A 66,815-nucleotide genomic window follows, 5' to 3' on the forward strand; every position below is an offset into this window, starting at 1 on the left:
AGGACCCGGGTTCAATTCCCAGCACCCACATGGCAGCTCACACCTGTCTGTTAACTCCAAGATCCAATACCCTCACACAGGCATACATGCAGGCAAAACACCAATGCACATACAATAAAAGTAAATAAATTATTCTTATGATGATGATGATGATGATGATGATGATGAAGAAGAAGAAGAAGAAGAAGAAGAAGAAGAAGAAGAAGAAGAAGAAGAAGAAGAAGAAGAAGAAGAAATGAGTAGGCTAAATTCTGCTCTTCTTAAGAGTTGACATCCTCATCTTGGCCTTCATGTCCCTAGAGCTCGGCGTTCCACCACACCCAGGAGCTGAGCCCTCCATGCCCTGGGCACATCCTCTTTAGGACAGTAGATCTCTTTGTTCATTGGAGCTTGTGACTAAGCTTGACTTAATTTCTATCACTTTCATTTAGGGTCAACCGATGCCCACGCACGTGCAGATCACGGAGGGCTCTTTGGTCTTTCTGTAAATCTGATTTCCATCTGCAACTGCCCTCTTTATCTACTTCATCCCCAGCCCCGCCGCCGTGGTCCCTCCAGTCCATAATATCAGCTCTATGTATCTGGCCTGCTTCGTGTTCTTCGCCTGAGTGCGGAACTCAGGGAGCGAGCCCAGAGGCGACCCGGAGGACAATACGCGCACACACCGGGCAGGCCGGACCGGGCTTTCTGACACTTGACCCGGAAGCGCTTATGGCCGCGCCTTGGCACGAGGGCGCGCACCATGGTGTTCCTCACCGCGCGGCTGTGCCTGCGGAACCGCCTCACAGACCGCTACTGGCGGGTTCAGGAGGTGCTGAAGCACGCCCAGGTGAGTGCGCGTGCCGGGATCCCAGGTGGGCACGGGCGAGGCGGCGCCCTGCCATGCGGACACCCTCCTTCCCGCCCTCCCTCTAGCATTTCCGGGGAAGGAAGAACCGCTGCTACCGGCTGGCAGTCAGGGCGGTGACCCGAGCCTTGGTGAAGAGCACGCACGCCCGGAGGCTGAAGAAGCGGAGCCTGAGGACCGTAAGCGCCGACCCCCGCTCGTCCTGGGCTCCCGGGCCGCGCGCTCAGCCCCCGCCCCCCGCGGCTTGTCGTGGCCGGTGTGTGCCCACCTCCTGCGGCTGGCTCTGCGCACTTGGCCAGAACTGCGTCAAGTGTGTGTCCGCCGTTTGAAAGCCGCAGTTTGGGGGCCAGGGTCGTAGTTCTTCCAGGTGCCCATGAGCTAAGGCAGCAGGGCCATTTCTGACCCTGAGTCAGACAGCGGTCCCTTAAAGCTGGAGCGGTGCTTCGGCGGTTAAGAGGGCTTGTCTGTCGTCTATACCGTCCTGGTTCTGGTCCCCCATCTGACAACTCTCAGCTGCTCACACCTCTGGCTCCCGGGGCCCTGGTTCCCTCTGGTCTCCTCACCCACCCGCATACATTTTCACACGACACACCCAAATATATTCGAATTAAAAAAAAAATTACAGGACTCCCTAACCTGAGTGTGGGTGTTGGTTTGGGTTCCCGTTCAGCTCTCAGCTGTTTTTTTTTTTTTTTTTTGGACAGGGTTTCTCTGTGTAGCCTTGGCTGCCCTAGACTCACGTTGTAGACCAGGCTGGCCTCGAACTTACAGCGATCCTCCTGCCTCTGCCTCCTAAGTGCTGGGGTTAAAGGCATGCGCCACCATGCCTGGCTTTTTTTTTTTTTTTTTTTTTTTTTAAACGAGGTCTCTAATTGGGACCTGGGCATGCTAGGGTGCCTGGTCTCCACCATGTGTCATAGAGTACCAAGTTCCCAGGCTTGAACTGAACCCCGTCTGTGGCACAGGCTTTCAGTCCTGCTTCAGCTGTACTGGGAGCTGGGTTACAAGCCTACACTGCCAGGCCTACCCTTGCCCGTCAACCTGTCTTTGTTTGTTGTCTTTGAGAGTCTTGCCGTATAGCCTTATCTGCCCTGTAACTCACTGTGGAGAACAGACTGGCCTCTAACTTGAGGTGTACCTCCTGCCTATTAAGTGCTAGAATTTCAGGTACATAGTATCACCCTTGCTTGTTATTTAGAATGGAAATTTTTGTGAGACAGTTTCTCTATGTAGCCTTGGCTGTCATGGACTGCCTTTGTGGATCAGGCTGGCCTCGAACTCACAGAGATCCACCTGCCTCTGCCTCCCAAGTGCTGGGATTAAAGGTCTGTATCACTACACTGGACTCAAGGCAGGTTTGATTTCTGAATGTCTTATCCCTATCTTGTTTCTAGCAAAGGTTCTGACTGAATTAGAAAGTGCTTGTAAATAGCCCAGCATGGTGGCACACACCTGTGATCCCAGCACTCTGGGAGGCAGGCAGAGCTCTGTGAGTTCAAGGCCAGCCCGGTCTACAAAGCCAGTCCAGGACAGCCAGGGCCACACAGAGAAAAACAAAGAGTGCTTGCAAAGTAAGCAGAAAAGGTGTTTCCCTCTCAGGCGAACAGGCTTCTAGGGGAAGACAGCAGCAGAGGGTCTGCATTCCATCCACAGCTGTACCCTGACTCACAGCAGGCAGCACTCCAGAGGAAGCAGCAGGCAGGTCAGGAGGTTCAGCTAACCTAGGGTGCATAGCACATAGCCAGTCATGGTGGTACAGGCCTTTAATCTCGGCACTGTCTGAATTTGAAGCCAGCCAAGGCTACATAGTGAGACTGTCTCAACAACAACAAAACCGAAAAGCAAGCCAAGGGAGGTAGTGCACACCTGTAATCTCAGGATTGGGATTATAACTCTTTCTCTGGAAAGAAAAAAAAAGTAAATCGATATCAAACATCTCAATGTTTTAATTCTAGCTCTGGATTAATCGAGTTACAGCTGCCTCCCAGGAACATGGCTTAAAGTACCCAGCTTTCGTTACCAATTTAGTTAAGGTAAGTTGAGGGCTATATGGAGATGCTGAGTATCTAAGGGAATCATGCCATCAGATGTTAGCCAGCGCTGCTAGGGCTGCATTGTAACCTGGGGCTTGTTGTCTGCACGGAGTCCTGGCAGCCACCTGCTGTTCACTCACCTTGCTGACAGTGTAGCGCTCTTACACGGTTGCATGTTATACAGTTGCCAGCTTGGATGTTTATTTTTTGTTTGTTTGTTTTAAAGATTTATTTATTATGGATACAGTATTCTGCCTACATGTACACCTGTAGGCCCAGGAGGGAATCAGATCACATTAGAGATAGTTGTGAGCCACCATGTGGTTGCTGGGAATTGAACTCATGACCTCTAGAAGAGTAGTCAGTGCTCTTAACCACTGAGCCATCTCTTCAGCGCCCCTTTTTTTGTGGGTGTGTGATTTTCCAGACAGGGTTTCTCTATGTAGTCTTGGCTGTCCTGGACTCACTTTGTAGACCAGGCTGGCCTTGAACTCACAGCGATCTGCCTGTTTCTGCCTCCCAAGTGCTGGGATTAAAGGCGTGGGCAACCACATATGATGCTGTATTTTTTTTAGAAATAAGTATACAGTGTTCTGCTGGCATGTACACCTGCACACCAGAAGAGGGCACCAGATCTCATTTTAGATGGTTGTGAGCCACCATGTGGTTGCTGGGAATTGAACTCAGGACCTCTGGAAGAGCAGTCAGTGCCCTTAATCTCTGAGCCATCTCTCCAGCCCTATCACCTGTTCCTTTTATAGTCATTTCTAGGGATAAAACCCAGAGCCCTGAGCATAAGCACTCTACCACTCAGCTACATTCCCAGGTCTTTAGCATCTCTTCTGAGCCAGAGGCTTCACTTTGAAATCACCTGCTTCCGCCAGCCCTGTATCCCTGTTCGGTAGTAATCACAGCTTAACAAGCTTATACATCTTTAAATTACAGTCAAGGGCTAGCCCATGCCAGGCGTCTTGGTGCCAAGGTGACCACTGACCCTACCCATGGGACCTGGGCCTCAGCTGCCTCTTCCATGTCCCAGCCTTCATAGTTTTCCTTCCTTGTCCCTGCCCACATTTGTCCTGCAATGTCCACCTATGCCCCTTCCACAGTTCCCAAGTGTCCCACACTAGCAGGGTGGTGTTGCCTACTCTAGACTCACTCAAGGTCTTGTGGTTACATCCTCCTGGCTGTTCCAACATGGCGTCTCCTGTATTCTACTGTAGTAGTTTCTTCTGTTTGTTTGATAGGGTCTCATTGCGCATTTTTTAGCTGGCCAGGAACTGCCTGCCTGCCTCCACGGTGTTGGATTAAGGCATGTTCTGCCACACCCAGCTCTCTCACGTTGCTCCTGATGCTCACTGCACCTGCTGTTCTTTGTCTTTCCAGTGCCAGGTGGAGCTCAACAGGAAAGTGCTTGTGGACCTGGCCATCTATGAACCAAAGACTTTCAAATCTTTGGCTGCTTTGGCTAAGAGGAGGCAGCAGGAAGGATTTGCTGCAGCTTTGGGGGATGGGAAGGAGCCTGAAGGCATCTTTTCCAGAGTGGTGCAGTACCACTGAAGGCTGCAGTGCTGTGGAAACTGTTAGAAACAAGGATTGTCGTCAGTAAGTCTGATTTGTATTTATGTACATTTTAGTAGCAGGCTTGAGAGAATAGGTTTTCACTCAATGACACAGTCCCAAATCTGTCCTGTAAAGATTGTACAAATAAAGTTTTTGCAGTGTTCAGTTTCTGAGTTATTTGCTGGCACAGACTACCCACCCATAGACTTACCATCGGCTGCTTGTTATGGGACAGGCTGCTAAGTGGGAGTGGCAGGGTTCCTCTTTGCCTGCTGCTTTCCCCTATAAAGGTAGGTGTTCTACACCAGGCTTCTGAACTGACCCCGGTTCCCCCCCGCCCAGTTTTCTGGCCTGCCTTAAGTACCCCCAAACTGTAGGCTTACTGTAAACAAGGTTGATATTAATCTCTTTTGGCCTCTTCCTTGTGTGCTGCCTGGGCCCAGTGGCTCAGCTGCTGAGCCACATCAGGATGACCTGCTCTTGGTCTCAGCCTGAAAAGCTGCATCCGCTTCAGAGGGGGCAGGCGCTCACACAGGGTCGCTCTGTCAGGTTCCAGAACATACTGTGGACAGTCTCCAGCAGTGGCACCTCAGCAGCGCTGTTGGTGCTGCATTATGTGGACTCTTTCACTCTCCCTCTGCAGTGCATAGTGTATTCAGGTTGAGCCCATCCCTGGTCCTGTTGGGTCCTGGCTCATAGGCTGCCATCTCTCTTAAACACCTCCTCTGCGTGCCTCCCTCATGTTTTGTAGTTTGCGCTTCGCTACTTTCATTCTGGTGTCTATGCCTACCTCACATAATTGGGTCTAAATTTGATCTCACCCTAAGAACTCTCACCAGAGCTATTTCCTGAAAACAAAGCCCAGCAGACCCTGACAGTGACCCCTGTAGAAAGATGTTAATTCAAAACATGATCTTCTAGGTCTGTGGGATCTGGCTGGAATACAAACATGCCTTAATCTAGAAGACAGAAGCAGACAGATATGAGTTCAAGGCCAGCCTGGTTTAGAGCAAGTATCAAGTAAAGAAAGGCTTAGATCTAGGATTAGTGATACATGCCTTTAATGCCAGTACTAGGGAGGCAGAGGCAGGTGGATTGTTGGGAGTTCAAGGCCAGCCCGGTCAGTGAGTTCAGGACAGCCAGGGTGACAGTAACCCTGTCTCGGGGGAAAAGGAAAGAAGAAGCACTCCTGTTTGACAGTGATGTTTAATTGGCAGAAAAGTTGAAGACTTAGAAGAGTTGACAGAATTGATCAGCAGTTTTACCAGCACAGTAATAAAGAAATGGAGCTGGGTGTGGCAGTGTACGACTTTAATCCCAGCACTCGAGAGGCAGAGACAGGCGGATCACTGTGAGTTCAAAGCCAGCCTGGTCTACAAGCGAGTCCAGGACAGCCAAGGCTACACAGAGAAACCCTGTCTCGAAAAACCAATAAAAATAAAATAAAGTAAAATAAAATAAAAAAATTAAATAAATAATAGAGAGAGACAGATGGGTTGCAAAGAGAGAACTCGGGGTTAAGATGGAACAGGCTAGAAGATGAGAAGCCAGAAGATTAGAGCAGATTAATGAGTTAGTTTGAGGCCAAGCAGAGCAATTCTGGGCCCAGAGAGAATCCAGATTAAATAAGTCAACTGGGAAAAGAGTTTGAGCCAGAACAGCTGAGTTGAACCAGCCAGCCCGGAGCTCAAAGAACAAGCAAGGGTGAGCTCATTAAGCAGTGAGTCTCAGAGGCTGAAACCATTCAAGGCCTAGATTAGAGCATACAGAGGCTAGAAGCTTCCAGAACTAGGCCTAGGTCAGCAGAAGGAGGCAGGAAGCCTCCCAGACAACAGTTGAGCCAAGAAAAAAGTTTTACCGACCCCTCTCCTTGACTCACTACATTCTCTCTTTGAGCAAAATCTATCAGGCCATTTTTCCAGTCCACCTGTGGTGACAGTACTGTAAGAAACTTGCTGAGGTGTGGACAAAGGATGCTCACCACATAGTGAACCATTGGCTGGCAACAGTAAAGATGCTACTAACGTGGGGCCTGGAGAAGTGGCTCAGCGGTTAAAAACAGTCTGCTCTTCCAAAGGACCTAGGTTCAATTCCCAGCACCCACACGGTAGTTCACAACTGTCTATAACAGTTCTAAAGGATTTGACACTCTCACACCAATGCACATAAAATAGTAAATTAAAAAAAAAAGAAGGACTATTAAAGTCTAGTTGGTGAACCAGTAGTTTATCGTGGTTACTTATGGGAGCAGAAATAACTCAAAAGCACACCACAGCACGAGAACCAGAGCACACTGCACAGCTTACAGGAAGCTCAACAGGTTGGGGAGTTTCTCTTCCAGGCACCTTTGCTTATATGAGAGTCAGTCGTCCTTACAGCTGATGAAATGACATGCTTGGGGAGGGACCTAATGAATGAACAGTAAGTCAGGGACATCCTGATGTCATTTTATTCTCTCTCTCTCTCTTTTTTTTTTTAATCTAAAAGACAGTGTCCTGGCTATCCTAGAACTCACTTTGTAGACCAAGCTGTCCTTAAACTCAGAGATGCACCTGATTCCACCTCCTGAGTGCTAAGCCACCATGCCCAGCTTCTTGTATCTTAAAGAGTTTCCCTGCAGGATGGAATGCTTTACTTCCTTTAAGAAGATCCTTAGCGGGCACAGTGGCGCACACCTTTAATCCCAGCACTCGGGAGACAGAGGCAGGCGAATTGCTGTGAGTTTGAGGACAGCCTGGTCTACAAATCGAGTCCAGGACAGCCAGGACTACAAGACAAACTGTTAGGATTCTGCTTCAGTCCTCCTACTTGTGATGTCATTGCTTACCTGCCATGGGGTGTGGCCCTGCCCAGGGCCATATAAAAGGACAAACCTTCCATGTAGCTCCCTCTCTCTCTCCCCCCTCTATTCCCTTTCTCTCTCCATCCTCTCTTCTCTCCCTGTCTACTCCCTCTCTCTTTCTCTTCCTCTCTCTCTGTCTTTCTGTCTCTCTCTCTGGGGTACCCCTTCCCTCTTTCCTTCTCTCCCTGTGCTCATTTAATAAACTCCATATTGGGGCAGGAGAGATGGCTCAGAGGTTAAGAGCACTGCTTGCTCTTCCAAAGGTCCCGAGTTCAGTTCCCAGCAACCACATGGTGGCTTACAACCATCTATAATGAGATCTTGTGCCCTCTTCTGGTGTACATAAGTAAATAAATCTTTTTAAAAATAAAAATACAGGGGCTGGAAAGATGGCTCAGTGGTTAAGAGTACTGTCTGCTCTTCCAGAGGTCATGAGTTCAATTCCCAGCAACCACATGGTGGCTCACAACCATCTATAATATGATCTGATGTCCTTCTCTGCCTGCAGGCAGAGCTCTGTATAAATAATAAATAAATAAATCTTTAAAAAAAAAAAATAAAATAAAAATAAAAATAAAAATACAACATAATATCTGTACCTTGTATCATCATCATTTTCTTTTTATTAATCATAACAGAAACCCTGTCTCAAAAAACAAACAAGGACAACAACAACAAAAGAACATCCTCTGGCCAGGCACATGTAGGCCTTTAATTCCAGCACTCACGAGGCAGAGTCAAGTGGATCTCAAGTTCAAAGCCAACCTGGTCCACAGAGTGAGTTCCAACACATCCAGGGACATTACTCAACGAAACCCTGTCTTGGAAGAAAAAAACAACAAAAATCCTCATGATGAAATAATTTATCTTGGGGAAAATTTTATACAATAGCCATTTATGTAGGAAAGGCCCAGGTGTACTTTGTTGAGCCCCTTGCTACAGGAAAAGCCATTCTGAGCTCTTCCCTTGGACTCAGTGCCCACTTCTACCACCATACATAACTAATCAAGCCCTAATTAGCCTCCTACAATGTAGTTTTGTTTTTCAAGACAGGGTTTCTCTGTGTAACAGCCCTGGCTGTGCTGGACTCACACTCCAGACTAGGATGGCCTCAAACTCACAGAGATCCTCCTGCCTTTGCCTTGGGATTGCTGGGATTAAAGGCATCTTGCCACCATGCCTGGCCTGCCTCATAGAATTTTTATTGTTTTTTACAATTCATGTAGCGCAGGCTAGCCTTGAACTCACTAAGTAGGAAGGGTGACCGAATTACCGATCTCCTGCCTCTACCTTCCAAGTGCTGGTATCATAGGCCTGTACTGCCTTGTTGGTTTCTAGGACACAGGGCATTGGGCTCACAGCTTCTTGGACGCTATGTAAGCACTCTTTTCAAGTCAGTCATAGTCCCAGTGCCTAAAGGTCACCGGGACCCACCCACCCTCTCTCTGTCATTGTCGTAGGCCGCCTTAATTTTGGCTTCCATTACTGAAGACCCCTAACAAGGCCTTTTTGTTTTGTTTTGTTTTGTTTTTCGAGACAGGGTTTCTCTGTGTAGCCTTGGCCATCCTGGATTCACTTTGTAGGCCAGGCTGGCCTTGAACTCACAGCGATCCGCCTGCCTCTGCCTCCCATCTGTCTAAAAGTCAGTGCACTGAGTATTTATGTTTTATTCCCAATACTGCACCACTGCCTGGGTGTCCAATACATATTACTCATTAGCCAGGGCTATTGGACAGATCGGGTAGAGGATACGGATGTTTCTGGCCCTATCACTGAGCTCTGTTTCCTACTTCGCCCAATAAAGACAAGAGATACACTGCAAAGCACAGTTGTACCCATCAGCATAATCCAGCCTAGGTGTCTCTTCCTGTTGGATGTAATAGTCATCTCCAGTACCAGAGTCTGTCTGGAGTGACCAGAGCCAACAATATCTCCTAGTTCTTTGGCTAGTTTCAGTTTAGGGAAGGGGCAAACTGATCAGGCAGGGACAGCTGTGTCCACCTTGGAGCTGCAGCCTAGAGGTGGAACAGTTGGTTGGGCAGGAACAATGTGGCTAACCCAGGTACGAGATGCGGTCTTTTGTTGAATCTGCTTAGGCAATGGAGTCAAATCAACCTACTACAGCTGGACTAATGCAGACGATTGGCAGCCTTGTTTGCAGGTCAAAATGCCTGCATCTGTGGTGTCCTCCCAGTTTCCCTCCCACCGAATCCGGCTGCAATCCTGGTGAAAGCTTGAGATAATTCAGCCGTGACGGGTCATAACCACATCTGCACAGCAGCAGCATTGTTATGGGGAAAACTAGGCAGGTCAGGAATTGAGCCAGGGACATTAATACTGTCTGTAGGGTCATCTCCAAGCCTTTCAAGGTCCCAGACATTCCTGGCGCAGGATAGCAGGGTCCTCAAGCCTGCTCCTTCCAGTCCCTCTCTGTCTGTCTCCCTTCCTCTCTTTCTTTTTTCCACGAGAAAGGGTTTCTCTGTGTAGCCGTGGTTGTCCTGGGCTGGCCTCGAATTCAGAGATCCGCCTGCCTCTGCCTCCCTAAGTGCTGGGATTACAGGTACGCAGCCACCATGTCTGGCTTCCAGTTCTTTTAATCTGCACTTAAAAGGGGGCGGGGGGGGGGTTCGTATATGAGTGCTCTACTCCATGTGTGCAAGACAGAAAAGGGCATCGGATTCCATTATTGATGGTTGTGAGCCACCCTGTGGTTGCTGGGATTTGACCTCTGGCAGAGCAGCCAGTACTCTTAACCACCGGACCACCTCTCTAGTTCCATCTGCACCTTTTTTTTTTTTTTTTAAACTATCAAGACAGGGTTTCTCTGTGTAGCCTTGGCTGCGCTAGGCTCTATAGACCAGGCTGGCTTCGAACTCAGAGACACACCGCCTCTGCCTTCCGGGCGCTAGGATAAAAGGCGTGCGCCACCACCGCACCGCTCCGCTCCGCACTTTCCATGCTGGCAGATGCAGCGGACAGCGGAGAGAACTCTCAGACCCGGTTCTAACTCGGGTGTAAATGCGGTGCATGCTGGGCTGCGCGGAAGCTGTCGTCCCGCCCGAGCCCTTCCAGAGGCCCCGTTTCCGAGGCAGGAGCACTACACTCTCAGGACCTTCCGGACCGGCCACTTCCGATTCCGGCCAGACCGCGGAGCCGAGTGGGTAACGAGCGGCCCCACCCGAGGCCATTTCCGGCGTCGGCGCCTGACGTGATGCGGAGGGACAGGTCGTACGGCCAACCGCGTCGAGGCGGCGATGACGTACAGCCAATCGAAGGGGGGCGAGGCGGGGCGGCCGTGAGCGTCGCGAGGAGCCGCCCTGCCGGGAAGGCCCAAAGGGGAAAAAAAAAAAAAAAAGGAGTCGGGGCCACAAAATGGCGGCGTCGGCGGCCGGCACCTCGGGCTCGGCGGCTCCCGCGTCGGCGGCCTGCCCTTCCGGCTCGGGGGGAGCAGCCGCAGGGTCCCAGGGCGTGCTGATCGGCGACAGGCTGTACTCGGGCGTGCTCATCACCTTGGAGAACTGCCTGCTGCCCGACGACAAGCTCCGCTTCACGCCGTCCATGTCGAGCGGTCTCGACATCGACACCGAGACCGGCCTCCGCGTGGTGGGCTGCGAGCTCATCCAGGCGGCCGGCATCCTGCTCCGCCTGCCGCAGGTAAGGGCGCGGCCGCGGGCTCTGCAGGCAACCGTCCGCCGGGCGGGCGGGCGGGCGGGCGGCCGAGTGCGGGCCTTTGTTGTCGGCTCGGCCCACGGCCGGGGGCAGCCGCGACCCAGACGCCGGCCGCGGTGCGAGCCCGGGTGCCCGGCCGCTGACCTTGGAGCCGGCCCCGCGCCCGCGGCACTCGGGCCCTTGGAGCCTCCCAGGAAGGCCTCGCGGGGCAGCTGTCGTGGGCGCTTGTCCCCGGGGAACCACACAAAGGCACTTCAGCCGGTACAGGCTTGAGTCCTGTGTTCAAAAGTGATGGAACCTTCTCCGTCCCTAGGTGGCCATGGCGACAGGGCAGGTGTTGTTCCAGCGGTTCTTTTACACTAAGTCCTTCGTGAAACATTCCATGGAGGTAGGCTGCTTTCTGTTTTATCAGAGAAAGGAATTGGGAGGAAGCCTGGCTTGTTGTGCCCACTGTTTAAGTCAATTGACCTGCAAAGTCTACACAACTCTTTCCGTGGAGGCCTGTCCCTCTGTACCTTCTGGTCGCCCCTAATAGTTTTGTTATTGCCTTGGAAGTTTCTTAGGTTGAGGAAAAACATCTGTGTCCTAATGTACATTTCAGCATGTGTCCATGGCTTGTGTTCACCTGGCTTCCAAAATAGAAGAGGCTCCGAGACGAATCAGGGATGTGATCAATGTATTCCATCGCCTTCGGCATCTGAGAGAGAAAAAGTGAGTTCCTTCCAGAGTTGTCATAAATGCCCGTGGGTGCTGTCCTGGGGCACTGATAGCTGGCTGCCCTTGCTCTGTGTGCCCACATCAGCTCTTCACCTGTGTCCTGTTTATTCTATGGTTCTACTCAGAGCTTCCGAGCCGGGGCCCCTGGTTCTCACCTTCAGCTGGTACCCTTAGCCGATTGTCTCTTGATGTCTTGTCTTGCCTGTAGTTGTAACTGGCCTGAAATGTGGGTGAGGCTGGTCTCAGCCTCTTAGGGGGTCCCATCTCAATCTTATATTTAGATTACATGTGTGAGCCGCATGCTGGTCTCCAAACACTGCTTTTTTTTTTTTTTTTTTTTAAAGACTTATTTGTTGTATATGACTGCTCTATCTGCATGTACACCTCCATGTCATAAGTGGGCATTATATCCCAGTATAGATGGGTGTGAACCACCAAATGTGCCAGGGATTGAATTTAGGACCCCTGGAAGAACAGAAAGTGCTCTTACCTGCTGAACCATCTCACCAGCCCCAAAATTTGCTTTTTTAAATTTTTATTTCATTTTTAAAATTTAACTTAGTTTTATTTTGGTTTTTCTTTTTCTTTTCTTTTTTTTTTTTTTTTTAAAGATTTATTTATTTATTACTATGTATACAGTGCTCTGCCTGCATGTACATCTGCAGGCAGAGGAGGACATCAGATCACATTATAGATGGTTGTGAGCCACCATGTGGTTGCTGGGAATTGAACTCATGACCTCTGGAAGAGCAGACAGTGTTCTTAACTGCTGAGCCATCTCTCCAGCCCCTTTATTTTGGTTTTTCAAGACAGGGTTTCTCTGTGTAGTCCTGGCTGTCCTGGACTCGCTTTGTAGACCGGGCTGATCTCTAACTCACAGAGATCCACCTGCCTCTGTCACCCAAGTGCTGGGATTAAAGGCGTGCGCCACCAACACTGCTTTTTAAAACACCCATGGGGAGCTGGGCAGGATGGCACAAGCTTTTAATATTGAGGAGGCAAACTGAGGAGGATCTCTTCAGTTTGAGGTCAGCTTGGTCTACAGTGCTGCAAGGCAGCCTGGTCTGTACAGAGCAACCCTGTCTAGCAAAACAACAAACTAAGCCGGACATGGTGGCGCACGCCTTTAGTCCCAGCACTCGGGAGGCAGAGGCAGGCGGATTGCTGTGAGTTCGAGGCCAGCCTGGTCTACAAAGTGAGTCCAGGATGGCCAAGGCTACACAGAGAAACCTTGTCTCGAAAAACCAAAATAACAAACAACAAAAAAAACCCAACAAACTAAATAAAAATAATCCACACTTGAAGCACACTAAAAGTGAGATATGGGCTTGTAATCCTGGTGATTGAGGGGGAAACAGGAGGAGGATCAGGTTCTTCCTAGCTACATAACGAATTTGAAGTCAGGCTGGGTGGTTGTGGCGCACGCCTTTAATCCCAGCACTTGGCAGGCAGAGGCAGGGGGAATCTCGTGAGTTCGAGGCCAGCCTGGTCTACAGAGCAAGTTCCAGGACAGCCAGAGCTGTTCCACAGAGAAACCTTGTCTCAGGGGGAAAAATTTTTTGCAGTCAGCCTAGGATACATAAAACTCCTTTACACACACACACGCACACACTACCCAGAAAACATAGGAAAATCTGTCTCAAGTAAATAAAGCACAAAAGCATACCAAGGTGGCTTAGTAGGTAGAGACTTGTCCCCAAGCCTGACAGCATGCACTCAGTTCTGGCATCAGCCTAGGAGGAGGGAGAGTTGACTCCCACAAGTTGTTCTCTGAGCTCCATAGGCACAACTCATATACACACCAGTGTAACACAAAGCCTAAAGCACACACACACACACTGGGCTGATGAGGGGCTAAGTGGGTAGGGAGCCTGCTGTCAGCCCGAGGTCATGGTTCTGGTACCCAGGTCCCACACTGTAGGAGTAGAAGGAGGTCACTGGCTACGGCAGTCCTCACAGACAAGAAGGCCAGAGCACGAATGTCCCTAACTGGACCAGTGCCTCTAGACCTGTGCTGTCCTGGAACTTGCTCTGTAGACCAGGCTGGCCTCTCACAGAGTGCTAGGATTAAAAGCATATGCCGCCACTGCCTGGCGAGACTTTCTGCTCTTTTTCACAGAAATCATTTGGTTTTTGTTTTGTTCTGCTTTGTTCGGAAATAGAGTCCTACTCTGTATGTAGCCTTAGCTGGCATGCAGCTTTTTGTGGACCAGAGTGGTGTGCTCACACAGATGGTCTGTCTCTGCCCCAGAGTGGCGCAGCTAAAGGAATGCACCACCATGCCCAGCCTAACCAAAGCTTTACAACACCAGCTGGTAGAACTTTCAGTAGTCTGTCATTCATATCTGCCGCTTTCTCATTCAAGAGTTCAACCAACTCTTGAAATTATTTGGGCTCAGATGGGGGGTAGAGGGTAAAGTCAGTCTCTCTATTGAACATGCATAGGCTTTCTTGTCACTGTTCCTTAACTGTGCCCTGACTATACATGTGTAGCATTTACGTTGTACTGGGTATTGTAAAGTACCCAGATATGATTTGACGTTTGCAGAGGCTGTGTATACGTGCTGTGGGGAAATGACACTATTTTGTATAAGGAACTAGAACATTCATAGGTTATGTAGCACTTGTGCAGAGACCCTGAGATCCTCCACCATACTCGAGGTGTGCTGATACCAGAATACTGTTCATGCGTAGACACGGGGAGGTCAGTAACAAGTGTATGTAGGTTAGAATTGAAGTTCTGCAATTTTGTTAAAGGAAGTGAAATTTGTAGCTTTCGAGTACTGTTATTTATCACCTGGAAATAGTTGTGGAATCTGAAAGATTTTGTTTGATTGGTCCTGATACAGGACTTATGCTTTGCCTTTTCAGGAAACCTGTGCCTCTAGTGCTGGATCAAGAGTATGTTAATTTAAAGAACCAGATTATAAAGGCAGAAAGAAGGGTTCTCAAGGAGCTGGGCTTCTGCGTCCATGTGAAGCACCCTCACAAGGTGGGTTTGTTTGCCTTGGCGCCTGTGGCCACCCAAGCCACACTTCAGCTGACTTCCCCCAGGTGCTGTCCTGAAGGCCTCGGAGATACTGACTACTGCGCTCGTTTGGTTTTCTTGTTTATGTCTATAACTTCAAAAGTAGTCCTTTACCAACCTACTATAGTGTTTCCTTTGCTAATATAAGAGGTTTTGAAATGGCATTTTTAAAGTTAGAAGTTAAATTCATTAATATACATTTTTCTTGCCTGGCTTGGATGCAAGCAGGTCAGGAGTTCAAAGACATTTTCAGCTACGTTTCAAGGAGGCTAGGCTCCCCTACACAAGATGTTGTCTTGGGCCAGCTGTGGTGGCAGCGGATCGCTGTGAGTTCGAGGCCAGCCTGGTCTACAAAGTGAGTCCAGGACAGCCAAGGCTACGCAGAGAAACCCTGTCTTACGGGGGAGGGTAAAAAGGAGGGATGGGGACGCAGCTCTCCAGCCAGGCGTGGTAGCAAACACCTTTAATCCTACCCTTGTTAGGATCCCTGTACTTTACTGGGCCATAAGAGAAGTTCAGGCTTAGCTGAGCAGGCAGATTTGACTTTGAGGCCGACTTGGTCTGCCTTTTGAGCTGTAGTCCAGCCGGGGCTACATAGCGAGATCCTGCCTCAACTAACCAAACCAAAGCTGATGCTTACTTCTGCGATCTTGCCGTCTTCTTGCTTATTTGAGTTCTGGCATTAGATTCTTGGTAAATTGTCCACTAAATATTTTAAATGCTTTTTTTAATAGGTTTAATGTTATTTTCATATTTTATACAAGTTGGCTACTGGGGTCCAGGGATGTGTAGGGCAGGCTAATCTCATTGGTGAAAAAGGTGTCAACAAGAATGAGAATGAACCACATGGGAAACAAGGCTTCAGTGCCATTGTGTGCACCTTGGTCTTCACACACGTACTCTGCCCAACTATAAAAGCAGGTAGCAAGCACATCACAAAAGTTGAACTGTTTGCCGGACGTCACCAGGAGCTCCCTGGGATATAGCTTGAGCTTTTGTTTTGTTTCTGCTGCATGGATACCAAGATCTGAGTTCTTGCTCTCGAAGTGTTTGATTATGACCGCTTGACCCATATCTTGCAGATCATCGTTATGTACCTGCAGGTGTTGGAGTGTGAGCGTAACCAGCACCTGGTCCAGACTGCGTGGTGAGTTGGCTTTCCTTGTCTCATGAGACCTGCAAGGGCAGTTCAGGAATGTTTTACTTGAGGCACTTGGGCAGTGGGTTGTCAGCCCATGACTTGGTATGGGCTGGAATTGTCCCAGTGCCTAGTGATCTGCCCTATAAACACCTAGCAGCCTTCCCCAAAATGGCAGGGACAGGTTTAACGGTAGGTGCCCCATCCACCCCTGCCCCTGTGGGGTTTGTGAGCTGGGCGTATGAAGGCTATAGATGACAGGCGGAGCCACAGAATCAGTGGTAGGGCTCCAGGGACCTGTGTCCCTTGAGGGAAGGGAGCTGGGGGTTTGCTGCATTCCGGGGGTGGGGTATGGTAGAATGAGCCTAAGTAACAGTTTGGTTTTGGGGTATGTTTTCCCCACAGTTAAGTCAAGTCTGAGGGGTCATATTGCTGACTGAATTGTCTGGTGCTATGACGTGCTTATGGAGAACCTGTTTTGACTTTTCTTTTCTGTACTCTTTCAATCAAAGGGTAGCCTCTGAGGGTAAGTGACTAAGACTTCTCCTCTGCTGTCCAAGCGCTTTGGTGCAGGGACAGCGGCCGTCTTCAGCCAATCCAGTGCAGGCTCTCCACCGAAGGCTGGCTCTAGACTGGTGGTATGCGCACCCAATAGTATAGTCATGGCCCGCTGCTGCTTGTGGTTGGTTCTCTGACGATTGTGCTTCTTGTTAATCCTGTTGTGCTTGGTAATTGTATCTATTAGAATTGATAACTGTCTTGACTTGAATTTTGTTCTTTTAAAACTGTTGTACCTGTGCAATAAAGATGCAATACCTTTATCTTAAAAAAAAAAAAAAAAAATGTATAGAAAGCTGTAAGAGCTGAAGTGGCAAAATTGGCATACTAGAAATTCAGACTGCTGTTGGATCCTGTCATTTCTCCCAAGCCCTAAAGTTGCTCTTTTCAGCAGCTTAGGTGGGACTCCTTCCAGTAAAGGTGTGCATCTTTAAACTGAACTATTGTAACTTATTTCAAATGTAGCATTAAGTTTAAATACACCTTTAAAGGGGTTCACTTGTTTTTAGAACTGAAAGTTAATGGATTAATATATTTGAATACTAAGAATTTCTTACTAGTAGTAAAATTATTGATGGTTATATTTGTCAATGTTTAAACTGTTTAGCCACAGCATGGCTCCTGGGAAATGGGTAGTGCCACTACCATTCCAGCTTCCTTCTCATGTGTAGAGCTACTGTTTCCAGGGCCAGCTGCCTCTTACAGGCATCTGCAGAGTGTATTGTTTAGAATGTCAAAGTGGGTTTGTTATCTTCTCTAAGGTTTTTAGGGCAGAGATACTGGGTGGGGCAGTTAAAGCTCTCATATGTGGTACAGCCTGACATTAGGGCACGCTGTGCCGTTGGATGTGTTGGGCAATGTGTGTATAGATATGTATACATATATAAAACCTTGACATGTTTTCTCATGAATTGTTTTTCATGTTGGTAAACCAAGTATACCCTTTGGTTTTAGTCTATAAATTTTAAAGAAATATATAAAGAAAATGTTAAAGATGTAACCAATTTTAAAAGACGTTTAACTTTTCTAAAAATGTGAAGTTTTGTACCTACATATCTTCTAAAGTATTATAGCATTTTTACGTGTACTTAGTTTGATGTCACTTTTAGTGTTTTGTTGCTTTTGTCTGATTTTTATGAATGTTCATTTTAAGACTCCTTGTTGAAATGGGACAGTTTGGATTTGGAAACGTTCTTTGATAAGCCCGAGAAGAGGGTTCCCTGGGTGTGGACCTCCTCCGCATGATGCACCCATGCATCTGAACTGCACCCAAGGGCCTTTCTCTTACCAAGTGGATTCCTCACTGGACCTGGGGCTCAGTCACCTGGAGAAGGGCCGGGCCACAAATGCTGCCTGAAGAAAAGGAACACAGGAGGACAGCTTGTCTCACAGATGCGAGGCTTCATGCTCAGCCTTCCCATTTGAGTTTGCATGTTTCTCTGCACTATGGATTTTGAACATTTAGATTTCTTTAATCAACTCTATTTTAACTACTTAGTAGCATTTTCTTTCTAAGCATTGTGCTTTGCATGATAGCAGGTCAATATAGAAGGAAAAGTAAAGTTAAAGTCGGTTCTCGTTCATAGCCACATGTATTATCTGACATTCAGCCAGCTCTTATCCCCAGTGATTTCAGAATGTCCCCGTATCTCTGGGGATTCCCTGAGTACACAGCACAGTCCTAGTGTAGAGCCCTTAGGAATAACAACCTTTGGTAACAAGAGCGAGCGAGCATTACAGTCTTCCTGGTCTTGGTTTCAGGAACTACATGAATGATAGCCTTCGAACAGATGTTTTTGTGAGGTTCCAGCCTGAAAGCATTGCCTGTGCCTGCATCTACCTCGCTGCCCCGGACACTGGAGGTAAGTACAGGGCTGTCTGGGTTTTGTCTGGACTCTAAACGTTCCTCTAATCTCTAGTAAATGTTGCCTATACCTGTCAAACTAGGTTCCTTTGCAAAAGAGTTTCTTGGTAATGTCAGTTTCAGGTGCTGCCCTAAGGACTGTATTGGTCTTGAAGTGCTTTGTTGTTGGTGCTGGTGGTGTGTGGTGATTGTGGTGGTGTGTGGTGTGTGGTGGTGTGGTGTGTGGTGTGTGGTGTGTGGTGTGTGGTGTGTGGTGTGTGATTGTGGTGATTGTGGTGGTGTGTGGTGTGTGGTGTGTGGTGTGTGGTGTGTGGTGGTGTGGTGTGTGGTGTGTGGTGTGTGGTGGTGTGGTGTGTGGTGTGTGGTGTGTGGTGTGTGGTGTGTGGTGTGTGGTGGTGTGGTGTGTGGTGTGTGTGGTGTGGTGTGTGGTGGTGTGGTGTGTGGTGTGTGGTGGTGTGTGGTGTGTGGTGTGTGGTGGTGTGTGGTGTGTGGTGGTGATTGTGGTGGTGTGTGGTGTGTGGTGTGTGGTGGTGTGTGGTGTGTGGTGGTGTGTGGTGGTGTGTGGTGTGTGGTGGTGATTGTGTGGGTGGTGTGGTGGTGTGTGGTGTGTGGTGTGTGGTGTGGTGGTGTGTGGTGTGTGGTGGTGTTTGGGTGTGGTGTGGTGTGTGTGGTGTGGTGGTGATTGTGGTGATTGTGGTGTGGTGTGGGTGTGTGGTGGTGTGGTGTGGGTGTGTGGTTTGGGTGTGTGGGTGTGTGGTGGTGTGTGGTGATTGTGGTGTTTTGGTGTGTTGGTGGTGTGGTGTGTGGTGTGTGGTGTGTGGTGGTGATTGTGGTGATTGTGGTGGTGTGTGGTGTGTGGTGGTGTGGTGTGTGGTGTGTGGTGTGTGGTGTGTGGTGGTGTGTGGTGTGTGGTGTGGTGTGGTGGTGTGTGGTGTGTGGTGTGTGGTGTGTGGTGGTGTGTGGTGGTGATTGTGGTGGTCTGTGGTGGTGTGTGGTGGTGATTGTGGTGGTGTGTGGTGGTGTGTGGTGTGTGGTGGTGATGGTGGTGGTGGTTTTTTGAGACAGGTCTCTATTATGTAGCTCTGGCTGTCCTCAAACTCAGGGATCCACCTGCTTCTCCTTCCCGAGTTCTGGGATTAAAGGCGTGCACCACTACACCTGACGTTAGAGTTTTTAAGGAAAGTAACATGATAATATTTGTGTTCACAGATCCCTTTACCCAATCGTCCACATTGGTTTCTTTTGTTTGGAGCAACTGAAGAAGAAATTCAAGAAATTTGCTTTAAAATCCTGCAGCTTTATACACGGAAAAAGGTTCTTCTGTGTGGTTTTGTTATTCTGTTTGTGGGTTATGTGCTTGTGTTTGTCCAAAGCATCTGACTCTGAGTGGATGACTCTGGCTTTTCAGGTTGATTTGACACACTTGGAAAGTGAAGTGGAAAAGAGAAAACACGCCATCGAAGAAGCAAAGGCGCGAGCGAGGGGCCTGCTGCCAGGGAGTGCTCCTGTTCTGGACAGCGCTGCAGGGTTCTCACCTGCTCCCAAGCTGGGTGAGTCCAGGGTTATATTCCCACAAGGGATAGCAGTTTGTGGCTTCTGGCTTTTGGTTTGGGGGTATGTACTTCAACTCTCATTGAGTTGAGTTTGCAGTGTACCTCAACAGTGTGATGGTACTAGAATCCTTAGCAGTTTATTGGTAATCCTTAAAATAAGGCAAGGCCTTTAATTCCAGTGCCGGAGACAGAGGCAAGTGGATCTCTGTGAATTCGAGGCCAGCCTGGTCTACAAAGAGTCCAGGACAGCCCAGGCTACAGAAAGAGACCTTTGACTCAAAAAACAAACAACAACAATAATAATAGTAATAATAATGCGGTCCCTGAAGGATTTGTTTTTAAATTAGGAAATATGGACGGCATTTCTGAAATGCTTTTTTTCCCACCGTATCTACCAAGTTGGCTTGTCATCTGATTAAATTTTTAAGCTTGCTGAGTCTACAGTTGCGTTGTTAGATCACAGACTATGACACTCACTCCCTGAACAACAGACCTGTCTGTGTTGTCTGTGTGTTTTCACTCTGGGTCCCAGCGCAGTTAGCAAGTGGTCTGGTCCTGCATTGCTAGTACACTTCTTAGTGATATTCTTCTTTGACTTAGTAGAATCCCCCAAAGAAGGTAAAGGAAGCAGGTCGTCCCCAGTCTCTGTGAAGAACGCCAAACGGAGAGCGGAGGGCCCAAAGAAAGCCAAGGCGGACAGCCCTGTCAATGGGTAAGATGCCCTTGCTGCCTAGACAGACAGCGAAGATGGAGATGCTCCAGGTCTGTAACTGCTGTGCTTCTGTTCGCAGCTTGCTTAAGGGACAGGAGAGTCGAAGTCAAAGCAGGAGTCGGGAGCAGAGCTACTCAAGGTCTCCATCAGGATCTGCCTCTCCAAAGAGAAGGTGTGCCCTGGCTTACACAGCACCGTGGCCGCTGTCTTCTCAGGGTGAAGGGTGGATGGAGATTGCTCGCGGGACAGTGAGGATAGTGGCTCCTCTTTATTTTATTATTTATATATTTGTCTTTAGTTGGTTGGTTGGTTGGTTTTGGTTTTTTGAGACAGGGTTTTGGCTGTCCTGGACTCGGGTTTGTAGACCAGGTTGGCCTCAAACTCACAATGATCTGCCTGCCTCTACCTCCCTGCTGGGATTACAGGTGTGCACCACTGCGCCTGGCTTTGTTTGTTTGTTTTAAGAGACAGGATCTTTCTATAGCTCAGATTGTAAAACTGGAACTTTGAAGCACGGTGGTGCACCCCTTTAATTTCAGCACTCGGGAGGCAGAGGCAAGCGGATCGCTGTGAGTTTGAGGCCAGCCTGGTCTACAAAGCGAGTCCAGGACAGCCACGGCTACACAGAGAAACCCTGTCTGGGGGCAGGGCGACTAGAACTTTGTAGACCAGCCTGTCCTTGAATCCTTTTTCCTTTTTGTTTTGTTTCAATAATTTATTTATATTTAATGTGCATTGGTATTTTGTCTGCATTTATATTTCTGTGAAGGTGTCATATCCCCTTGACCAAGAGTTACAGACCAGTTCTGTGTGAGTGTTGGGAATTGAACCCTCTGGAAAAGCAGCCCTCTACTGAGCCATCTTTACAACCTTGTTTTGTTGTTGTCGTTGAAGCAGAGTTTCTTTTCTGTGTAGCCCTGGCTTTCCTGGAACTCATTCTGTACATCAGACAAGAGATGCACCAGCTTCTGCCTGCCAAGTGCTGGGATTAAAGATGTGCACCATCCCACCCAGAGAGACAGTAACTCTTAGCCTGATGTGATTCTTCATCCTGTGAACTTAAGATTCCCTTTGTAGTCAGGTGTGGTGACGCACGCCTTTAGTCAGCACTTAGGAAGCAGAGGCAGGCGATCTCTTGAATTTGAGGCCAGCCTGGTTTACAGAGTCCCAGTACAACCAGGACTACAGAGAAACTGTATAAAACAAATAAAAACATAAACAGAGGCCCCTTGCCAGCCCCTCTGCTTAGGGGCAAGTGGTCACAAGTACGTTTTCCTTTCTGCAGGAAAAGTGATAGTGGCTCTACCTCAGGTGGATCCAAGTCACAGAGTCGTTCTCGGAGCCGCAGTGACTCTCCTCCCAGGCAGGTACACCGTGGTGCTCCCTACAAAGGCCCAGAAGTGAGGGGCTCTCGGAAACCCAAGGACTGCAAGTACCTCACCCAGAAGCCACACAAGTCTAGTAGTCGGAGCTCTTCTCCTCGTTCTCGAAGCCGGTCACGAGAACGGACAGACAATTCTGGAAAATACAAGAAGAAAAGTCATTACTATAGAGATCAAAGACGAGAGCGCTCAAGGTCATATGATCGCTCAGGTCATCGCTATGAGAGGGACCACCCTGGACACAGCAGACATCGGAGGTGAGGTGGGTTCCCTGGTGCTGCCCTGGGCCCTCCTGTTGGGCACACCCTGGCTTCAGCAGCCTTGGAGCATGACGGTTTTGAACGTGTTTTTGACTGGACCTTGAGGTGAATTTAACTGATGAGACAGTGGGTAAGGTGCCCTTCAGGCTGGCCTGGGGAGCGAGCGCCGCACATCTGTCCCAGTTGATGGTGCACCTCAGCTGTGGACCTTCAGGTAGCTGGATGGAACAGCAAAGGCACACGTCCCCATTGGCGTGGCTTGGTGCTATTGACAAGCTGTCTCTTCCCTCCTAAACTGATACTCAATTACGTTAAGCCAAGAGGATGATTTTTCAAATCTTTGCCTATATTAGGTTGTACTTGTGTACATATTTTGCAGTGTTTCACAGTAAGAAAATGGCCTTAATAGCCCCTTTGTACCTATTTACGGTGTAATAAACATGTGTTTGATACAAGTGGAAGCTATGTGTGAGAGCTCAGAACTTGAATTCTGTTAGCTGAACACTTGTAGAGAGAATTCTGATTTTAAATGTGAAGGAATTTAGGTCTGTGTTGAGAGTCATATATTTTTATCTGTGCAAGCTGAGTGCAGGCCACCAGCTCTAGAGAAATCTTACGTGGTTGAATAAAGAAAATCCTCAGGACCTTGTTATGTAAGACTGGCTGCATTCTGCTTGTTTTCTTCATGACTGGGGCGTGGCTCCGAGACTCAGGCCTGCACAAGTGCTCGTGTGCAGCTGTGCACTGCTGTTCTCAGGGAAGTATGAGCCACGCCTTCCCCAGTCCTAGCTCCCTGTCTCACTAAAGTGAGCTCTCTGCATTGCTGAAACCATCTCCCTTAGAGATGAGAGGCTGTTTTCTGGAGGACGGCAACAGGGTACCAATGGATAGCTCAGGGTTATGGGCTTATCGTAATTTACGGTTTGTGTTCCGGCACAGGGATAGCCTGGAAAGGCTCCTGAGTTCAGAGCTGGGATCTGAATCCCTGTGGGCAGTAGGACATCAAAATGTACTGGCTCTTCCGCCAGGGGCCACTTCCATAGGCCACACCTAGAGTCCTCCATCCCCCTCCAGCCTCAGTTGCTGTTGCATCAGAGCTTCCAAGTGTGCCCAATGTGCTTTGTCTGAGCAGCAGTGCTGGGGCCATTCAAATACCGCTCAGGCCAGCGTCGTGGCTCCCTGTCCCTATACCATGGAGTAGGGCACCTGTGGTGGCTTCCAGGTCATGGTGATCATTGAGACCAATACAGGTTCGTCTTAGGGTCAGCAAGGTATATGTGGGCCCTGCTGAGAGAAAGATTTATCTTAGTGGCCCCTGTGGTATGATCACCCCTTCCCTCCCACAGTGGTTCTCACGTCGTGGGTCTCCATGGCCCCTGTGGGGTTGAATGACCTCTTCACAAGGGTTGTCTAAACCCTGAGAAAACATAGATGCTTAAATTATTATTCATAACAGCAGCAGAATTACAATTACGAGATAGCAACAAAAACAGTGTATGGTTGGGGTCACCACAACATGAACTGTAGGGAGGTTGAGAACCACTGCTCTAAGGGGGACCCATGTGGCACAGGGCACAGAAGCCATTGTTTGTTTTGCCTGACCCATGTACTGTGCATCAAGAACCTGTGATTCAGGCATTTCATGCAGGAGGCACTAGACCACTTTTTTTCTTTTTTAAATTTATTATTATGTATACAGTGGTCTGCCTACATTACACCTGATGGCATCAGATCACATTATAGATGGCTGTGAGCCACCATGTGGTTGCTGGGAATTGAACTCAGGACCTCTGGAGGAGCAGCCAGTGCTCTTAACCTCTGAGCCATCTCTCCAGCACTATACAGCTTTTTCTTCATCGTGTATAGTACTCCAGGAACTTTTAGGTTATAGAAAATAATAAAAAAAAAAAAAAACTACACAAACCCTTTGTTTTGTTCTAGAATATTTCCCTTAACTGTTAAATTTAATTAAAAAGAAGAGATTGCCAACTTTGGCACAGGCCTTTAATCCCAGCATTCAGGAGGCAAAGGCAGGTGGTTCTCTGAGTTCACTTAGTCTCTACAGTGAATTCCAGGCTGGTATGTAGTGAGACCTCGTCTCAAATAAGTAGGGTTGAGGAATGTAATGGGACATTTGCTTTGTTTTGTTTTTTCAAGTTTCTCTGTGTAGCTCTGCCGGTCCTGGTACTCACTTTGTAGGCCAGGTTAGACTCAAACTCACAGATCCCCCTGTCTCTGCCTCCCAAGTGCTGGGATTATAGGCATGTACTGGGAAATTTAGTAGAGCAATTGTACCTGGCATGAACTCCAGGTGATAGTGCACCTAGACTTTGAAGAAATCTTTGTGAAAAATCAGTGTAGACTTCTTATCATTAAGAGAGTCAGTGTAGATGTTTATCTTAGGAGATTTTTCCTTGGGTGCTATGAAACAGGGCAAGCCAGTAGCAACATTCATTCTCCTTGCCTCTGTTTTGGTCACCGCCTCCAGATTCCTGCCGTGAGTTCCCGTCCTGACTTCCTTCGATTATTGACTGTGAGACAGAAGTGTTCACAAATAAATCCCCTTATTCCTCCCCCCACCCAAAAAAGATTATTCCTGCTGGGCGTGGTGGCGCACCCCTTTAATCCCAGCACTCGGAAGGCAGAGGCAGGTGGATCTCTGAGTTCGAGGCCAGCCTGGTCTACAAAGGGAGTCCAGGACAGCCAAGGCCACACAGAGAAACCTTGTCTCGAAAGAAAAAAAGAGTTTTGCTTTCAGTTTATTTACTATGAAAATTCAACATTCATTCAAGCACGAATTGGTAATGAAGAAAAGAGAACATCTCCCATGTAAGGAATGACTAATGCCTCTGGAAACTTAGCTGTTGTGTTACTGCCTCCACCTCTCTTCTCCACCCCAATCCCTCTGACACTCTAACACTACCCGTCAGAGTTCTCAGAATTAAACTAGCTGCAGCTGGCAAAGACCACGCCCCGCACAAGGCAGTTACCAGCTGTGGATAAACTAAAACCCAAACTAAAATCCCACACTTGGGATTAAAACAAAAACATGTTGGGCCGGGCGTGGTGGCGCACGCCTTTAATCCCAGCACTCAGGAGGCAGAGGCAGGCGGATCGCTGTGAGTTCGAGGCCAGCCTGGTGCCTGGTGTACAAAGTGTGTCCAGGATGGCCAAGGCTACACAGAGAAACCCTGTCTCGAAAAACCAAAAACCAAAACCATGTTTACATAACTGAGGTTTTTTTTTTAATTCATTTTTAAAAAATGTTTAATTTGTTTATTATGTATACAGCATTCTGCCTGCAGGCTAGAAGAAAGTACCAGATTTCTTTATAGATGGTTGTGAGCCACCATGTGGTTGGCTGGGAATTGAACTCATGACCTTTGGAAGAGTAGTAGTCAGTGCTCTTTAACCTCTGAGCCATCTCTCCAGCCCCATCATAACTGAGTTTTAAAAGAAATCAGAACTTCTACTACAGTGTTGGCTTAGTACTTTATGGCCTGGATTTGATTGGTTTTGTACTAGGAGTTGGGCTTGTTTTCCCACAAAAGGATTGTCGATAGTACGTTATTCCTGCTCTGAGGGAAAAAAACAAAACCATTTAAGCAGACACCAAGCAACAACGAGAAGATTCTAAGTTCTAAGCCAGCTGTGCTAGCTCACGCTGCAGCTGTGAACTCAAATGTTGCCCCTCTGTGGTGGTGGGCCCTGGGTGGAAAAGGCTGACAGGCAGCTTGCACCTAGAGAGCTTCAAGTTTCAGCAGCCATTACTTCCTTCCAATAATTCTGAATAGCCAAATCATTTGAAATTTCTTACATAGGGGCTGGAGAGATGGCACAGAGGTTAAGGGCACTGACTGCTCTTTCAGAGGTCCTGAGTTCAATTCCCAATAACCACATGGTGGCTCACAACCATCTATAATGAGATCTGGTGCCCTCTTCTGGTGTGTAGGCATACATGCAGGCAAAACATTGTATACTAAAATAAATTAAAAAAAAAAAAAAACCCACAAAGTATATTTAAAAAACAAAACAACAAGCTGTGAACAGAGCCTCTCTGACTCTTCATTCTGCAGTGGCTCCAAGCATTGGAAATTAATTAACACACAGACCCAATACTTGTTCCTACACCGTCAATTGTAATTGAGCGTGAAGAGTTATCTGAAACCAATAGCAATGCTGTTTAATTAGTACTAAAAGCTGGATAAACTTTTTATTTCGCTTTACTCCATTTCCTTCTTTTCTTTCTTTCAGTTTTTCTTTCAAGACAGGGTTTCTCTGTGTAGTCCTGGCTGTCCTGGACTCACTTTGTAGACCAGGCTGGCCTCGAAGTCACAGCGATCCACCTGCCTCTGCCTCCTGAGTGCTGGGATTAAAGGTGTGTGCCACCACTGCCTGGCTTAAAAGTATTTAGCAAACTACACATATTGTGGGTCCTGAGATGGGAAATTCCCTGTGTTTCTACCAAATCCTAGAGTTTCACTTACCAGTGAGTGTGCTTCTCCAACCTGGAGGATCTGGAACCTTCCTTTCTTCAAGTCCCAAACTTTCTCATTCGGGATGATTGAAGACGGAGGAAAGAGGGTGTAATGAAGTCTTGAAGTCCGCTCTCTGGACGGAAGCAGCATGCCAGAAGTGTTTTTACTGATGGTTACACAAAAGTTGTCTTTAGCAAGTCACCTTCTGCATAACCGAACCTTTGGCCCGCCCAGTTTCCCGATGCCCTGGTTTGCCAGGGATGTCTTGCGAGTGAAGTCATGCCTACCATCTAATACTCTGGAGGCCGAGGCAGAGGAGTAGTAATAGTTTAAGATCATTCTGAGCGGCCGGGTGGTGGCGGCGCATGCCTTTAATCCCAGCACTTGGGAGGCAGAGGCAGGCAGATCGCTGTGAGTTCGAGGCCAGCCTGGTCTACAAAAAGTGAGTCCAGGACAGCCAAGGCTACACAGAGAAACCCTGTCTTGAAAAAAAACCAAAAAAAAAAGATCATTCTGAGCTATATAGTTAGTTTGAGGCAGACTGGGCTACTTGAAAACCTTACCATAAAGTAAAATAATAAGAGCTGGAGAGATGGCTTGGTATCTGTCTTCCAGAGGACCCAAGTTTAAGCTCCTAGCACCCACACTGGGAGGCTCACAACCACCTGTAACTCTTGTTTCAGGGGACCCATTGCCTTTTTCAGGTTTCATTGACACCAAGCATGGAAACGATGTATGTGTGTACATGCAGGCAAAACACATATGATGATTACATTTATTAAATTTAAAAATAAATGTTTAAAATAGAATGGACAGACCTCGACAAGCTTTACAACTCATAGTTGTGTTAGGTTAAGACATGTGCTGGCAGGGGCTGGAGAGATGGCTCAGTGGTTAAGAGCACTGTCTACTCTTCCAAAGGACCCAGGTTCAATTCACCCATATGGCAGCTCACAACTGTAACTCTAAGATCTGACACCCTCACACCAATGTACATAAATTAAGTTAATTAAAAAAAAAAAAAGACGTGCTGGCTCTAGCATTCTACCATCAGGCTTAAGGAAGGCAGGTACCCTGACCGGCATAAGCCAGTCAGTATTTGCCTTTTGTGACCCAACTCTAGGGCTCTTCAACATAGGCTACAGTACAGGTAGGCCCTAATATTGGCCTTTGGCCACTCATACCCTTAAATGCTTCTTTATCTTCTAAAGAAAACAACACACACACACCTTCCCCTCAAATCTTCTACCAATGATCTTTTTTGTTTGTTTTGTTTTTTCTTCCTTTAGACAGGGTTTTGCTATGTAGACCATGCTAGTCTAGACCACTTTCCTCTGCTTCCTGAGTGAGTACACCGTGATCTATGGGTGTTGGAAACAACAAATCCTATGGAAGAGTAGGCAGTACTGTTTCTTTATTTTTTGTTTTTTGAGACAGTTTCTCTGTGTAGCCCTGGCTGTCCTAGACTCCCTTTGTAGACTGGGCTGGCTTCAAACCCAGAGAGATTGCCTGCCTCCGCCTCCCAAATGTCGGGATTACAGGCGTGTGCCACAGCTCAGTAAAATATAGGGATCCTAAGAAGGCAGCTTTTCTCACCTTCCTGAAGACCAGATGCTGGCTGGCTCCCGGATTGGGGAAGGAGGATGCTCTGGTTGAACCTCTTTCCGAGACAGGTGAAGTTTCCACTAGCCCTTTCTCCTATTGGTCCCTGATTCTAGGAGCTCGACCCATATCTGGATTGTTCTCAACCACCACTCAGAAGGATTTATTTAGGTCTTCCATTTTCATCTAACTAGATTAAGAGTCCAGGGAGATAAACAGATCAATAACAGCTGGCCATGGTGAGGACCCTGAGCACCAAGGTGAAGGCTGGAGTCTCGAGGGAACCATTTTGCCTTTTGCGGGTAAGCCCATCAGGGAGACGCTGTGAATGAAGATGCTCGGGTGTACATAAACCTTCCTGTTCGGGCTGGTGCGGTGGGTGATGGCTCAGAGGGCCAACTGCTTGCCTCGTAAGCCCTGCAGCCTGAATCAGATTCCTGGTGGAAGAGAGCTGACCTCGCCATGTGCGCCTCGGCATGTGCACGTGCGCGCTGTGCCTCTCCTTCCACAGCAGGAGCCCTCTGGAAGGTAGGCTAGATACAGCACCACCTTGTGACCTGGGGCAGAGCTGGCACTAGCGCCTGCAGCGTCTGCCGTAACCGCCTATGCTCCTACCGCCAACTTCTAGCTAGGTGCATGCCTGGGGATGACACACTTGCCCACTCCCGGCCAAGATCCCCCAAATGAAGGAGACCCCCAGCCGTACTCGCAGCTTTAAGCCCTTGTCCATCGGAGCCAACCGGCCTTTCTGGGCGAGAGAGGTGCAGTATGGATTGCTAGGCTTTTGCGGTGGGAAGGCTGCGTTAGGTTTTCAGGTAAAAAATTAACGTGCGAGGACTTTTTATTTTTCCCCAAGGCACACACACTATCGAAGCTTGTCTGTCCGTATAGAATTAAGTCCTCTTGAGACTAGTGGGCTGGGGGGCAGGGAGGGGGAGAAGATGGCTGTCAGATTCAAGGGATTGGGCCGAGGGAGAGTTCCTGAGGCCTCGAGCAGCCCTGAGAGTAGCCGGGCGGTGGTTCGAGGCCAGCCTGGGCTACACAGAGAAACCCTGTCTCAAACAAGCAAATAACAACAAAAAAGCCCCGCGGCCCCGTATTCAGCATTTTGCACAGGACTATTCCTCCTAAACCATCTCAGCCCGAACAGGCGGGGCTCCACACATCACTTCCGGCGACAGAGGACGCTGGGTAGGGTCAGGTTGGGGCGGGACATTCAGACCGGAAGCCCTTGTGGGCAGCGGCTAGATGGTCAGACCTGACTTCCGGCGTTGGGGAGGCTGGTGGGAAGCTAGACGGAGGAGGCCGTAGGGACGATGAGAGCCTGCGGGGCTCTGTCGGCCTGCGTCTGTTCGGTGCGTCCGAGAGCCGGTGCTGCCCCGCGCTGTGGGTCTGTGGGTTCCGGGTGCCCGAGCAGGCGGTGGGCAGACGGGTGGCCGGCGGGGACGCCTCAACCGGTCCCTGCATTCTAGCTTTGAGCGCTGCGGCCTGGCCATCAACTCACCATGTTCCTGGCGCGCCTGACTAGGCAGCTTCTCCGCGCTGTGCCCTGTGCAGGTGAGAGGCCCGCGGGCTCGGAGTGCACGCCGAGGCCGGGGATGAGGCTCGCCTCCGGCAGGGTGTTCCTGCTGCCCAAGCATGGGTGGTGGTGGTGGTGTTCTGACCCGCTGTGCTCTCACTTGTGGCGAACGTGTTGCTTCCCCAGGTCTGAGTCGCTCCTGGCCTGGCTCCCGGCTGATTGGCAGCCATGCTTTTCGACCCCTTTACAGTTTGCAGCCTGCAAGCCCAAGTCGGGCTGCCTCCCTCCCTAGTAAGGAGGCCCAGTTAGATCTTGAGCAGTTCCTGGTCCCCAGGAAGATGGCCATCAGTCCACTGGAGAGCTGGCTGGCTGCTCGGCACCTGCTGCCCGGACTGGATGTTGAGGCCCCGATGACTCTGGCTCCCTCCCAATTCTACAAGTGCCCACCTAGCCATGGGGAGGAGGAAGCCAGGCGTGGAGTCACGGACGTCTGGGATGCCACTCCGCTGCAGTGCAAAAATGTGCTGAAGATCCGGAGGCGCAAGATGAACCACCACAAGTACCGGAAGCTGGTCAAGAGGACACGGTTTCTACGGCGGAAAGTCCGGGAAGGACGTCTGAAAAGGAAGCAGGTGAGTGTGGGCTCTCCTCTGGACCTAGATGGCGGGCGGTGGGTTGAGTGGGCGCGGGTTCGCTGAGAATGAATCGGGCGTCCCTCCGCGCTTGTTGCAGATCAAGTTTGAGAAGGACCTGAAGCGCATCTGGCTGAAGGCAGGACTGAAAGAAGCCCCTGAGAGCTGGCAGACCCCAAAGATCTACCTGAAGAACAAATAAGTCGGCGGTCCACGTTCCTCTGGCCTTCTTGGCTGCTGCTGACCCGTTATAATAAACGTTGGAAGGACTCAGTTGTTCGAGGTTGGCCTAGAGCGTCTTTGACCCGGTGTGAGCACTCTCTTCCGGTGTGAGCACTCTCTCCGGGCATTACAGACATCCATCATAGGAACCCAGGGCCCAAGGGTCCTTGTCCCCCACCCTGGCTAATATGCCTTCTGAAATGACAGCCTCGTTTGGAGATGTGTGCGGTGGGGTCACTCTGAACATCTTTAGGGAGGAGGGCTTCAGTGTAGAGTAGCCAGGGTGGCACTGGAGCTGACCGCGCCTGGGTTAAGCGGGGCGCTGATTATGTTACTAGGCAGATGGTCTGGGAGGACACAGAAGGGAAGCCTGGGTTTCCCAAGAGATGGCATCTGGCCCCCTAAAGCTAATGAGCGCTTTAGGTTGCCCTGTGGTCTGGGATGGTCTCATCTGGCCGCAGGGATGGGATTGGCATGGGTGCCAGCTTTCCCAGATGCCACAGTTGCTCTTGGCTCCTTAGCCTCTGCTGTGTTCTGGAGTCCTCAGTGTGGATGGGAGGACTGATCAGGAAGGGTGCCCGGATGATGTGTTTTGGTAAGGTCAGTGCTGAGGAATTACTGAGGAAGAGTCTCAGCCTGAGGTAGAGACCCTCATGACTCAGTGCCCCCACATCAAGAGGAATGTATGCTCGGAATAGCTGAGGCCCTGAAGGGACCCTGGCCTTGTGTACCAAGGTATGAGGGAGCTAGGTGTAAGCAGGGGGCGGCCCGTGTGGCTCCTCATGTACTGTGCTCTCTGATACCTATCACCTGAGCTAACAAAGCTAAGTAGACTAGGTGATATTGATAACCAGATGTCCCTTGCGATCCTGATGGGCCCTCTGCCAATGAACGTGAATCAGGGAACAGGTTTCCAAAGGCACAGTCTGAAAAGGGCTTGTGTTCGCTGCTGAAACTGGAAGGCTAAAATCCTCTACTGTAGTTGTGCTTTTACTGGTGACCGTGAGGGGGCAGCAGCTAGGCTCTTGGCATCCCAGGGATCCTGGCTGAGGACCAGAGCAGCTGGCTGAAAGCTTCTTTCAGGGCTTCCCAGCTGCTGTACTCGTCTGAGTCTGGGTCCTAACCCTAACCCCATGGTGGGTGGGGCAGGGGTCCTAAGGCCAGGGCCTCAGAGACGGAGCCTTGGTGAAGTGGAGCATGCCCTCTCTGAGCCAGTTCTGGCCAAACCTAACTGGGCAGCCCCCTGCCTTCCGCTGGCACGTTCGGCTGTCCACAGCTGCTCCTGGTATTTCCTTCCAGCCCTGCCCAGCAGCTGCCCTGTGTCTCACCCCACATTTCCTTTCAGAGGAAAAAAAATGGGGTTTTGATTTCTCCTGTGTGGAGCTAAGCTTCCAGAACTTAGAAGAGAAGCCTATAGGGCAAGAAGACCCAGGTGGTTCAGCGCCCATGCTGGTTTCCAGCAGTGTGCAGGCTGGACAGGAAGAGGCCCTGGGCTGCTTCGCCTCACAGTTCCTACAGAACATTAGGGTTTGATTTGTGCTTTTGTTTTGTATTGTGTTTTGCTTGTTGAAATGGTCTCTGTGGAAGAGCAGCCAGTGCTCTAACCACGAAGTCACCTCATCAGCCCTCTTCTTTTTAAGGATTCTTTCTTTAAAAAAAAAAAAAAAAAAAGTTTGTTTTAGTTAGGTGGTGGTAGCACACGCCTTAAATCCCAGCTCTTGAAGAGAGAACAGCTTGGTTTACAGAGCAAGTTCCAGGACATCCAGGGCTACACAGAGAAGCCTTATCTCTCTCTCTCTCTTTTTTAAAAGATAAATATTGAAAGTATTTTTATTTTAAAGATTTGTATATTATATATGCCAGCAGGCCAGAAGAGGGCACTAGATCTCACTATAGATGGTTGTGAGCCTCCATGTGGTTGCTGGGAATTGAAGGCAGGACCTTTCTAAGAGCAGCCAGTGCTCTTAACCTCTGAGCCATCTCTCCAGCCCAAGAAACTGTATCTTAAAAACAAAACAAAAGGTTTCTTTTAATGTTTTCTTTTCCTACAAACAATAACCAGTTCTCTTACCTCCAGGCCAGCCTCTTCAAAGGTTTCTCCCAACCATTCCACTCTCAGTTCCCCAACAGTCTGCTCAAACAGTCCCTCTCCGTTTCCTCAATACCAGCAGCTCCAGCTATAACAACTGTCCTAGCCTGTCTGCTCATGTGCTCAGCTCAGCTCCTAACTCAGTTATCTTAGCCCAGTTCACTTTGTTTTGTTTTTTCTTGAGACAAGGTTTCTCTGTTTAGCCCTGGCTGTCCTAGAACTTGCTCTGTAGACCAGACTATTCTCTGCCTGGAACTCACAGAGATCCTCCTGCCTCTGCTTCCCAAGTGCTGGGATTAAAGGGGTGTGCCACCACCATCACCCCTGGTCCCCAGTCCTCTGGTCCTCTTCTCTAGGCCTAATCGGTCTTCGTCTTTTGCCAACTGTCTTCTCTGACCCTGCTCTCCTCTCTCAGCTTCTGCTGGCTTCTTTACTCTCCTGTTCAGAAGTCCAAGAGGCAACCGATACTGATCATAGAAGTCAGCTGGGCACCCTTCAAAGGCCCAGGCACACAAAATAAATCACACTACACAGGCCGACCTCCATTCTCAAGTAGTCCTTATGCCTCTGCCTCCCGAGTGCTGGGAGTGCTGAGTCCCCTCATAGGGCTGGGTCTCTTGGGGTTTGGAGGAGCACTACTGATTCCTAGTACTGTAAACTAGTATATGCGGAAGGTGGAAGATAGTTGGTGTTTGCCGAAAATATACAAACCTGGATCTAAGACCCAGCATGCACGGGATAGATTAGAAATTCAAGGTTAGCTGGGCGTGGTGGTGCCAAAAACACAAACAAACAAACAAAGATCTTGCCCTTGAGACTGTTGCATTCGTCTTTGCCCTGTATACTTTTAGTTTTCCACTATCCATCTGTATCCCTTACAATAAAACTGTAGTCAAAAGAAAACAACAGGAAGAAAGAAAAGACAAGGAGCGGTGGCAGCTTCCATCAGTGGGAGAGAACCTAACCTGGGCTACTGCATGGTGAGAGGCCACAAGATAAAGGTAGCCAGTGGTGTCATGTAGTCAAGGGGTGACCACATGGACAGAGGGTGACTGTGTAGACCAACATGTTATAGATAGGTAGAGAGGCACTATGGCTGTGAGGATCCCTCTGCCTTGGTCGAGCTGTCTAGTTAATGCCATCTCAGTGTAAACAAGCCATCTCAATTCCTGACTGGCAGAATCACCATAAAATGAAGACAAAAGGGCTGGAGAAGTGGTCAGCAACTCCGAGAACCGTTCTTACCGATTACCTGAATTCAGGTGGAAGTACCTCCATGGCAGCTTATAACTCCAGTTTCAGGTCTTTCAGCACCGATTTCTGGCCTCCACAGGCACCCGCATGTCATGGCACACATACATTCATACAGGCAAGGCATCCAGTCTTACAAAAATTAATCTTGAGGGTATGGAGAGATGGCTCAGTGGTCAAGAGCTCTCTCTCTGCTTTCTCAGAACCCCTATCATCCACTTGTCAGCTCCTAGCTGTCTGTAACTCCAGTCCTAGGAAGCCAACATCCTCTGCTGGCATCAGGCAAACAAGTGGTGTACAGTCATGCATGCAGGCTAAACAACCACACATCAAATAAAATTTAAAAATAAATCTTTGGGCCTGCAGAGATGGCACAGCAGTTAAGAGCACTGTCTGTTCTTCTAGAGGTCCTGAGTTCAATTCCCAGCAACCACATGGTGGCTCACAGCCATCTGTAATGGAATCTCATTCCCTCTTCTGGTGTGCCTGAAACCCAGAACACCCAGCCAGACATGATGGCACATGCCTTTCATCCCAGCACTTGGGGGAGGCAAAGACAGGAGGACCTCTGTGAGTTCAAGGCCAGTCTGGTCTACAAAGCAAGTCCAGGACAGCCAAGGGCTCTGTTACGCAGAGAAACCCTGTCTGGAAAAAACAAAAAGAAAAAACAGAGCACTCATGTACATACATTTAAATGAGTCTGTAACACAGTGTAGACAGTAGGAGCAGCTCCAGTCCCTGCTCTGTTCTGCTGTGTGGTGGTTAGGCCAACACCGTAACTCATTTTTACTGTTCATGATGGAAGAATCTCATCTGTCTCTTGAAATTGTGAGGGTTTTTTTTTTTTTTAAATCAAAGGTGGCTAGCCTGCCAAAGGCCAATATTCCATAAATCTCCCTCACCTTGTAAAACTTTTAACCAAACATTTTAATATCCCCCAACTGGTAAAACTTTTGTTTATGCAAAGGCTTGCTGCATTCCCAGATTTTGATGACCCAGAGCAGCTGGCCCCTTGCCCCTTTCCTTCTTCTCTTTGCACTGCCTTCCAAATTAGCCACTTGAGAGTGTGAAGCTGGGCCGGGCGTGGTGGTGCACGCCTTTAATCCCAGCACTCGGGAGGCAGAGGCAGGCAGATCACTGTGAGTTTGAGGCCAGCCTGGTCTACAAAGCAAGTCTAGGATGGCCAAGGCAGCACAGAGAGACCTTGTCTCGAAAAACAAAAACAAAACAAAACAAAACATGGCGCACGCCTTTAATCCCAGCACTCGGGAGGCAGAGGCAAGCGGATCGCTGTGAGTTCGAGGCCAGCCTGCTCTACAGAGTGAGTTCCAGGATGGCCAAGGCTACACAGAGAAACCCTGTCTCGAAAAACCAAAAAAACAAAACAAAACAAAACAAAACAAAACAAAAAAGAGTGTGAAGCTGAACATGAGAACATCCAAGCTCCTCTTAGGCTGGGGTCATGCATGCTGCTTGCTACCCAGTTTGGGTCATGGTGTGCCCCTTTTACAAAAGACCTGACCTTTGCTTTGTCTGGTGTGTTTCTGTGGGACAATGAGAATATTTTCCAGGGCTGGAGAGATGGCTCAGAGGTTAAGAGCACTGACTGCTCCTCAAGAGGTTCTGAGTTCAGTTCTCAGCAACCACATGGTGAGTTCGAGGCCAGCCTGGTCTACAAAGTGGACAGCCAGAACTACACAGAGAGACCCTGTTGGGAAAAACCCAAACATATAAGAATATGTTTCCAGCCAGGCGTGGTGGCAAGGCAGAGGCTAGTGGATCGCTGTGAGTTCAAGGCCTGCCTGTTCTACAAAGTGAGTCCAGGACAGCTAAGGCTAACACAGAGAGACCCTGTTTCAAAAAAAACCAAATAAACAAAAATAATAACAATATGTTTTCGTTTTAATCCCAGGTGTGGGGATGTGGGGCTGCTTTGCCATATGATCTGTCTCATGCTCTGGCCGGGCCATGATTTTGACAGCTGCAGACAGTTTCTGCGACTGTGTAATGTTTAGAATTCTGGGGACATTTCAGAGGGTATATAAATGCTAGGGACCCGTGAGGGGTTTTGTCAGTGGGTTGTTGGTTGCTGCTGGCCATGGTTTGTTTGTTAAGTAGTGCAAAGAAGAAACAAGAAGAAGAGATTAGATCTCTTGAGAGGGAAGAGCAAATTTTCCCAAGGAGCTCGAGGCCCATAATCAGCAGGGAGTAGTCTAAAGATAACGTCGCCCCCTTCCCAAACCCTGAGTTTATTTCAGGGATCTCTTTACTTTCCTTTCTATCCCCCGCCCCCAATCTAACATTAGGTGTTGAAAGGGTGGAAGAAAGGGGGTGGAGAAGGGTAGAAGGAAGGATCCACAAAGTAGCAAACACTGGCCGCAGCGGCGCCCAGACACCGGGCAAGGCAGAAGGGGAGACTTGATTTCAAATGCTTGAGAGGAAATGGCAGAGAGTGTGAAGGAATGGATACTTTGTTTCAAGATGCCAGCAAGAAATTTATTGTGGCTGCTTCCGCTGGGATATCCCTGCTCTGCTCCCAGAGGGAATTTTTCTGTTTCTTTTTCTTTTTCTTCTTCCTATATTCTGTTTCAAAAAAGTTGGAAGACTGGCTGAGCAGTTGGAAAAATTGGCTGAGAGTGGAAACTGGAGAGGCCTGAGAAGAAGAAAAAAAATGGCTGAAATGCGAAAACAAATGCGGTCACTTTGCTCTCTCTCTTCTGAAAAGGTTGTAGAATTGGCGGAGCAACTAGAAAAATTTCGGGTAGAAGTGAAAGCACTTGGGAAGCAAGGAGCGCTGGAAAAGAACAAAATGGCTCAGTCCTGGTGACTGAGCAAGAGAGAGAGAATTTCTCATAGGAGGAAACGGAGAGAGAATGTTCTGGATGGGGTTAGAGAAAAGCTGAAAAGGCAGTAGGACAGTCTGATGAAACAGCCCAGGGTTCATCTGGAGCCAACTGCGCTGCCAGAGTGAAAGGATGGGCGGCCGGGTTGTGAGATCGCCACCACAACAACCCGGAGTTGTACAGCATACCTGCCTGCCTATGGTGGAGAACAAGGTTATGAGGAGATAGGGCAGCACCCTATAAAAATGATAGCCCTAAGGCGTTTCAAAGAGGCCATGATTTCATATGGATGCACTCACTTATGTGAAGCAAATTCTAAATACCTGGGTTGCTCAAAATAGACTGGAAGAGGTTGGTGACCGCTGTCAGAGGCTTGTCTGTAATTGCGATAATTAGCAGGATGGAGGGAAAAAGCTACAACTAAGTATTGTACAGCAAAACAGAGCGAGGGGAATGAATATACTAAAAGATCTGATGTCTAAGAGCAACAATGTCGCTTAGCAGCTTTAAGAGCTTGGGACAGTCTCTTCTTGGCAACCTGCTGTCCTTCCTCTGAGTGCCACCAGGTCTCCCCCTCCAGGGGACATGGTCAAATGTGAGGCACCAGAGTACGTGAGAAAATCATATCCCACTCTCCACTCAACTGTGGAGAATGTTCTGACCATTGGCCAGATCTGGGTAGGGGTTTAAAGTTTACCGGCTGTATTGTCCTTGGCTGGTGCCTTAGTTTGAGCGGGACCCCTGGGCCCAAATCTGCCTGTCATAATGATACTTGATACCCTATGAGCATATACAGGGGGAGGTAATCCCCCTCAGGAACAGTCATAGGGGAGGGGAATAATGGGAAAAGGGGAGGGAGGGAAGAATGGGAGGATACAAGGGATGGGATAAACATTGAGATGTAACAAGAATAAATTAATAATTAAAAAGAAAAAGAGCTTGGGACGGGCTAGAGAGATGGCTCAGAGGTTAAGAGCACTGGCTCATTCTTCCAAAGGTCCTGAGTTCAATTCCCAGCAAACATATGGTGCCTCATCAACATCTATAATGTGATCTGGTGCCCTCTTCTGGTGTGCAGGCAGAATACTGTATGAATAAGTAAACAAATTTAAAAAAAGGGGGGGGGGGGCTGGCGAGATGGCTCAGCGGTTTAAGAGTACTGTCTGTGCTTCCAGAGGCCCTGGGTTCAATTAGCAGCAACCGAATGGTGGCTCACAGCCATCTGTACTCTTCTGGCAGGTACAGTACTCATATACATAAAATAAAGAAATGAAATCTTTAAATAAAAATGTTTTTTTCAACACAGGGTTGATTTCTCTGTGTAGCCTTGCCTGTCCTAGACTCACAATGCAGACCAGGCTGGCTTCAAACTCACAGAGATCTGCCTGCCTCTGCCTCCCAAGTGCTGGTTACAGGCGTGTGCTACTATGCCCAGCTTTTTAAAAAGAGCTTGGGACAAAGTTGAGAAGCCAGGAAAAAGATCCACATCATTTTCAAAGATTTCACAAGGCTCTAGAGAAGCCTCCACTGTTTTGTTTTGTTTTACAAAGATTAGCCAGGCGGTGGTGGCACACGCCTTTAATCCCAGCACTAGGGAGGCAGAGGCAGGCGGATCCCTGTGAGTTCGAGGCCAGCCTGATCTACAAAGTGAGTCCAGGACAGCCAAGGATACACAGAGAAACCCTGTCTCGAAAAACCAACAACCAACAAAACAAACAAAAAACCCAAACAAACAGAATGGAAACTTGCAAAAGTTTTGCACTGGGGATACAGATTTGTTTATATTTCTACAGGAATGAAAAGTTGTGGGTAGCGTCAAAACTGGTAAAGATTAGAATTGAGAAAAAGGGGCTGGAGAGATGGCTCAGAGGTTAAGAGCACTGACTGCTCTTCCAAAGGTCATGAGTTCAATTCCCAGCAACCACATGGTGGCTCACAACCATCTAAGCTGTGATCTGGTGCCTTCTTCTGGCCTGCAGGCAGAATGCTGTATACATAATAGAATTGAGGAAAAAAAAAAAGATTAGAATTGAGAAGGAGAATTTCCTGAAAACCTCAGCCACTGATCCAAAAAGTGCTTAGTTCATTGGAAATGTCTCTGTTTATAATTTGCTGCTAAACACAGCAAAATTAATGGTTTAAAACAGAAAAGGAGGCCGGGCGTGGTGGTGCACGCCTTTAGTCCCAGCACTCGGAAGGCAGAGGCAGGCGGATCGCTGTGAGTTTGAGGCCAGCCTGGTCTACAAAGTGAGTCTAGGACAGCCACGGCTACACAGAGAAACCCTGTCTCAAAAAACAAAAAACAAACAAACAAACAAACAGAAAAGGAGAAATATAGTGAGAATTTTGGATTTCTGCTTTGTTTTTTGTTTGTTTGTTTTGATTTTTTGAAACAGGGTTTCTTTGTGTAGCCTTGGCTGTCCTAGACTCACTTTGTAGACCAGGCTGGCCTCAAACTCATCTGTCTCTGCCTCCCAAGTGCTGGGATTAAAGTCGTGTTCCACCACGCCCGGCTGGATTTTTGTTTTTTTTAAAAGACAGGAAAAATATTTTTATTAGAATTTATATATAATTTTGTTTTGCCTTTTGTAAAAAAGGATTTATTTATTTATTATTTATACAGTATTCTGCCCCCATGCATGCCAGCATGCCAGAAGAGGGCAGATCTTATTGTAGATGGCTGTGAGCCACCATGTGGTTGCTGGGAATTGAACTCAGGACCTCTGGAGGAGCAGTCAGTGCTCTTAACCTCTGAGCTATCTCTTCAGCCTCAACAGAGAAAAATTATAAGAATATGTTTTCGTTTAAATCCCAGGTGGGGATGTAAGGCTGCTTCACAGCAGCTGGCTATGATTTGCCTCCTGCTCTAACAAGAGTGTAATTTTGCCAGCTGCAGACAGTTTCTGTGATTGTGTGATGTTTGGAATTCTGGGTACTTTTTAGAGAGTATATAAATGCTAGAGCCCCGCGAAGTGGGGTGGGTTGTTGGTTAGTTGTTGTTGACCCTGGTTTGTTAAATAGTTCCGTGCAAAGAAGAAACAACAACAAGAAGAAATTAGGTATCCTGATGGCAAAGACCAAACTTGCCCCAAGGAACACCCCTAATCACCAGGAAGTCACCCCATCTGCAATCCCTGACTTTATTCAGCGATTGTTTTCCTTTCCTCTCTATCCCCCCATCCCTTATCCAGTGTTAGGGGGTGGAGAGGGTGGAAGAAGGGAGAATCCACAACGTCGCAAACACCAGCTACACACCTGTCATTTAGAAATGATCATAAGGGGTTGGAGAGACGGCCGAGTGGTTGAGGGCATTTCTTGCTCTTCCAGAAGACCCAGGTGTGATTCCCGGCAGCTAAAGACGGCTAGCAATTAACCTGCTGCTCCAATTGCAGAGGATCTGATGCCCTCTTCTGACCTCGGAGTGCACTGCATGTCATACACAGACATACATGCAGGTGAGACACCCATGTACACACAAAATGTACATTACATTTTTTTGTTTTTAACATTACGTGTTTTTAAATGATAATAAATCAGGTGTAGTGGTGCATTGTCTTTAATCCCAGCACTTGGGAGGCAGAGGTAAGTGTAAGTTGAGCACACTCTGGTCCACATAGTGAGTTTCAAAGCAGCCAGGGCTAAATAGAGAGACCCTGTCTCAAAAAAATAAAAATAACACACGCCTTTAATCCCAGCACTTGGGAGGCAGAGGCAGGCGGATCTCTGTGAGTTTGAGGGAAGCCTGGTCTACAAAGCGAGTCCAGGACAGCCAGGGCTACACAGAGAACTCCTGTCTCGAAAAACAAACAAAACAAAAACAAAAAACGCCGGATGTGACATGGTGGTGCATGCCTGCAATCCCAGCACTTGAGAGGTAGAGGAAGGTGGATTCTGTGAGTTCTAGTCCAGCACAGCCAAGGCTACACAGAGAAGCCCTGTCTAGAAACCCTAACCCAAACAACAACAAAAAAGAAAAGAAAAGAAAAGAAAAAAAGCTGTTGATAGATATCAGTAGGGCAGGGGCTGGTGTGTCCGTCTAGTTTAGCACTGACTCTTGAGCGAGTGGTGCACGGTGGGTCTCTGGTAAGTATTGGCTGAAAACAAAGACCAAGGTGGGTCTTTCTGGCTGAGTAACCGTGGATGCAAGCAACTTTCAGTTTGTGCCTGTGTCTGGTCTGATAATATTCCTTGGGACCATAAGAAGCCTGTGGTGGGGGAGTTGGGCCTGACCCAATCTCTGGTCCTGTGGTTTTTCACCCCAGTGAGGCGGGCTGCCTGGAATGTCCAAGTCACTAGTGAGAGGAGCCAACCCCAGATTCTTAGTCCTAGTGCCTAGTGGGCTGGCCGATACCCCTGTCTGGCCACACCCCCGTAAGAAGGGGAGGGAGGTCTATGGCTCTGGGTTGGCCGAGGCTTGGACAATACCATGAGGTCAGTGGTTTTGTTTTGTCCTTGTTTGTTCTCTTCCTACATGGACTAAGATTCTAGGTGGGGCTGGGAAGCCAGGGGCTCCACAATGCAGACTGGAAGGGATCCGGAGCAGCTCAGGCCCTTGACTATGGGAGGGGCAGGTGGTTTGGTTAGCAGCCCAGGCTGCCTGCTTGGCTCCAGCTTTCAACTGTGGCTGTTTCCTGCTTAAGGATGTGGTGGGGTGGGGGAGGGCTGGGAGGAGGGCAGCAGGCCTCAGCTGGCCATATTGTCTCCTCTGGCCTGGAGCAGAAGATAGGACTCGGGGAAGAAGATGTTGGCCAAGGGGCGGGGGGGGGGGTCTTCCATGGTTATCAGCATCTGGCCTGTGACCTGAAAGTAGGCTATTGGGATTCTTAGTTCTGGAGTTCCTCAGACCTCAAGTGGAGCCCTGAGGACAGGGAGTTTGCAAAGGTCAGGGAGATAGCAGAGGTATGGATTGGGTGCTCCAGACTTCTAGTACCCTCTTCCTCAGTCCTCTACCTGGAAGCATGTCCCCCTCATATACAGGATGGGGCCTGGGCCACCTCTGGGTGCTTTCTCACTTCTGAACATGTTCCCTCCATGGGAAGAAACAGGATAAAGGACAGCCTGGGACAAGTATGGGAGACAGAGATAACAGAAGTCAAGCCCCCAGAGTGTGGGACAGACAGACAATGCAGCAAGTAAGGCATCAACACCATTTAGAAAAACAAAACAGAAGGGAAGGCTAGAAAGGGAGCTGGGTGGACTTGTTTTTCCAGAATAAGAGTCCCCTGGAAGAACTGGGGGCTAAGCTCGTGCCATGCCTAGTCCAAGTCCTGGAGGTCCTAAGGAGTTCCCTGTAGCCTCACAGCTGGCTCTCCTTGTTGTCCCCTCCCCTCCAAGAGCCAGCTAGGCTGAGGTTGTGACTTGTCTGAGGACTTGACAGCCCCACCCTAACCCTCAGGGACAGGGCTTGTATCTATTACCATCCAAAGAGGTGGCCTAGACTGGTTAAAGCTTCTGTGGTTTTTTGAATTCTTTTCCTTTTTGTTCTGAGGTTTGCTTAACTAGCTGGTACACAGTGCTGCTCTGTTATTTCCCATTTGTTTATATGACTTTGTTTTCCCAGGACTTCAAATTTGTACTTTCTGTTGAGAGCGTTCCACTCCCCTTTCTCCAAGTGGGGGTTTCTCAGATCACAGTAATCCAGTCCTAGTTTCAGGGTTCTAGAGTTTGCCTTAGGAAGGTGGACAGCCCCGGTGGCCAGGCCCTGAGAAAGGCTGACCACACTCACCTTTGTCCTGTGCGCAGAGTTCCCATCACCCACCTCTCTGGTTGGCCATTCATTGTTTTGCCTGAGACAGGATCTCACTATGTGTAGCTGTGGATGGTCTGGGACTCACTATGAAGACCAGCTTCGACTCAAACTCAAGAGTCACCTGCCTCTGCCTCCCAGGCGCGGCCCGCAGGCCTGCCTGGATGATCAGGCTGCTCTTGATCGTAAAGATAACTGGACCACAGTGCCACCATGTTGTCCCCAGGGAGGCCACTATGGCTCCAGAGAAGAGCACAATAAAATCACCCTCAGCTAAAGTAGAAACTGGGAGAGACACCTGATCTGGCAGGGAAAGCAGCCCAGGTGCTCTGGCCTGGCTGGTCACAGGGGACAATGTCAAAGCAGGGCGTGCTGGCCATTCACCCTCAAACAGCGGTTCTGCTCAAGCTCAGAAAGTTTACCAGATGCTTGGCACCCACACGGCCTCAGGAATTCTCACATCCAGGCCACTCATCTGTCCACAGACAGAGCTACTGCCCCTCCCCAGGACTGACCAGTGACTGGCCGAGCCTCCAACTCAGACCCTCCCACCAACTGGGCCTGGACAGGGTGGCTGCAGCATTACAGGCCAGCCAAGGATGGGGGAGGCCGAGCACCAGAGCAGCGCAGTGGGCGGGGCACAGACCCGGCCCAGGTCTCCGTGATGTCAGCGGGCGCTGGCAGGGATAGGGGGTCGGCTGTTTTTCTGGAGAGTTAGAGCTGAGTAAGACAAAGCGGATCGCCGTCCCTGCAAGCGCCATGGAACTGCTGTCCTGGGTCTTGCTGTGGAAACTGGTGCTTCTTCAGAGTGAGTGTGAGAGAGTGGGATGGGCGTGGGGCAGTGAGAGGGTGAACTGTCTGCGTTCGGGCTGGGCGGGGTGGAGAGCCCTCATCAAAGAAAAGGACTGGGCTGGATGCCTCAAAACAGCAATTCACCGATAAGGGTATCCGAAGCGTTCAGATACTCTAAAACAAACTCCAGAAAGCCTAAGTGGGGAGGATGTACCCTGGGTGCCTCCGGTACCGACACTTTGTGTGGCTCCAGGGCCAGCTGCTCAGGGTGCAGTCCTCCCCGATGTGGGGAGAGGTGTCCGTGGGGCTGACAGCTAAGGGGCCAGTAGAGTCTGTTCCAAGCCCTTCTTCAGGGCCTCCTGGCCCGCGTTCTCTGTCCTGCTGACCGGGCACATTTTCCTAAGAAGCCTGGGCCCTAAGCTGCTTCTCTCCCGCGGTATCTTGGGGCAGTGGTGGGAGATCAGAACTCGCTCCCCAAGTCATCCGTTGGGACTGTAGGCCTCTCTGCTCTTGAGGAAGGCCAGCAGGGTCTATGCTGCACCCAGAGTGGGGGACAGAACCGGGCCATGAGTGTCTGAGGGCTCAGCACAGAATCGTAGACTTCTGGCTGGCTCAGTGTCACGCTGGAGCAGTTTTGATAGACCTGTTGCTACGATGTGGCAACGGCTACTTCAAGTTCACACCCTTCCCCACGACTCCCAGCCAGATCTCTGGTTTCCCCCTCAGCAGAGCTGTCCGTGTAGCCAGGAAGGTGACAGCCCTGACTCTGCAGCTTGCCTTCCAGAATTTAAGTGTTATCATGGCAACAAACTGCCATGACTGCAGGAGGCCAGTGGGCTGTAGGATGCAAAGGTAAAGAATGCCTACAGCTTTATTCCTCCTCTCTCCTTCCAGGCCCCGCCGTCCTCTCCTCAGGTTAGTAGTACCCCCTACCCAGCTGTGGGCCAGGCCCCTTCAGGGCCCACTCCTCTCCTAATCCATCCTTGTCTGGACTTCAGCCACTGACTCCCCCTTCCCGTAAAGAGCCCTTAGGGACCGCTGCAGCCAGCAGCTCTGTGGTGTCTGAGTCCGCGGTGAGCTGGGCAGCCGGGACCCAGGCGGTACTGCGCTGCCAGAGCCCGCGCATGGTGTGGACCCAAGACCGGCTGCATGACCGCCAACGCGTGGTCCACTGGGACTTAAGCGGTGGCCCTGGCAGCCAAGGGCGCCGACTTGTGGATATGTACTCGGCTGGTGAACAGCGCGTGTACGAGTCGCGCGATCACAGCCGCCTCCTGCTGTCGCCTTCTGCCTTTCACGACGGCAACTTCTCGCTGCTCATCCGCGGTACGCTATGGAATCGTTTGGTGGGGGCTGAAACTTTGGCAGAAAGTGAAACTTTGGCCGGGGTGGGGCAAGAGGATACAGAGCCTCAGCCTTTGTAAGGGCGGAGCATTGGGGGGGGGCATGGAGAGGACTGAACCCTTTTAGGGGAGGGGCTACGGTGGACTATGGGTCCCACACTCTGAGGTTATCTTTTGCGAAGCAGCTGTGGAGGAGGGCGACGAAGGAGTGTACACCTGCAACCTGCACCACCACTACTGCCACCTCTACGAGAGCGTAGCCCTACGCCTTGAGGTCACCGACGACCGTGAGTGTTACCATCCTTTGCGACTTAATCCCTATGCCCCCGAACTCCCCGCATCTCCTTTCTCACCTCAGTGATCTGACTGCCTCTCTCGCGCATCTGCAGCCCTGTTAAGTCACGCGTACTGGGACGGGGAGAAGGAAGTATTGGTCGTGGCCCGCGGCGCGCCAGCACTGCTGACCTGCTTGAACCGTGGGCACTTGTGGACTGACCGCCACATAGAGGAAGCGCAGCAGGTGGTCCATTGGGACCGCCAGCTACCTGGGGTGCCACACGACCGCGCTGACCGCTTGCTTGACCTGTACGCATCTGGCGAGCGCCGTGCCTACGGGCCACCCTTCCTGCGTGATCGCGTAGCAGTGAATGCTGACGCTTTTGCGCGCGGAGACTTCTCCCTACGCATAGATGCGCTGGAGCCTGCAGATGAGGGCATCTATTCCTGCCACCTGCACCACCACTACTGCGGCCTGCACGAGAGACGAGTTTTCCATTTACGGGTCACCGAGCCCGCCTTTGAGGCGCCAGCTCGGGCCTCTCCGGGCAATGGGTCTGGTCACAACAGTGGTTCTAGCCCAGGTGTGTGTACAGCCTGCCGGCTCTGAGAAGGGGCCCTGGTATGACGTAGGGTGCTAAAGGTATTGCAGAGGACCTTTATTTCTTTTCTTATTGTTGTTGTTTTTTGTGGGGGAGAGCTGGGGGGTTATTTGTTTGTTTTTTGCTTTTGTTTTCCGAGACAGGGTTTCTTTGTGTGGCCTTGGCTGTCCTGGAAGTACCTTTGTAGACCGGGCTGGCCTCCAACTCACAAACTCAGAGAGGTCCACCTGCCTCTGCCTCCTGGGCCATAAGATTAAAGGCATGGGCCACTACCGCCAGGGCTTGCCGAGGGTTTCTGATGCTTGCTACTTATCTGTAGGTCCCACTGTAGCCCGAGGCCACAGCGTCATCAACGTCATTGTCCCAGAGAACCGCGCACATTTCTTCCAGCAACTGGGCTATGTGTTGGCTACGCTGCTGCTCTTCATCTTGCTGCTCATCACCGTTGTCTTGGCTACGCGCCATCGTCACCGTGGCGGTGAGTCTGGGCCCTTGGAATAGAGGGGCCAGGTTAACCGGGGACGGTGAGCCCGACACAGTAACTCTGTCTTCACAGGATGTGAGACCTCAGACAAAAAAGCTGAGAAGTCAAAGGGGTAAGTTCATCTTCTCAGCTCCCTCGCAGACCTACCCTGCCCCAGCCTTCTAAAATGCCGTCTCCCTGTAGGAAGGATGTGAACATGGTGGAGTTTGCTGTGGCCACAAGGGACCACCAGGCTCCTGATAGGACTGAGGACATCCCACTAGGTAGGGGTGGGGCCCACAAGGGTCCAGGGGAAGTGCAGTTTTCGGGTGGCACTTATTCTTTCCTCTCAACCAGATTACAAAAACAACATCCTGAAGGAGAGAGCTGAGCTGGCCCATAGCCCGCTGCCCGCGAAGAATGTAGATCTGGACAAAGGTGAGCATTGGAGGGAGACCCCAACACCCCCAATGCCCCCCAATGCCCCCAACGCCTCCCAATGCCCCCAACACACCCAATGCCCCCCAATACCCCCCAATGCCCCCAACACCCCCAATGCCCCCAACACCCCCCAATGCCCCCAACACCCCCCAATGCCCAACACCCCCAACACTCCCCAATGCCCCCAACACCCTCCAATGCCCCCAACACCCTCCAATGCTCCCCAACACCCTCCAATGCCCCCAACACCCCCCAGTGCCCCCCAATGCCCCCAACACCCCAAATGCCCCCAACACCCCCAGTGCCCCCCAATGCCCCCAACACCCCAAATGCCCCCAACACCCTCCAATGCCCCCAACACCCCCCAGTGCCCCCAATACACACAGACACACACACTCCCACAGGAGACTACTCCCATGACCCTATGGATAGGAGACCCCTGCCGTCTTTTCTGAGAAGGCCTTGGGAAGTCATGCTAAATGTGTTCGCTGACTTTCCACTGGGACTAAGGGGACAGAGAGCAGACACTAGCTAGCCATTTTCTTGGCTTCCAGAGTTCAGGAAGGAGTACTGCAAATAAACGGACCCTGAGCTTCTGGCTGGGCCAGTAGCTGTGTATCAAAGGACATCTCCCTGACCCTTCTGTGGTACTCCCGGCTCCTTCTCAGCGGCTGGTCCTGCTTTCCTAGAAACTTGGCCTAAACTTGGCAGAGCAGCTGCCAGCACTTTGCTCTTCCAAGAATCATCACCCTCATCTTGGTGAGCAACTGTGGCTTCCCTGGGGACTCTGCTATAGTATGGTTGCTGCCCTTCAAATCACCTGTGCCCACTGGTGGCTGTACCCCAACTTTAACACAACAAAGATCCCTTGTTAATGTCTATCACACGCAAAGCCCCGCATGGCCTCTTCCTGCTAAGGTCAGGAAGACACTTAAGCATTCCAGTTAAGACTCCTCGCCACCAGTTCAACTCACTAGCCACCGTGCTGGGGGTCTTCCTGGACTATATATGCACTATGCTCAGAGCCCTGCTGTCATATGTTTTACTCATGGGCCCTCCTTGCTGCTTTGGGCCACTTGGTGCCGGCCCATGGCCCTCTCCTTGCTTCTGAAGTCTTTTGGCAGAATGCCTTCCAAGAGTTGCACCAACACTTACTGGGTACCAGGTGACTCTTGGCCTTGACATCCCTCCCTAGGCTAGAGTCTGGGACTTGTCCTCTGTTTTGGGGTGACGATGGGGTGAAGAGGGATCTGAGGGGCCTGAGCTGCCACATCAAACAGCTATTGTTTGCTCCTGCTGGGGAAGTTTTTATGTGATAATAAAAGACACATCTGATTTTTAGCCTTGGCCTTGCCACTTCCCTTCTGTTCAGGGAGGACATGTCTGGGCCTCGGGAATCCCTCAAGTGATCTCATAATCTTCGTCTGGGGTTCACTGTCCTTCCCTGCTGAGTGGAAGGTCTCTGTCTTGGTCCTTCTAGGACCAGATATCCTGTGACACAGGAACCAGTTTTCCATGATGAGGGGCTTTCAGTTCATTTTCTGAGAGAGATAGAGAGAGAGAGATAGAGAGAGAGAGAGAGAGAGAGAGAGAAAGTATGTGTGCATGCGTGCGCATGTGTGCGAGAGCGCAAGAAGGAGGGGAGCATGCGATGACAGAGGGGGACATAGGCCATAGAAAGAAATGGTGTTAGCTTAGTTCTTTGAGAAGCCGATGCCAAGACTGAGTAAAAGGAAGAAGCAAAGCTGGCAGACAGGTTCCCCAAGGACTTAGGTCTAAGGAGATTTGGGCAGCAAGAGCCCCAAGAGGCAGGGCTTGGCCAACAGGACCAGGTATTGGTTTTCAGACACTGACCCCCTAGGACTAGCCAAAACTGGGCCCTGCTGTGTGACCTCAGCGGACTCAGAGGTCAAAAAGCAGCTAAGAGAGGGCACAGACCTCATGTCTCACTCTTTCTTCGAAATTTTTTTAAAATTTGGAGCTGGAGAGATGGCTCAGCAGTTAAGAACACTGGCTGCTCTTACAGAAAACCTGGGTTCAGTTCCCAGCACCTACATGGCACCTCACAACTGTCTGTAACTCCAGTTCCAGGGGATCTGACACCCTCATACAGATTTACATGTAGGCAAAACACCATACACACAAAATAAGAATAAATCATTTATATATATATTTTAAAAAGCCTTCAAAAAAATTAAAATGGATCAGGGCATGGTGGTGCACGCCTTTAATCCCAGCACTTCGGGTGGCAGAGGCAAGCGAATCTCTGTGAGTTCTAGGCCAGCTTGGTCTACAAACTGAGTCCAGGACAGCCAAGGCTACACAGAGAAACCCTGTCTTGAAAAACAAAACAAAACAAAAATTAAAATGTATCATTTTATGTGTATGGGTGTTTTATTTGTACGTATGTTTATGTACCATGTTTGTGCAGTGCCCATGGAAGCCAGAAGAGGTGTTCAATTCCCTAGAACAGATGGTTGTGAACAGCCATGTGGGTCTGGGAACCTGGGTCCTGTGGAAGGGAAGACAATGTGCTTAACCACTGAGTCTGTTTAGCCTCCCCTACTTTCTTTCTTTCTTGTTTTAATATTTATTTATTATGTAAACAGTGCTCTGCCTGCATATATACCTGCACACCAGAAGAGGGCACCAGATCTCATTGTGGATGGTTGTGAGTCACCATGTGGTTGCTGGGAATTGAACTCATGACCTCTGGAAGAGCAGTCAGTGCTCTTATCCACTGAGCCACCTCTCCAGCCCCGTCTCCTACTTTCTAAGCATGTTATTAATTTATTTATGTGTATGTCTTTTGGACATGTGTGTCACAACATGCATGGAGGTTAGTTGAAGGACAGCCTGGTCTACAAAGTGAGTTTCAGGACAGTCAGGAGAAACTGTGTCTTGAAAAACCAAAAAAAACCAAAAAACCAAAAAACAAAAAACAGACCACCACCACCAACACCACCACCAACAAATAAAAATAAAGTAAAATAATAAAAAGGAAGACTTTCAGGTTCTGTCCTTAAACCATATGGATTATGGGGAAGCAAACACCTTTACTGACCCTTTTTTTCAAAATAGTATTTTATTTATTTATTTATTGCCCAGCTTTTTTTTTTTTTTTTTTTTTTTTTTTTTTTTTTTGTTTGTTTGTTTGTTTTTCGAGACAGGGTCTCTCTGTGTAGCCTTGGCCATCCTGGACTCACTTTGTAGACCAGGCTGGCCTCGAACTCACAGCGATTCGCCTGCCTCTGCCTCCCGAGTGCTGGGATTAAAGGCGTGCGCCACCACGCCCAGCTGCCCAGCTTATTTTTGTTTGTCTCACTATGTACCTTATGTAGCCATGGCTGGCCTTAAACTCACAGATCCACTTGCCTCTGTTTCCCTAGTGCTGGGATTTAGATCAAAGGTGCACGTCATCACATCCTGCTTTGTTAATTTTTTCGTTTATATTGTATGAATGTTTTGAGATGTAGAAATGGTATGAATGTGGAGGGTCTGAGGACAACTTGGAAGAATCCATTCTCTCACTCCTTGGGTGACTTTCAGCCTGCACTCTATTTGGGTCCTGGGCTTCAAGCTCAGACATGGCAGCCGGTACCTTAAATACTGAAGCCATCTCACTGGTCCTGTTTCTTCACTCTTGCCCACTTCCAATGGGCAATGACGGTAGGAAAGGACCTCAGAGACCCGTGGAGGTATGGTATGCATCTCTCAAACTAGTGGCCTCTGGTGCTATCTGAGGTCACATCGCTACTGGACAAGGCCACTCCTGGGAAGGCACAGGCTCTGGCAACACAACCATCTCCTCTGCAGTGATGCAACCTGCCCCCACCAGCATCAGTACCGTGGCTCCTACCAGACCTCTGGCTTTCTAGGTCCTCCTATAATTCGGGGTGTCTGGGCTGCGGGGATCCTTTCAACTGAGTGCTTCTGACTGACAGGCCAGTAGTGGCTTGTGTTTGGCCTGAGGGGCTCTCAGAAAAGATTGTCTTCCTTCTGTCTTGGGCAGAACCTCTGAGACTGTCTTGCCTGGTTTCTTAAGGTTACATCAGTGGAGATTCAAGGAAGAAGGCCAACTGCTGGCAAATGGAGTATGGGTTCCCAGGACAGCAGGTCCCTGTTGGGAGTAAGGGCGAGCACTCTGCTTAGCCTGACTTCAGTGACCTTTAGTGTGCTGTGCATTCAACGCCTTCTGTCTAATCTCTGGGTCCTGTTTCCTCATGCTTTCCTAGTGGCGGGGAATGGACCAAGGTCACCATAGGCATCCTTTCTTCCCACCACTGGCCAGTATTGTATGCCTGTCCCCACTCTTCCTACTGGCCAGGGAAGGACTCCCTCTAAGAGCCTTAGGCCATCCTGGAGTGTAGGCATTCCTGGTCTTCCTTGGTCTGGGGAGGAGACACCTGGCTAATTCGATCTACAAAGTCCAGTGCAAAGATCCGTTTGGCTTCAGCCGCAGCCTGGGCCTTGCCTGGACATCGGTGCACACACCTGTGATGCCACTTGTATTCCCTTGAGATTCTTGGAGATCCTAGGGACGAGGCCGTGGACATAACTGAGCTCAGGAGTAGCGTGGGGGCGCAGTGAGGCTCTCGTTGTCTTGGGCTAGACTTAGTCCTTGTAGTGGCCAGTGCCTCCGGAATTGGGGATTTAGGAGACTCTGGGATCGGGTGGGAGAGCCGGGACCTGCCTAGCCGCTGTACTAAGCTCCTCTGCTCCCTGGCAGACCTTACTGGCTCAAGGGGAGCGACCTCTTCAGGATCTCTCTGTCTTTCCGGGGTAGAGCGTGCCCATCTGCCCACAAACCTCAGACAGACCCAGACGCCGCAAGAATTGCTGCTGCCCGTTGAGAATCTGGGCGAGCGCAGGGTAGGGCTTTGGCTCCGGGATCAGGGAACTCGGAGCCCCGCCCCAAGCCAGTGCTCAGAGGGACCCGACTGGCTGGCCAGGCCTCCTGAACCCGGCCGCTCCCACCCGGGTCGCCCCGCCCGCGCGCAAGCCGGAGCCCAGCCCCATGAATCCGCTCTGCGCGTGCGTGGTCCCGCCCCACCCGCGCTGCGGGCGGCCAGTGACGTCACCGGCTCCGAGGCGCCCTCCGGCGGCCGTGCGCACAGCCCCGCCAGGCGGTTCTGGAACAGCCCGAGGGGGCGGTGGGCCGCAGGAGCCCTCGGAGCTGCCACCCTCGCGCCCGCTCCGGGGCCGGCAGCGGATGGGCGGCCGCGGGCCGCGGGGCAGCAGGCGGGGGGACGGGTGCGAGCCGGGACCGGGTAGGGCGGGCGCGCACAGGGGCCGCGGGGCGGCCGGGCGGGGCGCGGGCCGGCGGTTTGGGAGGGCGCCCCGCGTCCGAGAGGTGAGCCGGGCCCTGACGCCGCGCGGGTTCCGCGTCGCCGCTGCCGCGCCATGGCGGAGACCAAAATCATCTACCACATGGACGAGGAGGAGACGCCGTACCTGGTCAAGCTGCCCGTAGCTCCCGAGCGCGTCACGCTGGCGGACTTCAAGAACGTGCTCAGCAACCGGCCGGTGCACGCCTACAAATTCTTCTTCAAGTCTATGGACCAGGACTTCGGGTCAGTGGGCCGCGCGGCCTGGACGGGAGTGCTGGCCCTTCCCGCGCGCGTGCGGTGGCTGCCGGGGGGCGGGCGGCCCGCGCGGGCACGAGCTGGCACCTGTCTGCGCCCGCAGGGCTTTCGGGTCTGGGGACGTCAGAGAGCGCCCCCGGCGCTAGCAACCCCGCTGCGCTTCTACAGCAGGTGTAGGCAGAGTCCCTGCGCCCTGGTGACCTTTGGTGTAGGTATATACTTACCTGTCTGTGGCAAGCTGGGGATCTGAGCGTTTGACTACTCTCTAGGTAGGCCAGAGAGTTCTTTTTGATGGACAGGCGAGGGCCCAGGCTTTCTGACCGTCATCCGGTGGTGCTCCCGAGCCCAGCTGGCCCAGGTTGGGTGCCGAAAGCCGCCCCCTCAAAGCTAACCCCCTTCTGTCTGGTTAAGCATAGAGCCTGTTGCATTCCTCCTCTATGGGTGGGATCCCGGGGTTCAGGGCTACCCTTCAGGATGTGCAGTTTATGGGGGCTGGAGAAGAGTTGGGGGTATGTGGCTCCCAGCACCCAGTGTGGAATGGGTGGGTCATAGGCACCCATCTGTTTTCTGGAGCTTAGAAAAGTTTCTGAAGAGCGAAGACAGACTCCTCCCGGCCCCCGTAGAGTCCCTGTGGCAAGGCAGAGGTCACTCAGTGCACCCTGCCCCCTTGGTTCCTGTGCCTCTGTCCCTTGTGAACCACACAACATTTGCGTTCCTGGGAGGTGCTCAGGTTATCTGCTGACTTGAGCCAGCTAAGGTAGTGTGTTTCCTAGCTGCACTGCTGTGGTGGCTGTCTCAGGATAAGAGACTTCCTACCTGAGCTAAGCTGGGCCTCTGGGACAGTGAGCCAGGGACTGACAGTGCAACAGAGGCCTGACAGGGCACAGCCACAGAAACCTGAGTCCATGGCTTGGCAGTGCTTGAGGGCGGGGAAGGGGGCGCATGCTCAGGCCCTGTGGGTAGAGCAGGTGTGCTTGGTGCCCTTGTGTGTGGCCATATCTCAGGGCTTTGACATTGAGACGATTTCCTGGATTCCATGGTGGCAGGCTCCCTGGACAGTCCATGGGTCAGGGTCAAGCTCGGACCAGTTTCTGACCCTTGGCATCTAGGCAGGGCTGAACCTGAGTTGGATAACTAGCCCAGTCTCTTGCCTAATCCAGTCCCTGTGCCCGGCCACTGGGAAAAAGCACAGGAGAGTGTTTCTCCAGAGCTTGAAGGTTGATGTTCCCCATTTGCCTGGAGGTTGGTCTTCCCTCTCTGGTCTGTCTCTGCTCTTAGGGACAGGTCAACTCTGGATCTAAGTATTGGTGCATTTTGTTTTAAGTATATTATTTTAGCAGAAAAATCACCAAATATTCTCACAAACGTGTGCCCCTAGGATGTAAGTGGTGAGGAGCAGACCCAGACCTGGGTTGCTTTCTGCTGTACATTCTGCGTGTCTTCCTGAGGGTACCTGCCCCTCTGCTCTGATAGCCATGTAGGGTAGGATGTGCCAAGAGCAGTAACCCAGCATCAGCTCGTGTGGTTCCCCACTAAGCTGTGCTTGTGGTGGGCTTGGAGGACCTGCCCCTGGCTAAGGAGGTGGGGTGGCAGATACGGGTCTGGGCTAGGAGGACACAGAAAGACACAAACAGCAAGCATGGCAGTAGGCCTCTGACTTGGACTTGGTGCTCTGATGCCCTAGTGGCCTTGGGAGCCTGGAAAAGGAGCCCTCATCCCACCCCAGCCCCAACTGCACCCCTCCTTTCCTTGCCTGAGTCCTACCTACAGAGCCCCAAGGATACCTAGAGAAGGAAGGGAGCTCAGCGGGGCTGCCTGAGCAGGGCAAGTGGCCTCAGGGGTGGCCTCAGACTATATAGGGTCTGTAAAGAGTACCCTAGTGAGTCTAGGTCTCCTACCCTACTCTAAACCAAAGCCGGCAACAATGTAAGGAGTAGAGTCTGCCCTGGCCTGGGCCCAATTCCCAACACGTATCTCTGGCCAAGAAGGTGAAGGTCCCTGTTGACGTCCACTATGGGCAGCCTGTGCTTGTTCTGACCCTGGACCCCAAGGCTTTGGAGCGGGACTTCTGGGCTTCCCGTGGGCCCATGGAGGCGTCTGATGCTTGATCTGGCCTGTGGCAGAGGAGTGAGTACGTGTGGCTCTTGGACCTGCTACTGGGAACGTACTGCTGATACCAGACGGCCTGGTATGATACTAAGGTCATCTGCCTGGCAGTTGCCCCAGCCTCATCTCTAGCTGGAGGGAGGCAGGCAAGGGTAAGAGCTGGGAGCCCTGTACTCTGGGGTCTTCTGCTTGTTGGCAAATGTTCTGAGGGCTCCCTGTGCCTGGGGTCAGAGACTTAGCCTTTCCGTGTTCCATGTGCCTCCCTACTATTTATTGTGAGAGTCTAGGGATTCTAATGTGTTCCCTGAGCTGTGGGTTCAGGGCCCGTGGGATAGGTTGGTAGAAGAGTGGCTAGCTATGGTCAGGGATCTGTGTACATCTGTCAGTTCAAGTTCATGTATAGGAAGTTTCCTTAGGCCAAGAGCCCAGTCTACACCAGTGCTTGGTAGGACTTGGACCCTCCTGTGGGCACGCAGAAGCCCCTTGAAGCTCAAGAGACCTCTATGGCCTGTGTCTGTTTGTTCTTTCCGTCTCTGGCTCGTGTATATGGGAATTGGCGTGGGGCTGTCTCAGGGCGGTGTCACTAGAGAGGTTGTCTCTGCATTACTGTAATCCTTTTTGGCCTGGCTGTGCTGAGCTCCAAAGGGCCTGCCTCAGAGCACATTTCCCCTTGGGGTGGATCACTGTGTGTGTTAGGCAGAGCCCAGTGATCTCTGTAGGAATTCTGCCCTCAGAGTAGCTGTGCATGCAGTCAATGGAGACATACTGAGCTCGGCTCTCTTCTTGAGAGGCTAAGCACACAAGGCTCAGGGTAGTGGGGAGGTTTGTGTGCCTCCTCCTGTCTTGTTATGGAGTGCCCAGGAGGCTATACCACAGCTGTGGCTAGCATCACATACCTAGGGCATTCATTTCTGCCTCCTCCTTCCCCCCCCACCCCCCATGGGTATTGTATGTTTGTCTTTTGCATAGACATGGGTGGGGTAGGATCAAGATTATCCCTGGGATCTGGGGCAAGCCCCATCCTCTTAGTACTGTTCTGCCCTCCTGGCCTTCCTTCTTGCTCTGACCCCTAGGTAGAAAGCGGGACTTGGGTTGCTTAGGCTGGGAAGACTAAGGAGCGGGGCCTTTGGACCCTAGAGGGCTGTCTTGGTAGGGATTGGGAATAACAGGGACCTCAAGCTGGCCATGTCACGGTAAGGGTCCGGCTGAGTAGGCGCTCGCTGTTCTGGGTGGGATGCAGTGCTGCTGGGGAGCCAGTCAGGCCCTATTGTGGGTACTAGTTCATATGTCTCTCCATGGGTGAGTCAGAGTGGGTTGGGGCTGGGGTGTGCCACGGGGAAGGCTGTTGGTGGGTCTACGTGGGCCTGAGGTTAGGGGCTAAGGTGAGGATACCTGTCTGAGTTTCTGTTGCTGTCAGGATCCGCAGAGATAGCAAGCGTTCTGCAGGCCCTGGTGCACCAGCTGCCACAGGCAGTGCCCTGTCATTCTCAAGAGAAACTTCACCCCAAGCTGGGCAGCCCCAGGTCTTCCTGTGGTGGCATCTTCTCATGTGGCTGCCTTGACCCAGGCTTGTGAGTGGAGCAAGCCACAGGGCTGTGACGTAAGATTGGGGTAACAGATATTAGGGGGTTCTGGGAAGTGTTGGGGTTCTACTTCATTGATTCAGAGCTCTCATAGGCACATGGAAGCAGCAGTAAGATCAGGAAAGTGGTTGGGATGTACTTTTGCTTTCAGGCTGTCCTCAGCCCTAGGTCTGTACCCAGCAAGTGGACGGACAAGGGCCGCATTCCCTAGAGAGGATGGGATGTTGCTCTGCTAGGGCTTCCTGCAATCTGCTGCTGCCCTGTGGTCCTGGAGTGGCAGGCAGAGGTGGCCCTGCCCCTGGCATTGGGCCCATTGAGCCACAAGTCTGTTTCCTGTCAGGTGCACTTCCAGGACCAGTCTGGTTTTCCAGCTCCATTCAACTCAAGTTTTGGGTGTGGAAAATCCCACTCTGCTAGGTGGAGCTGAGTGCTGGGGCGAGGGTGAGGGGGTGGAGAATCTAGGGCCTGAGGAGATAAGTGGAGGCCTGCTCTTCCCAGCTGCCCTTTCTGACCTGCCCTGGCTGCTGTCCATGCGTTTTTGAACACTGACCCTAAGCTTTCTGGCTTCTTTCCCAGTTCTCATTCCCTGACCCTTTGTATCCTGCTGGGCTGAGCTTGGTTCTTTTCTAGCCTGTCTGACCATGGAAGCATTATTAAGACAGGCGGGGATGGGTGTGGTCAGTAGGTACAACCAGGGCCTGGCCAAGTCTGTCCCTAAATGCCCTTCCAGGTCCCCAGATAGAAGCCAGCCATACCCCAGCTAGTTGGCATGACCTTGTGCATGGGGTCCACTTTGTCTTTCTAACTGGGTAGATGACATCCTCCTGACCCTCTCACATCTATAGAAGGGCGTGGCGGTCCTTGTACCTCGTACCAGGCAGTCCAGGTCCTGCTGTGGGCTGGGGGAATGTGGGAGGAATTTCAGGGTCCCAAAGGCATGGAGCACCCTGAGATGCTGATCTTACACCAGGCCTAGGAGTGCCCCAGAGATGCACAGAAGGTGTGTGCTGGGAAGGTGAGGAGTCAGTGGGCCTGCTGTAAGCAGGTAGGGTGGCTGCAAGAGTGTGCAAGCTGCTGCTCCTATACCTCCTAGTCGAAATGCAGGGTTGGGAGGCCTTTCTGGAACTAGTTGGAGTTGGAGCTTATGTGGTACATGGTGGGATTTGGGGTGAGGGGCAAAGAAGAGCCATAGGTTGTCCCAGGCACCTGGATGGGTAGAACTACTCTCCCTAAAATAAGGAGTCTGAGATCAAGTGCCATATGTTGTGGTGAGGCAGCTGTTGGGTCCCCATTAGCAGGTATCATAGCTAGAGACAGATGTAATATAAATCCCGGGGCCAAGGAAGCTGAGGAATTAGTGTCTTTCCCTGGAACTCTTAACCTTGTCTGACTCACCAAGGGCTAGAGGCTGACTCTGGAAGTGAACAGGAGTCCTAGGATGGCCTGTCATGAACCCTCACATCTGTCTACCCCAGTGCTGAGGGTCAGGGGCCTGGGGCCAGCAGAGAGCAGCAGAGCCCCGAGAAGAGAAGAGAATGCCTTAGTTCACCCCGTGTTAACATCTTTGGCCTGGCAGGGTCCCCATTGCTAGGCCCAAGGGTGAGAGCTGTCTCTCAGTGCCCTTGGTGGACCCAGTGAGCTGACCTCAGAGTCTTGTTTGACCACAGGGTGGTGAAGGAGGAGATCTTCGATGACAATGCCAAGTTGCCCTGCTTCAACGGCCGGGTGGTTTCCTGGGTGAGTCTGTGGGCAGCCCCACCAGATGCAGGTGAGGTCTTCCTGGGAGAAGTAAAGTAGCCAAACAAAGGTAGGGCAGTGGTTGTCATCTGTCCTGGGTACCTGTGGGGGTGGTGAAGCAGATGGGCATCCAAGGCCTCGCTCTCCTTTCACAGCTGGTCCTGGCTGAGGGCGCTCACTCGGATGCAGGATCCCAGGGCACTGACAGCCACACGGATCTGCCCCCACCCCTTGAGAGGACAGGTGGCATTGGGGACTCCAGACCCCCCTCCTTCCAGTAAGGCCCCTAGCAGGGGCAGAGATCTGCCACTGCCGGGTACTTGCTACCCAAGACCTACCTGGGAAGAGCGAAGCTGACAACAGAGGAGGGGCCTGCAGTTGGGTGGGAGGCACGTTCTATAACTGGGGTCCTACCTTGTGGATTGGGGACTAGTTGTCATCTGAGGACTGGTTGCCAGCAGCCTGGTCTGCCCAATTCTTCATGCTTCTTGTCTGTGCAGTCCAAATGTTGCCAGTAGCCGTGATGGAATGGACAATGAGACAGGCACAGAATCCATGGTCAGTCACCGGCGGGAGCGAGCCCGACGTCGAAACCGTGATGAGGGTACTGTAGCTGCGTCTGCCCAGCTCCGGACCCCAGGCTCCCCTTGGTACCCCTCGCACATACTCCTCTGAGCCCCTGGAAATACTCCACATACTCATTCAATCAGTACCCCTTACGTAGAGGCCCCAACTTGGTACTCCTAGCCCCTGTGGCCTCAGACTTGCTGCATCAGCTTTGAGATGCACGGGCCACCCTCATTCTGTGACTGCTGGAGTCCCACAGTCACATGGCACCCTGTTGTCCCCACAGCTACCCGGACCAATGGGCACCTGAGAGGGGATCGGCGTCGGGACCTGGGACTGCCTCCAGATAGTACATCCACTGTCCTGAGCAGTGAGCTTGAATCCAGCAGCTTTATTGACTCAGATGAGGAAGACAATACAAGCCGGTAGGTGGCGTGTGCATGTGCCAGTGTGTGCTGGAGATTCAGGGTTAGAGTGCTGCCTGGCTGTAGACATGTGTGTCCTGTGCTTTTCTGACTTCTGGCTTCTTGTCCCTGCCCAGACTGAGCAGCTCTACAGAGCAGAGCACCTCCTCTCGGCTAATTCGCAAGCACAAATGCCGCCGGCGGAAGCAGCGCTTGAGGCAGACAGACCGGGTAGGCAGCCGCAGGTGGATTGGGTGTCTGCCCCGAGTGGTGCCACACGGCCCCTCACTGGGTCCCTCCGCAGGCGTCCTCCTTCAGCAGCATCACTGACTCCACCATGTCCCTGAACATCATCACTGTCACTCTCAACATGGGTGAGGCCTTGTGGGCTGGTGGGTGTTTGGTGGGCACAGGCCTGGGAGCCTTGGGGGCCCGCTCACGGCCCCTCCTGCAGAGAGGTGGGGGTGGGCACAGGCCTGGGAGCCTTGGCCTGCTCACGGCCCCTCCTGCAGAGAGGTGGGGGTGGGCACAGGCCTGGGAGCCTTGGGGCTGCTCACGGCCCCTCCTGCAGAGAGGTGGGGGTGGGCACAGGCCTGGGAGCCTTGGGGCCCCCCCACCCCCGCTCACGGCCCCTCCTGCAGAGAGGTGGGGGTGGGCACAGGCCTGGGAGCCTTGGCCTGCTCACGGCCCCTCCTGCAGAGAGGCACCACTTCCTGGGCATTAGCATCGTGGGTCAGAGCAACGACCGGGGTGATGGCGGCATCTACATTGGATCCATCATGAAGGGCGGGGCCGTGGCTGCTGATGGCCGCATTGAGCCAGGCGACATGCTGCTGCAGGTGGGAGCTGTGTGGGGACTGGGGACAAGACGCGCCCCCATCCCACCACCAGTCCTGACCCCACCAATCCCATAGGTGAATGATGTCAACTTTGAGAACATGAGCAATGATGACGCTGTGCGGGTGCTTCGGGAGATCGTGTCCCAGACGGGGTGAGGGGGGCTCCATGTCGGGGGGGGAGAGGCCTGGGATGGGAGGGCTTGTGCGGGCCTCACGCGTGTGGTCTGTTGAACTTTGCAGGCCCATCAGCCTCACAGTGGCCAAGTGCTGGGACCCAACCCCTCGGAGCTACTTCACCATCCCAAGGGGTGAGGGACCCCGTGGAGGGGTGGGGTAGGGCGAGGTTCCTAGGCCCAGTCTGAAGCCTCTGTGCTGTCCCCTACTTACTGTCGCCATGTGGTAACTACCCAGCTGACCCAGTGCGACCCATCGACCCAGCTGCCTGGCTGTCCCACACAGCAGCCCTGACGGGTGCTCTGCCCCGCTATGGTACGAGTCCCTGCTCCAGCGCCATCACACGTACCAGCTCTTCCTCACTAACCAGCTCAGTCCCTGGCGCCCCACGTAAGTGGCAGCTCACAAGAGCTCCCCCTCCCCAGGAAGCTGAGGCCAAAGGACAAGGGTCATTCCAGCTCTGAGCGTTGGTGCTCATCAGAGCTGTTCCTGGGGGCCCATTACATGTGATGTGTCTGTCGAGGAAATGCATTCACAAAGATACATAGCCCACCATACTGGCCACCTGGATTCGTTGAAAGCTCCTGCCAGGCCTGTACTGAGGACTGGGAGGACACGGGAGCCTCTGCTTTGCTTTCCGCTGCCTAACATAACTAACTGCCTGAGCTCCCCAGGGAGGCGCCCGGGGTGGGGATAGGGGGTTGGGGAGGGGGAGGGGGGTGGGCAGGGCCCGCTTGCCCTGTGTACTTGGGCTTTGGGACTGGGGAGAATGTCCTAGTTTTAGCTCAAACATTTGATGAGAGATACCGCCCAAAGGTGGGAGGTAGAGGTTTGATCCTGTCCCCTGACCCCAGCCCTGTGGAGGCCCACACTGTGAGCCTGGGCTTCCAGCCTCAGGCAGTCCAGAGCTCAGCCCCTGCCTGTTGGATGCTTGCCTGGGCTCAGAGAACTGTGCTTTGCAGAGCTTGAGGAGGCACCACTGACAGTGAAGAGTGACATGGGTGCCATCGTCCGGGTTATGCAGTTGCCAGACTCAGGACTGGAGATCCGGGACCGTATGTGGCTTAAGATCACCATCGCCAATGCTGTCATTGGTGAGTCCCTGGCTGTGTGGGAAGGACCCAGTCTGTTCTTCATTTTGGTGTACCTTCCCAGGGCTCAGCTACCCTGACTCTCATGGGCCTATGGCCAGGGGCGGATGTGGTGGACTGGCTGTACACACACGTGGAGGGCTTCAAGGAGCGAAGGGAGGCGAGGAAGTATGCCAGCAGTATGCTGAAACACGGCTTCCTGCGGCACACGGTCAACAAGATCACCTTCTCTGAACAATGCTACTATGTTTTTGGTGACCTGTGCAGTAGTGAGTAGAGGGTCATTGGTGGGGATTGTTGTGGGGCTCATCCATTTGCCCTCACTTACCCCTCCCCTCCCTTCCTGCCAGACCTCGCATCCCTGAACCTCAACAGTGGCTCCAGTGGAGCCTCAGATCAGGACACACTGGCCCCACTGCCCCACCCATCAGTACCCTGGCCCTTGGGTCAAGGCTACCCCTACCAGTACCCGGGCCCCCCGCCCTGCTTCCCACCTGCCTACCAGGACCCTGGCTTCAGCTATGGCAGTGGCAGTGCTGGGAGTCAGCAGAGTGAAGGTGAGAGTCATGCCAGCCCCTCCTCTACTCCCACTCCCTGGCCATGCCTGGCCCTGACGCTGCCCTCTGTGCTCCTGCTGTGTGTTTGGGTCCTGGTGGGTCCCACTCAAGAGTCAGTGTGTAGGGCAGGGAGGGGGTTTAGGTGGTGCCCGACTGTGGTGGGAACAGGCTGGTGTTCCAGGCAGCAGAGACAGGAAATGACGTGGCAAGAATGAGGGTGAGAGAGAGCAGCCAGGGGCATGGAGTAGAGTCACTCTAGGCCCCAAACTACGGGGAGAATGGGCTTTATCCGACCTGATACCTGCAACCCAACAGTGCGCCAGGCAAGAGCATCAGACAGTGTGCCACTAGGTATCTCCCAGGAGCCGACCACAGACCTTGGCCAGTAGGTGTCACTGAGGAACGGGTGGGCTGAAGCCCAGGTCTTAGGCAGAGTGCGGCAGTTAGGCCAGCGGCCATGCTACAGGGTGTGGAGACAGATTCAGGCAGCCAGCTTTGGGGACATGGGATGGGAGAGAGGAGAGGTTGAGCCTGAGGGTGGCAGTGCCTGAGGGAAGCTGCTGAGTGACTGCTGACCATGGGCAGGCGCTTGCATGTACCCAGGTTCAGCTTGGCCCACAATAGTCCTAGTTAGCAATTAGTAAGCCCTGGACTGGTGTGTGACTTGTGCTATCCCTTGCTTTGTGCTGGGCAAGCCTTAGACTGAAGGACTAGCAGAGTGGACCCTCGGGCCGGTAAGCCAGGTCCCCCTGTGTCCTTCTCAGCATGTCCCCAGCCAGCACGTGTTTTCAGGTTCCCACTACTTCCAGGATGGGATAAGCAAATTAGGGTGCTGGGGTTGGGTGGACAGTGGGACTTCGGTGGTAAACCCAGGATGGCTAACGGAAACACTGGGCACACAGGGCCTTCACTTAGTTTCTCAGCTGTAATAGCCCTCGGTTCAAGCATTGGGGTTAGGTGTAGGGTGCCAGGCTGGCCCCCATAATCCCTGCTGCCTGCCGCTGCCCCTAGCTTCTCGCCTCTCAGCTGCCCGTGGTATCTGCATGGCTGTCATTTCCCTACCACTCCCAGGCTCACCAGGTCCTGCCCTGGCTGTGTGAGAGCAGCTGGTGGTCCTGGAAGTGGCCAAGCCTAGTACTGACTCTGTTGTCTCTTCCTTCCTCCCAGGGAGCAAGAGCAGCGGGTCCACAAGGAGCAGCCATCGGACCCCAGGCCGAGAGGAACGCCGGGCAGCTGGAGCTGGGGGTAGTGGCAGTGAATCAGACCACACAGTACCAAGTGGGTCTGGTAGCACCGGCTGGTGGGAGCGTCCTGTCAGCCAGCTTAGCCGTGGCAGTAGCCCTCGAAGTCAGGCCTCAGCTGTAGCCCCAGGGCTCCCCCCACTGCACCCCCTTACAAAGGCCTATGCAGTTGTGGGTGGGCCACCCGGAGGGCCACCCGTCCGGGAGCTGGCTGCTGTTCCTCCAGAACTTACAGGTAGCCGCCAGTCCTTCCAAAAGGCCATGGGAAACCCCTGTGAGTTCTTTGTGGATATCATGTGATGGTCAGCCAGTGTCTTCAGTGCTGCCTGTGGCGAGTCTGTGGCCCTGCTGTGCCGGGAGCTCTATGGATGCCTTAGCGGTGGCCAGCCAGAATAGGTCAGCTGTGGGGTCTTGGCCAGGGCAGAGGGAGCAAGCTGTAGAGGAGGGGCTGAGGGGCAGCCACACCACCAGGATATTGGCTTGACATCCTGCCTGTTCCGGGGCTGCTGGTGGGGGTACAGCTCCAGAGTCTGTAGAGTCTTTCAGTCCTCAGCACAAGTCTCAGGGACCACTCCTGGTTCCTTTTTTGGAAGTGACCTCCATTTAGGACAAGAAAGGCTCTCTTGGGCTCTGTTCCTCCCCCCCCCCCCAAACTCTCCCAGAACTGTGCTCCGGGGTACAGGCTGACTCTCACTGAGTTCATGGGCCTCACCTGTCAAGCCAAGGTGAGGTTCTTGAGGGGTTAGACAGAGCCCTCAATCTCTCTGGCTGCCCAGGTGGGGTCTAACTTATTTATTTATTGCTAGCCTGCCTGCTCTGAGGGTGACAGCTGGTTACCCAGTGGGGGCAGTTTGCATGTCTCTTATCCCCACCTGGTACTCAGCACAGTTTATACTGAGAGTATGTGGGAGACAGGAGGGAGGCCTGGCACCTGTGTACCGTCTCAGCCTCAACGGAGGGGTGATTCAAGTGAACACAAGAGCTACAGAGATGGGGTCGTGTCCTGTCATTGCTATCCTGATGGCTGCCCATCGGCACGTGCCACTGCCATCCTGGCACGGCAGCCCACACGTCTACACTGTAGATACTGTGTCAAAGTCTGAGCAACTGGGTAGTTCACATAGAGCTGCTTCTGTGTAAATGCTATTTTAAACACTAAAAAAGCGTTTAATTTTATGGGACTGATGTGTGGCCGTGTTCCTCTTTTCTCCAGTTGCGCTGCTCCTGGATTCAGGTGTGGGGCCAGTCCAGAGCTGACCCAGGCCTGGTCCTGCCTGGGGATGGACGGTGGCCTTGTCCCTCTCTGCCTAGTCATGTGGCTCTGTCCCTGGTGCTGGCTAGTCACAGGGGCCTTGCAGGCAGCTTTTCTGTCCTTGGTACTAGAAGCTGATTGTAGGGGGTCCTGGGTGCCTGGTGCTGGCCGTGGTGCTGATGTATACCCCTGTGTATGCTCTGTCCAAGGTGCTGGTGGCAACCTAGTTCTCCTACAGGCTAGGGCTCAGCCAGGAAAGAAGGAGGCTGGCTATTGCCTAACTTCTGAGTGCCTTCTGCCTGCTGGCTATTTTGTTGTGTGTGTAGTGTGTAGTGTGTAGTATGTGTGTGTGTGGTGTGTGTGTGTGTGTGTGGTGTGTGTGTGTGGTGTGTGTGTGTGTGTGTGGTGTGTGTGTGTGTGTGTGGTGTGTGTGTGTGTGTGTGGTGTGTGTGTGTACTGTGTGTGTACTGTGTGTGTGCTGAATGAGAGCCCCCATGCTGGGCATATCCAGGCAAGTAGTACTTTCTGACCTTCCAGGGTCTGCCTGGGGCATTCCTAGATTCAAAGTATGTCTGTGGAGTCCCAAAGAACCCTTTGTGGGCCACTTTCTGAGATAATGGAGCCCAGTCACCCAGGCAGGATCAAGGATGATGTTGCCTTTGAGGGACAAGTGGGATCATAGGATCCATCTTACACATTGAAGGCCTGGGGGTCACTGTGGAGCTAAGGTCTCTGGACAACTTAGAGTCAGAGTCTATAGTTAAGTGTATCAAATCTTAGGTTGAAGTACTGTTTGGGGTTTGTTGGCATAGAATATCTACTAGGGTTGGGCTCACTAAAGGTGAGGCCATTGGATCAAGGAGTCATTCATTGTGTCCCTCAGTTGCCTCCCTGCCACTGTTGCTCCCTCCCAGGAAGAACTCCTGGGTGTTGAGATTTGGCAGCCACAGAAGCACATAGCACTTGGGCAGGTGGAAGGTGGCTAGGATGCCCATGCCACAGAACAGGATGGCACCCATCTGCACAGCTGGCTGGTAGGCCACCTGCACATTGGCCAGGAGGGGCACAAAAGAGATCCAGGTGATGAAATAAGCTAGCATGGCGAAGGTGAGACCACGTGCACGGTTGTAGCGACCAGGCTGGCTCTGTACCAGGAAAGTGCCCAGGAAGCAGAGGAAGGCTAATGTTGCATTGGTGATGTGCACCAAGCCCAGGCTGACCCAGGAACGCATGCGGCAGTGCTCCAACACCTCTGTGGGCAGTACCCGCCAGTCTGTCACCACCTCTGGTGGGAATGCTACCAAGTACCAGGCACATAGTGCTGCCTCCACAAGAATGGCCAGCAGTACAACCAGCCAAGCCCAGGGTCCCCGAAGGCAGCTGCATAGCCAGTTTGCCCAGCTCAGTGGCAGCTCAGACTCCACAAAGGTCTCAGCTGCTTGCAGGAAGAGTGTGCTCAGGCAGCCTGTGAGAGGGAGGTGAACCAGTGGCTGTTGGGCAAGGCAGCTGGCAGTACTTGGCCGTCCTGGGAACAGAAGGACACTGAGGCAGAAGAGGCCTAGGCAGACCAGGCCAAAGCAGAACAGTGACCCGCCTGAGGCCTGAACAAGAGGGCCGTGCCAGTGGTGGACAAAGAGCCCTAGAGCAGCCAGTGCTAGGCTTAGCACCAGGCAGAGCAGCAGAAGTAGCAGCAGCACAGCTGGCTCCCCCCAAGCCAGGAACTTAGGCCTGCGAGGAAAGCAGCGCGTGCTTTTCTCCGGGGACCACTGATCCCGGTTACATGGAGTACAGGTGAAATCATCTGTAGTGGTGAAAGAAAAAGCCATTGGGGGCTGGTGATGGGAGACAACTCAGCTCCCCACAGGCTTTTGCCAGACTGGTGTGCTTCTGCCTCCTAGCCCAGCTGTGCAGATTACCTAGGGATGACAGCTCACCTGGATGCTTCCGGTAGCTGCCTGCCTTGCAGTCCACACAGTCATAGCAGCAGGAATGGAAGCCCTTAACTCTGCGCACCTGGCCGTCTTTGCACTGCCGGGAACACTGGGAGACTGGTACCTGGACATGGATCTTTGAGTTAGGCTCCCCTTGGCTAGCACTGGCCCAAGACCCACAAGCCCATACCCACCATGGCTTTTGCTTCTCTTGTCCTTACCTGGTTGCCTGGCCAGTGCATCTTGGAGTGCTGCAGCTGAAGGGTGCCATTGAAGGTGCCTACAGTGTGTAACACCGGTGCAGGGCCGCGCCACGCCCACATCATCAGGTCGTACTCCATTTCTACATTTCCTTTAGCGTCAAACTGCAGCGTCAAGTCTCGAGCATGGAAACTCATGTTGTACATGTTCTTCAGGAGCTGTGGGGTGGAGTGGGGTTAGGGCGGAACTCCGCCTGGTGGGTTATTGTTCTTGCAGGAACTGGCAAAACACAGCCAGACCCATACCCTTACCTGCCAGGGTTGAACAGGCTCTGATGTGGGGCAACTTGAGACATTGCACCGTAAGGTGTTGTGAAGGGCCTGGGCCACGCTGTACACAGCTGCATATGTTGCAAAAATCTGGTGGTGCAACTGCCCAGACGACAGGTTCCGCAGCAGCCCGGACGACAGGTTCTGCAGCCCTATGTCGTCACACTGTGGACAGCGCTGCCCCATTACATGCTCCTCCAGGTCCAGCCCAGCAGTCAGGGAGGCACAGAATGTTGGGTCAGCAGCCAAGGCGAGGCGGGTCTCCAAGTAATGGGAGAATTCAGGCAGCAGGACTCCCCGCTGTAGAAACCCAAGCACAGTGCCCACACGGGCAACCTTGGGCAGTGTCATGACCAAGTCAGAGGTCATCCAGGACTCACTGGCCACCCATACCTTGGGTGAGAGGCCATGGTGGATGCTGTAGCTGAAAAGGGAGTAGGCAGCACGGGCAGAGGCAAACAGCACTACCACTTGTACTTTGCTTTGGTTCACTTGATGTAGCACATCCAACACCTTGTCCGGTTGTTGGCCGGTAGCACCATGCAGTGGCACCAGGGCCTCATGTGCAATGCAAATACCTCGAGCGTTGGCCAGGCCAGAAAAGATGCTCAGACCTTCCCGGCCATAGTCATCATCACTGCCTAAGGCAGCCACCCAGTTCCAGCTGAAATTCTGCAACAGAGCCACAACAGCCTCCAGCTGCACCCGGTCGCTGGGCACCGTGCGGAAAAAGGATGGAAATGTTTCCCGGTC

The 66,815-nt window shown here is 51.5% G+C and overlaps 6 protein-coding genes across 8 annotated transcripts in view; 5 read left to right on the plus strand and 1 right to left on the minus strand.

Moving 5' to 3' along the window:
- Nucleotides 1-727: 727 nt before the first annotated feature.
- Nucleotides 728-4,585, plus strand: Mrpl20 (mitochondrial ribosomal protein L20). Its single transcript, XM_051171055.1, has 4 exons — nt 728-829; nt 916-1,026; nt 2,803-2,880; nt 4,267-4,585. The coding sequence occupies exons 1-4, from the start codon at nt 743-745 to the stop codon at nt 4,438-4,440; spliced, it is 450 nt and encodes a 149-aa protein (XP_051027012.1). The 5' UTR covers nt 728-742; the 3' UTR covers nt 4,441-4,585.
- A 6,072-nt stretch (nt 4,586-10,657) lies between these two features.
- Ccnl2 (cyclin L2) lies at nt 10,658-22,818 on the plus strand. Its single transcript, XM_051171059.1, is given in 12 exon segments — nt 10,658-10,939; nt 11,268-11,342; nt 11,556-11,665; nt 14,543-14,663; nt 15,782-15,846; nt 18,157-18,244; nt 18,246-18,257; nt 19,469-19,573; nt 19,668-19,809; nt 20,413-20,524; nt 20,604-20,696; nt 21,810-22,818. Coding segments are annotated over 12 exon segments (1,563 nt in total). The 3' UTR covers nt 22,168-22,818.
- Nucleotides 22,819-29,884: 7,066 nt separating this feature from the next.
- On the plus strand, nt 29,885-30,624 carry Aurkaip1 (aurora kinase A interacting protein 1). The gene is made up of 2 exons (XM_051171118.1): nt 29,885-30,397; nt 30,498-30,624. The coding sequence occupies exons 1-2, from the start codon at nt 29,885-29,887 to the stop codon at nt 30,597-30,599; spliced, it is 615 nt and encodes a 204-aa protein (XP_051027075.1). The 3' UTR covers nt 30,600-30,624.
- Nucleotides 30,625-42,926: 12,302 nt separating this feature from the next.
- Nucleotides 42,927-47,814, plus strand: Mxra8 (matrix remodeling associated 8). The gene is made up of 9 exons (XM_051171042.1): nt 42,927-43,356; nt 44,364-44,666; nt 44,869-44,970; nt 45,073-45,543; nt 45,881-46,039; nt 46,118-46,157; nt 46,229-46,308; nt 46,382-46,462; nt 47,020-47,814. Exons 1-9 carry the CDS (start codon nt 43,308-43,310, stop codon nt 47,043-47,045), a joined length of 1,311 nt encoding a protein of 436 aa, XP_051026999.1. The 5' UTR covers nt 42,927-43,307; the 3' UTR covers nt 47,046-47,814.
- A 3,975-nt stretch (nt 47,815-51,789) lies between these two features.
- On the plus strand, nt 51,790-62,698 carry Dvl1 (dishevelled segment polarity protein 1). 3 transcript variants are annotated; one of them, XM_051171038.1, is made up of 16 exons: nt 51,791-52,038; nt 57,407-57,476; nt 57,632-57,753; nt 57,977-58,080; nt 58,330-58,468; nt 58,585-58,678; nt 58,752-58,821; nt 59,147-59,286; nt 59,362-59,438; nt 59,527-59,594; nt 59,698-59,850; nt 60,423-60,554; nt 60,653-60,820; nt 60,902-61,108; nt 61,804-61,842; nt 62,276-62,405. In XM_051171038.1, exons 1-15 carry the CDS (start codon nt 51,869-51,871, stop codon nt 61,812-61,814), a joined length of 1,725 nt encoding a protein of 574 aa, XP_051026995.1. In that variant the 5' UTR covers nt 51,791-51,868; the 3' UTR covers nt 61,815-61,842; nt 62,276-62,405. The 3 variants fall into 3 exon arrangements, with proteins under 3 accessions (XP_051026994.1, XP_051026995.1, XP_051026993.1); XM_051171037.1 differs by lacking the exon at nt 61,804-61,842 and having other exon boundaries at nt 51,790-52,038; nt 59,698-59,775; nt 62,276-62,698; XM_051171036.1 differs by lacking the exon at nt 61,804-61,842 and having other exon boundaries at nt 62,276-62,698.
- Nucleotides 62,699-64,451: 1,753 nt separating this feature from the next.
- Nucleotides 64,452-66,815, minus strand: part of Tas1r3 (taste 1 receptor member 3) — a 3,468-nt gene continuing 1,104 nt past the window's right edge. Inside the window, exons 3-6 of the mRNA XM_051171056.1 lie at nt 66,045-66,815; nt 65,754-65,951; nt 65,536-65,656; nt 64,452-65,402 (exon numbers count right to left, since the gene is read on the minus strand). The exon at nt 66,045-66,815 is cut by the window's right edge and continues 33 nt beyond it. Of these exons, the coding sequence (XP_051027013.1) occupies nt 64,465-65,402; nt 65,536-65,656; nt 65,754-65,951; nt 66,045-66,815 (2,028 nt within the window). The 3' untranslated portion in view covers nt 64,452-64,464. The remainder of the gene's footprint in view (nt 65,403-65,535; nt 65,657-65,753; nt 65,952-66,044) is intronic.

This window comes from Acomys russatus, chromosome 29 (assembly GCF_903995435.1).
Source record: "Acomys russatus chromosome 29, mAcoRus1.1, whole genome shotgun sequence".
In the NCBI taxonomy this organism is placed as follows: domain Eukaryota; kingdom Metazoa; phylum Chordata; class Mammalia; order Rodentia; family Muridae; genus Acomys; species Acomys russatus.

Excerpts from the sequence above, each read along its gene's own strand:
- Mrpl20 (XM_051171055.1), top strand. The coding sequence starts at position 743 with ATGGTGTTCCTCACCGCGCGGCTGTGCCTGCGGAACCGCCTCACAGAC. Across the intron at positions 830-915 it reads AGGTGCTGAAGCACGCCCAG|CATTTCCGGGGAAGGAAGAA; the intron begins GTGAGTGCGCGT and ends CCCTCCCTCTAG. Across the intron at positions 1,027-2,802 it reads AGAAGCGGAGCCTGAGGACC|CTCTGGATTAATCGAGTTAC; the intron begins GTAAGCGCCGAC and ends TTTTAATTCTAG.
- Aurkaip1 (XM_051171118.1), top strand. The coding sequence starts at position 29,885 with ATGGGTGGTGGTGGTGGTGTTCTGACCCGCTGTGCTCTCACTTGTGGC. Across the intron at positions 30,398-30,497 it reads GACGTCTGAAAAGGAAGCAG|ATCAAGTTTGAGAAGGACCT; the intron begins GTGAGTGTGGGC and ends CGCTTGTTGCAG.
- Mxra8 (XM_051171042.1), top strand. The coding sequence starts at position 43,308 with ATGGAACTGCTGTCCTGGGTCTTGCTGTGGAAACTGGTGCTTCTTCAG. Across the intron at positions 44,667-44,868 it reads CTTCTCGCTGCTCATCCGCG|CTGTGGAGGAGGGCGACGAA; the intron begins GTACGCTATGGA and ends TTTGCGAAGCAG. Across the intron at positions 44,971-45,072 it reads CCTTGAGGTCACCGACGACC|CCCTGTTAAGTCACGCGTAC; the intron begins GTGAGTGTTACC and ends GCGCATCTGCAG.
- Dvl1 (XM_051171036.1), top strand. The coding sequence starts at position 51,869 with ATGGCGGAGACCAAAATCATCTACCACATGGACGAGGAGGAGACGCCG. Across the intron at positions 58,822-59,146 it reads CACTGTCACTCTCAACATGG|AGAGGCACCACTTCCTGGGC; the intron begins GTGAGGCCTTGT and ends CCCCTCCTGCAG. Across the intron at positions 59,439-59,526 it reads GAGATCGTGTCCCAGACGGG|GCCCATCAGCCTCACAGTGG; the intron begins GTGAGGGGGGCT and ends TGAACTTTGCAG.